General features: G+C 41.3%; 3 protein-coding genes across 4 annotated transcripts in view; 1 reads left to right on the top strand and 2 right to left on the bottom strand.

The window, feature by feature from the left end:
- The window catches only part of vta1 (vesicle (multivesicular body) trafficking 1), a 21,362-nt gene extending 20,204 nt beyond the window's left edge, over positions 1 to 1,158 (bottom strand). The window contains exon 1 of the mRNA XM_088325371.1: positions 954 to 1,158. Within this exon, the coding sequence (XP_088181497.1) occupies positions 954 to 1,044 (91 nt within the window). The 5' untranslated portion in view covers positions 1,045 to 1,158. The remainder of the gene's footprint in view (positions 1 to 953) is intronic.
- Positions 1,159 to 6,430: 5,272 nt separating this feature from the next.
- gje1a (gap junction protein epsilon 1a) lies at positions 6,431 to 11,512 on the bottom strand. Of its 2 annotated transcripts, none has more exons than XM_088325243.1 (4): positions 11,457 to 11,512; positions 10,316 to 10,498; positions 10,048 to 10,245; positions 6,431 to 8,005 (listed from the first exon to the last, which is right to left on the bottom strand). In XM_088325243.1, exons 1-4 carry the CDS (start codon positions 11,484 to 11,486, stop codon positions 7,808 to 7,810), a joined length of 609 nt encoding a protein of 202 aa, XP_088181369.1. In that variant the 5' UTR covers positions 11,487 to 11,512; the 3' UTR covers positions 6,431 to 7,807. The 2 variants fall into 2 exon arrangements, with proteins under 2 accessions (XP_088181369.1, XP_088181370.1); XM_088325244.1 differs by lacking the exon at positions 11,457 to 11,512 and adding an exon at positions 11,330 to 11,390.
- A 12,076-nt stretch (positions 11,513 to 23,588) lies between these two features.
- On the top strand, positions 23,589 to 62,076 carry nmbr (neuromedin B receptor). Its single transcript, XM_088325176.1, has 5 exons — positions 23,589 to 23,986; positions 47,679 to 47,820; positions 49,101 to 49,316; positions 59,502 to 59,740; positions 61,935 to 62,076. The coding sequence occupies exons 1-5, from the start codon at positions 23,589 to 23,591 to the stop codon at positions 62,074 to 62,076; spliced, it is 1,137 nt and encodes a 378-aa protein (XP_088181302.1).
- The last annotated feature ends 10,013 nt before the right edge of the window (positions 62,077 to 72,089 follow it).

The following is a 72,089-nucleotide window of genomic DNA, read 5'->3' as shown; positions in this document are numbered from 1 at the left end:
CGGGCAACCAGTTCAGGGTGTCCCCTGCTCACTGCCCGAAGATAGCTGGGATGGGCTCCAACACCCCTGCGACCCTACTGAGGATAAACGGTGCAGATAATAGATAGATGGATGTTATAAGAGTCACAAGTGATACTCGTGAGCAAAACTTCATTTTCTAATGATCCTTTTGTGGGGTAAAGTAGCTCCAGACTTCCTGTGCGGAGTTTGTATGTTCTCCCCGTGCTTGCGTGGGTTTCCTCCGGGCACTCCGGTTTCCTCCCACATTCCAAAAACATGCATTTCAGGTGAATTGGTCGGTCCAAATTGTCCCTAGGTGTAAATGAGCGAGTGAGTTGTCTGTCCCCGTGTGCCCTGCGATTGGTTGGCAACCAGTTCAGGGTGTCCCCTGCCCACTGCCCGATAATTGCTGGGATGGGCTGCAGCACCCCCGCGACCCTAATGAGGATAAGCGGTGTAGCTAATGAGATGAGATGAGATTTTGAAAGATGTCTTACCTGCAAGAAAAATGGAGTAGGAACTTTATAGCTTCAGCCTACTCCCTTTGAGTTCATGTTAAAGCATGATATTATTTCATTGTACACCTATTTTTGGAGCTATAATTTTACTGTTTCCTTTTGCTAATGAGTGATCAATGTTGTATTTATGTTCTGTGTAAATAAGAAGGTCTATTTCGACTGGGTTTGGTCGTATCACGTGAAAACGTATGGCTTCGAATTCTACCTCGAGTAATGTTTGTTCTACAATTGCTTAGCAACCACTTTAGGGTGTAGTAGACCTTACCAAAAACTAGCAGGAATATGCTCCAACATACAAACTAAGCGATATCAAGAATTACATTTTGATGAAGCGTTTCAACTCAACGGACGGACGACATTAGCGAGCTGGCGAAGGAATTTGACAAGGAAAAGTTTGTGCTTAAGCTAAGCTAGTGCTAACGGCCGTTCACTCACAGTAGTAAGAAACCACCGGGTCTCGCTTATCGTGTTCCTGCGCCGTCCTCAAGTGATGTTGGACTGCTTTGAGTTGGGCCGGTGCCGCCATGACACCCGCAAGGAGCACAAAATTAAACAGACAATGGAGTTATATCTAACCGCCTTCGTCTTGTTGTTGTTAGTTGGACAGCACTTCCGGGTTTCTGTCCAATAGGAAGCAGAATAACGTCACTCACTCGTAATATGTTTAACTCTAGTCTAAACCATTGTATTGTTTCTCTCCGAATAAATACACTAAATGGAACAATGGTGGTATTTTATCGAAGCATAGATCCCTTTTTATTCAAGAGTGGTTTCATAACTTTGTGTCCTTGGGGAAGGCACTGAACCCTTCGGTAGGTAGGCAACAACATCCGGGCAACTCAAGTAGTGGCGGCCATGCTGGAGGGATGCAAGGCAGTGGTTCTCACATAGTGGCGAGGCTCCGTCAAGAGGGGTGCGGGCGTGTTTGGTATAGGGGAACTTTTTTTAAAACTTTCTAGTCAAGTCAAGTCATGTTTATTTATATAGCCCTTAATCACAAAGAGTCTCAAAGGGCTGCGAAGACCACAGATTATTGCAAACCACAGACTATTATTGCACCATCCCCTGATCTAAACCCTACATGAGGGCAAATAATACACAGATATTGTCAACATAAAATATAGGTTATTTATATGCTATAGAATAGAAGTGTGTTTCAAGCTTAGATTTAAACATTTCCACTGAGGTTGCGGATCGAATCTCAGAGGGAAGAGCATTCCACAGCACCGCAGCCCGAATGGAGAACGCTCTCGAACCTGCGGATCTCTTCTTGGTTCCTGGGATCACTAGTAGACCAGCATTTTCAGAGCGAAGGCTCCAGACCGGAACCTAAGGGGAAATTAAATCTGAAAGATATGAGGTAGCAAGTCCAGAATAAAGTACAATGGCACCTCCAATACACTAGGAGGCAGTGGCGTTGTTAGTGGCAGAGTGTTTTGTTTATATTTAGCCTCCATATAGTGTTTCCGTAGTGCGGTGGTTAGCACATTCGCCTAATACGCGAAAGGTCCTCGGTTTGAGACTGGGTGGGAACATTTGTTGGCCTGGAGAAGGATGGGCACCACCAGGTTGTACTTGCCCAAGATACACCACAGGAAATGGTCCCCCTACGACCCAAGTGGTTAAGGGATCCAACCGACCAACCGTAGCATATAGCAAAAAGCGTGGGAACATTAAGTATGAATTCTAGACTCCAAGTGTTGCCGGCCCGCAAATGAACCAATGAAAAAAATGATTGGGAGACAGGTAAACAGAGATGGGATAAAGAGATTAACAAAAGTCTCCTCCCTTCACTGGGACCTTGGAAGAAGACGAGCAAAACCGGTGTGCTTGCTAAATAAAAATGTTGGCAGCGGTTAGTCCGTAAGCACGAAGTTATTCGACGCAGGCTTCTGATTGGCTGCCGAGTATGCAAATTGCCATGCCAAAAGAAAATGACTCACAGGCGATGTTCCCTGTAATTTTCCTTACGGGTCTGAGCGTTCACACAAAGTCGGTGAGCAACGCTTGAAACAACAGTGAGCAACCATAATCCCAAGTGTGGCAGGATAACTAATTATCAAACATGTCCAAAACTTGACATCAAGTTACTTTTTGCTGAGTTTCCGGCAATGCAAAATGATTTTTCTCTTTTGAATGAATTGACTCATGTACTATTGCAAAGGTTGTACGGCCTCCAAACGTCGTTTGTTCTTACAATTCTTTCACAAGATATCCATTTCTTTTTACTTCCTGATATATTTTGTCGCATGATATTAACATTTTTGGGGGCTTATTGAGTCAGTTGTAAGATACAGAACTGTACTTAATCACATTTTTTAGTGGAAGTACAATGTTGGCAACAAGATTCACTTGATATCATTGGAAATGATTTGAATGCAACACAAACTTTTTCTTCTTTTTTCCGTGTTTTTTTTCTACTTTTTTAAAAATTCCTCTTCAATCTCATTGTTTTTTTCCGAGCTGTTACTTTTTTCTTTTTGTTCTCTATTTACTTTTTTCCTACATTTCTTTCTTTTCTTTTTTTCTGCCTTTTTTTCTAAATTTTTCCTTCTTTTTTTTCTCTTCCCTTTGTTCCTTTTTTTCTCAGCTTTTCACTATTTTTTCAGTTTGGTATTTTTTTCTTTTTTTGTTCTATTCCCCCCTTCATTTAAGTCATTTTGTGCATAATTTTACATAATATTTGGTCATGTTGGGATTAAAGAAGCAAAAACAACCCGAAGAGCCGTTTAGGACCCGAAAGAGCCGGTTCCTTTTAGTGAGCCGAGCCGAAGAAGCCGGATCTCGACAAACTCTACTAACTTTACTCAACTTCGTTCTACTCCGACTCGACTTCAAAATACCGCATTTAGGACACAACGTCAGGGGAACCCGTGTATTTTTACCTTCATGCACTGTAACTTTGACTTGAGTCGCTTCCTAATTAGTAATTTTGAGCCCTCAATTGCGCACGCGCGCAGCTTAGAGGGAACACTGCTCACAGGTCACTTTGCAAAACTGAAAATGTTACTGTTTTATATAGAATGTCTTTCTCTGAGAAATATATTCAATTAATTCTCTGGAAAAACGTCTGTTATCCAACTGCTATTTGTTAAGAAACGAAGTGCTGGAAAATTCGTTTAAATTAATTCATATGATTCGTCACGATCCTGTCAGTTGCCCTCTGATTACCCTCACCTGCGCTCACTCCTTCAGCCCCAGCTGCCACTCGTTTCCTAATTACCCCTCTCCCTATTTAAGTGCTCCCTCTCTGGTCACTCTTTGTCAGTCCATCAGCGAATTGTCCGCCTCGCCACCCGTCGATTCTGTTATAACGAATATTTCATATTGATGGTGTCTGTGTATTGTCTGTTGATGCGCTTGCAACATCTGTTCCAGACTGATTATCCTGGGAGGGGGATTACCTCATGTGGAACAACTTCCCAAGGTTTCTTAATCTTCCTTATGTTTTTTTTTTTTAGTTTTTCCTTGCCCTCATGTAGGCTTAAGATCAGGGGACAGTGTAATGGTAGTCTGTAGTGTGTACAACCCTTTGAGACTTTGACTAAGGGCAATACAAATAAACATGACTTGACTTAAACATCATAATTACTGTATATACCTAATTGCTTCATAAGATTACTTTTTTTTTTAAAATATCATTTTTAGAAATTACTAACTATTTTGAAAAGATTTATTGACCATTGGTGGGTTATTTTTTTCCCAATTGTTGGGGCATGAAAATGCATTTTAGTAATCAAATTTTCTTGAGCTGTCACGTCGGGCGCTGTTGCCATGGCGCCCAGTCGGTCCCAGCCGGGTGTCGCTGGATTCTGGTGCGGTTGCCGCGGCGCCCAATTGGCCCCGCCCATGGCGCATTGACTGATTGCTTTTTGGAGTACTTAAACGCGTTCCTTCTAACTGTGCTTTGCCTGAGTGTTTGTTAAACTTTGTTAAACCTGTGAGATTTTTGTGAACATTCTGTGAGATTTCTGCAAGTTCTGTTGGGCTCTGAGAAATGCCCAGTCTTTAGGTTTGCCTGCGTTTGATCCTGTTTTGTTTTTGGTCTGATCCGTTTGTATGTTTTTGACAACTTTTCTTTTGTTTGGATTTCTAATCCACTCCGCGACCATCGATCCCCGGATAAATTGTGAGAAAGTCTACGCGAATGGGTCCTTATTTCCTGTTTCCCGCTCCGCTCCGTGACATGATCTTACATGCTTTTTTCCTAATCTGGGATATTTTAATGCCCCAAATTCCTGTGAGTAAAGAGATACATGATATACCCATTACTTACTCACTAGAAATGCTTCTTGTGTATTGGTTAATTTTTGTAGAGCATTTCCATTTAATTTCATGTCCCCAAGGCAAAAATACCATAACTGTTTTCACCTATACAGTCTTCTCGTTTGCCCGCGTCCCTGCGTCCTAGACGCATTATTTTCGCTGGGGACGCATAATGTCAAGTCAACGTGCGTCCCCGGGACGCAACTTTTTTGACACAAAATTGTCATTATTACCCGATTACATTTTTTTTAAACAAAGATTTACCGCACTCCAAACTTTTCGTCATGCAGATCCGCCATTGTTGTTTTGGTCTCGCGGTTCGAGATTTCGTCCGCACGCCGATCTCGGCAAACGAGATCTCGTTGCTTCGAGATGACGTCATTGTTGTGGTGCTTGTCGTCGAGGGAAGGTGAAAATCAACACAAAATTGGTAATTTCTTCAGTGTCAGTAATAAGTCGAAACTTAATGCAGAAAGTGATAACAACGGCAATAAATCCGGCACGAAAAAAACGGCGGAGAAATTCTTCGGAAGATCGCGAAGGCAAGGAAAACACGTGTGTTGAAGCCAATGATTCGACGAAAGAAAACAAACAAAAGAATACTCCTGGCAAGAAAAGGACTTTTCTGCCAAAATGGACTCAATTATATTCCTGGTTACGCTATGAGGAGGATGATAATGAATTGGACCTTGAGAAGGCATTACAACTCTGGCGGGACAGCAAACCACGAAGAATATATGAACTGAAAAATCTGAAGTGATAACTGCTTTGTATTACCAATTAACTGTGATGATTAAAACTGACTGAAAATATAGATTAATATAATTATTTCAGCAATATTATTTTGAATAATGTGCAATATTGTTGTGAACTGAAAGATCTTTAAGTGATAACTGATTTGTATTACCAATGGACTGTGATGATTAAAACTGAATGAATATATAGATTATATATTTGTCGCGGATTTAAGATTTCAACCTCAATAACACTAAATTTTGGGGAGCCATAGATCTCTGTTGGGACCCATAGATTTTTAAGCATGCGAGTCCCCGGGACCCATCATTTTTCACAGGTAAAATGAACACTTTCTGTACATAGTGGACACAACAGTTGTATCCATCCATGTATCGTGTAAGTCCATGCTGCTGGCAAACCGCCATCTTTATTTAAAAAGTCAAACGACATCTATTTGTGTAATTACGTCTCTCCTGCTTCGCCATTGTAATCGGAAAACCGGCAAATATCTCGAGGCCTGTAAACAATTCATATAGATTATTCTAGAAATTCAGTATTCTATGTCCAATCAGATTATAGTCTGCATGTAAACATAGTTATTGTCGTGAAAACAACTCCCTTGTTGATCAAAATGAGATACCAGCACATTTTCAACTCGAGACAAACAAGTTCCGATGAAAGGAAACAATCTTTTTTATTGAAGTGTGTTCTCATAATATTGTCACTTTTTGCTGACAAACAAGCACATGTTGAAAGACCTTAACCACAAATTGGTAAGAAGGATAAACAAAAAAAAAAGCAAATAGCTATTATTACAACCAAGCAACTGATGAAGACAGAAAAAAAGTCCAAAATATGAAAAAAATTCTTTGAAATGTATGAAGTCAGCCACTCATCCCACACATCTATAAATTATTCACGTTGATCTGAAATAAATTAGGAATATCTTCAAGCTCCCGGCCTAGCTGCTAGCTACATTGGCATATTGAATCTATCAGCTGTTGAGCTAGCTGCTGTCCAGTTTAGCCCATCAAAGGTATCAGCTGCTGGGCTAGCTGCTAGCTACATTAGCAACTTGATGATATCTCCATGTTGACTCGGTTGCTGAGGTAGTAGTCTCCATGTTTGTGCTATGATGAGATCTCGCTTGTAGCATCTGGCAGCTGGCTCGCGAGCTGCTAGCTTTGACCCAGAGGTATGACATTGTTTACCACCCGCCAGTGACACAAATGTGTGCAAATGACCACAGAGACCCGCTAATAGCTTAGCACCAGAGAGGTTCCAGTCAAATGTGAACAGGCAACCAGAAGCTGATAAACATAATCATGTTTGAAACTTTCTCATTATGATTTTGGATTGTTCCAAACAGAAACTCCACTTTGAATTGAATTTTGTTTGGAGCGCATTTTAGTTGAAAATTTCACAGCTGCGCTGGTGTTATAACATCCTCGAATAACCTTTTTTTTTGCTGAGCAGAGACTTAAATTCTTTACACGCACAAGAAAACCGCAGCCAGGGCTTTGGTGTAATTTTCAAAAGCATTAACAGTGATCCACTTTTGTCTGCCGATGCAAGTTTGTACCTGAGATGAAAAACAGATGAAACCTTCACAACAAAAGTTGGATGGATGGATGTCTGATTAAGAAAATAAAAACAGTGTTATGTGATGAGCAGAAACAGTCAGTCCATGATCTCCCAATTGAAATGATACCAAAAGGGTAGGAAAATGGAAAACATTTGATACTGTTGAATCCAATCTACTGTACTAATTGATCATAGACACATTTGTTTTCAACACAAATGTTTCTCGCTTCAATTTTTCTTACAAAATCGACCAGTCAACTTGGAAGTAAACAACGATTTATAACAAAAACCATCTCTCAGACTTAGAAGACTGAAGTCATCTTAGTCCTTTTTCTGGAAACGTTTTTCCTATCTACAAATGTCTTGCTTTTGATGCGAGAAAGGTCACAATGGACTGGAGGCAGTCACCCACCTGCGCACACGCACACACAAAGACTTGTAGTCCAGAACCGAGAAACTTCCTGGTGACTGAGTATGCGACCAAAAAGCTTTTCTCTCACATCCAGACGGTGTGTCCTTCTCGTCCTCGACAGGACTCCCATGGAATCACCTCCCTCAGAAAAACCCGGAATACTTCAGACTGGTCCTTAAGTTAGCTTCATTTTTGGATGAGTCCAGGAGTTGCTAACCACAAGACTGTTGAGAAACGAAGGATTTGGGAGGAGGCGGCGACGCTGGGGATTTGTCTCTGTTTGCAGAAGGTGTCATTGGTTGTTGAGATAGCCTAGTCGCCGGCAAAGGATCTCGAAGATCTCGGCTATGCACAGGAGGATAGTGATGACGGTGAAGGTGTACATGGCGCTTAGGAAGATAGTCTTCTCAAAGTGTTCGGGAACCATGCATTTAGTCACGTTGAAGGTCTTTTCCAACGCACTGGCATCGCACATGTACAGCGGGTGGACCTGGAACCGACAAACAACAAGGGAAAGAAGAAGATCTGAAAATGTTGAATCAAGGGAAAAGTAAAAGAAACTGGTTTTGAAATATGGGCATTGAGGAGGGGTAGATGGCTATGTAAGGGTGGTCTATGGAAAAGCCTAATTCCCTCTGATCTTCCATCTAGATATTCAGAAGAAGTTGGTCTGTTGACCTTTCACATATTGAATAAAAACAATCTTGGATAATAGCTGGGTCTGCGTTGTTGTTGGAGAAGTTTCTTAACTCTTTGAGTGGCTTTGATAGCTCTGTCAGCGAGTGACAGGGCGTTGTGTGCCATTAACGTCTTTGCCCTGTTTGTCCCTGTTTGCCCGGCTTTATTATTGTACTGTTCTCAGCTCAGGGATGCTGCTGGAAATGTGAATTTCCCTTAGGGGATGAATAAAGTATCTATCTATCCATCTATCTATCTATCTATCTATCTATCTATCTATCTATCTATCTATCTATCTATCTATCTATCTATCTATCTATCTATCTATCTATCTATCTATCTATCTATCTATCTATCTATCTATCTATCTATCTATCTATCTATCTATCTATCTATCTATCTATCTATCTATCTATCTATCTATCTATCTATCTATCTATCTATCTATCTATCTGTTAAGTAGGTTTATGAATGTAATAGGCAGAGTTATTACTTGACCATCTCTGCTCTATGTACTGCTTATATCTCGCCTCTACTTGAAGACATCAACTTGAGCCGAATGTATCAGTAGAGAGAGGGGGGAAGTACAAGTACAAATCAGTAGATTTGAAAAGTGTTTCCATGAGGGTAAAATCTACCATGTACAAGCAAATCATGCTTGAAAACATTTTTCCCAAAGTTAATCTGGCAGCGTATTCACAAAAGTGAGCACTGATGGCTGTGACTCTGAGGTTGCTACAAAATGTGAAGCATTAGTAAACCAGCAGCCACTACATACATTTATAAAGTGAGTAACTTTTGTGGTTACCGTTCTGCGATCTGCATTCAGACCCCATTAGACATTTGTGAGGCTAACCCCTCAAAAATCCGCCCATAACAGAACATTTTGCACAGTATCAAGTTGACAACTGTTTATTAATAAGTCCTCTTACTAATGTTGAAATGATCCAATCACGAATGCTCAAATTCTGACAGTATTTTTATTTCAAGACCCTCTAGAGATCAGTGAAACCAAACACCAACTAGTGATAAATAAATAGAATACGGAAAAAAATAGTTGTCTTTTTTCCCTCCAAAAGGTGGGATTAATATTAACTTTTTTGTTTTTGTTTTTAGGAAAAACAAGAGGGTCCCATTTTTCATTTGGGAGTATCTGTTATCAGAAGAGTAAAATACAATGATATTTAAGCCTTTAAAGATCATTCAAAATGCTCAAAATCGTCTGGCACAGGGGCAGGTTCATTCTCTTTTGAGAAAATGTATGTCTCTGAAAAAGTTAAAAGATGACTGAAATGCATCCTACAGCACTGGTCAAAAACCTTTTTTGAAGCCGAGAGACAAATCTCTGAAACTGATTAATACCAAGGGGTACCAGTTTGATATTATTATTTGAAAGAAAAAAAAATGTAGTTTTTATATTGTTTTTAGGTTGTAAGTTTTTGTTTTAGGGCTAAAATTGGCTAAGTCCATCACAAAACATCTTCCTCAAAAAAGATATACAAACATCTAATTAGCGAATCCTAGGAAAGGTTAAGTAGAATGCCTCACTTGTGTAAAGACACCGATTATGTTTATGTTTTCTTTTGCCAGATAAGAAACCAATAAAAACCACAATGATTGCTGAGCTATTTTCAGAACCGGTCTATGGGTAACCAGGATGCTTTTTAGTGACTCATTGGTGCCCGCTGGCACCAGGTTGGTGACACCTGGTTTAGATCTTCGTAATAACCCCAAAACAAAACCCTATCCTTGCAGTTCCTCAACGACTCTCTGGAGCTCATAGAAAAGATCCTCCGCCCATCCAAACTGAAGATGACTGACTACACAAAATACTTATTCAGAAAATCATCAGACCTGGAAGCCGAAGAGATGACTCTGGAGCCAGAAGGCGATGACTTCCAAAATGATGCGCAAGAGAACGGAGATTATGTAGAAGACTGTATAGATGGGTCGCTCCAGGATCTCCTCCTGGTCAATGTTCTTGCAGGCGGCGTAGAGGTGGAACACGGCCCCCGGGACCAGCACCGTAACCAGCTGTAACGCCCAGAACACCTGCGGGACAGACATAAGGGAATGGTCCGTCTTCAGCCATTCCATCAACCCGTGAGATTGTTTGCTGTACCTGAGGCGTTATAGGTCTGAACTGGTTGTAGCAGTACAGGTTGAGTTCCCTGCGATCCGGGTCGCAGCTAAAGTGTAGCGCTTCATTTCCGTAAACGGCGAAGCCCAGAACTCCCAGGAAGAACATCCGCACCGAGCCGAAAAACAAGGTGTGGAACTGGCCGATGACCGTCGGAGGCCTAAGCTGGAACACACACGTACGCAGGAGTGAGGCAGCATTGACATCACGCACTCACACACAGACAGGTGTACAGATGGAGGTGGAGGCCAAATGAATGCTTCTTTTGTCAGCCACATAAATCACTGAGGCCCTAAGCTGAAAGCTTTTCAGCGTGCAACAAAAAGCCTCCATCAACTCCCCGTGCACCCAAACAACCTCCTCATCATCTTCTCTGTTGAACTCGTTCTTTGTTCGTATTTTTTCACACTCTGACTTCGCGGCGAGCTGAAAAAGACCAACTGCCCTCTGGCACGTGCGAGCACCTGATTAATGGCGGAACTTACGCATCCTTCATAGAAGTTCTTGATGTAGTTTAGGGACATATTTGGGCCGTCAGTCTGCGTCCGGGGCGCTTGTAGGCCCGCATGGCACCAGCAATACAACCGCCCACTGCCTGCTCGCCCCCAAAGCCCGTGTCAATGCATATTTTTTGGCCTTTTATCTTCGCATCAATTGACACGCTCAGTAGACACAGAGGGGCCAACAATGGCCTCGCAGGCTGGCTGCTCCCTGCATTCTAATCCCTATAGGACTCTGTCAGCGAAAAACACAACCTCCAACACTCACGCTCGCCGCAAACATTCTACAAAGACACAAAGCTGTCTATTTTCTGCCCGGAAAATGTCTTCTCGGGGCTCGTAATACCGCACTTTCGTCCTCGACTCACGAAATGTTAATGGTCTAATACCATGTCGAGTCCAGATTTCAGTTCACAAGCGTGATGAGTTGACACACGAATCAGCTGATAGAAAAGTGACAGGAAAAAACAGAAGTCAGAAAGTGATGACAACACACCCTGCACTGCAAATACTTCTGGAAGAGCATTGAGGAAGCTTCTGGTGTTCCGAATGCCAAACAAAGATGTCCCACTGAAGCAAAGCAAAACTATGTTAAGGAGATAAGAAAAGTCAAGTCCACACACCAACCGTAATCCTGGCGGCGTGCTGTTCATTCCCCCCTCTTTTTTCCACTCACAGGTCCTAAACGCATGCCAGTCCCAGGATGCTGTGGAGGCCAGAGTCTAGTTAAGGTACTGCGTCAAGGCCAGTTCCTGTAGGCCCTTTCACAATCAGGTCCACTGCCGATCAATCACAGTGACCTGAAACAAACTAGTCCCAATTACTAGAGTGCAACTGCCCAGTTCATGATACAAAATTGCGAAAAGTTCCCAGAAAACTTACAGAAAAGCAGTGCAACTCCCGATTTGCTCTTAATCTGACGGTCCGAATGTGCCACTTCCTGCTTGTCTCACTCCAGCCATGGCGACTGACATATTCTTTACATGCTGTCATGTGACCATATTGATGCGCATAAATAATAATGGGGCGCTCCTCAACCATGAAGTTGAAGATCTGTTGGCCTCAAAGATCAAACCTGAGGGTTTCGGCAAGAAGAAACTAGAAACACTCTGATCAGGTCTGGACCTGGATGATTATGGCCCCAGGCACAAGTGTAGCCAGAAGCCACTCCATACTCCCAAGTGTTGTTTAAAATCCATTATCCATCCATTATCTGCATCGCTTATCCTCAGTAGGGTCGTGGGGGTGCTGGAGCCCATCCGAGCCATCTTCGGGCAGTGGGCAGGGGACACAGGGACAGACAATTCGCTCGCTCATTAACACCTAGGGACAATTTTGGACCGGCCAATTAACCTGACATGCATGTTTTTGGAATGTGGGAGGAAACCGGAGTGCCCGGAGGAAACCCACGCAAACGCAGGGAGAACATGCAAACTCCACACAGGAAGTTTGGTAGCTGGATTTGAAGCCATCACCTCAGAACTGCCGCACACGCAGTAACCACCGCGCCGCCGTGCTGCCCGTTGTTTGCTTGTTGTTTAAAATATTAGATATTAAATCAATAATTGTATTTTCAGAAAAAGAAGGGTGGATGTAAGTAGTTTGGGTTTTGTGTGAAGATTTCTTGTTATGTTCTGTGTTTCTTTGTTTTAATTTATCAGTTTAAAACAACTGTTCTCAAATAGTGGGGCAGGACCTCTATAAGTGTATCTATTTATTTTTGAACTGTCATTAAATAAAGTGCAACTGCACCTCCACTACACTAGGGGGCAGTGGCACTCTCACTTGAGGGGGGTGAGAGGTTTTCTTCCTAAGGGGGGGTATGACAGAAAACAATTCAAAAGTACTTGTTTCGAGGGATATTCATGTGACTGTCTTTTAAATGTCTAGTCAATTGGAAGTGTGTCCATTCAATCAGTATTGCCTTCTTTATCGAATAAGCTGGAGTTTGCATGTATCACTCGTTTCTGAACTACAAATCCCACAGTGCTTTGAGGCATAAATATATACCAAGTGAGGGGAATTGTGCATGGGCAAAAGCAATCAACATACCAAAAGCTTATACAGTACATGCACAGGAAAATGAAACAACTTGTCACGACCAGAACGGAACCAGGACCCAATTGCGTTACGTTTCTCATAAGTTTTATTGAAGGAAAGAGGAAGGGCTGCGCCCACGGTCCGATGTTTGCTGGGCGCGGGAAGCAAGTTGCCCTCGTACTCGGATTGTGATCCGAACACGGAAGTGGATCATACGTAGCGAGCGATGGCGGTGTCAAGGACCGAAAAACAGGTCGATAGCCGGAACAGGAGAAAAAAAAACGTGGTAGGGGTCAGAAATGGGTCATAAGCCGGGACAGGAGAGCAGACGTGGTCAGGATCAAAACAGGTCGTAGCCGGACACAGACGGGAGCAGAAAAACGGCACAGGTGGTCAGGAGTCAGGGTCGAAAAAGGCTTGCCTAGTATACACTGAGGTTTGTAGATGGACTGACAAAGGGGGACTGGGGGGACTGACAGGGAGCCAATCAAAACCTGTGGCAGTTGGCGCGAAAAGAGCGTACAAAGCGAGTCACATCAGTAATCATGACAAAACAATTTCTTGTCTGGCTGAGTTGTATCATGAACTGGATCGTGACCACCCGTTTTGATACTGACCACGTCTGCTCTCCTGTCCCGGCATACGATCTTTTTTTGTCCCCGACTATGTCTACTCTCCTGTTTCGGCTTCCGACTTGCTTCCGACCCGACTACGTTTTTGCTCTCCTGTCCCGGCTACCGACCAGTTTTTCCGTCCTTGACACCGCCATCGCTCGCTACGGAAGATCCACGTCCACGTTCGGAGCACAATCCGAGTACGAAAGCGACTTGCTTCCCGCGTCCAGCGAACACCAGATCGTGGCCGCAGCCCTTTCTCTTTCCTCCAATAAAAACTTGAGAGAAACGTAACGAAAGTGAGTCCTGTTTCCGTTCTGGTCCTGACACGTTTGAAAATAATCCATGTTTTATAGGTATCATATTGAAATGAACTTGATAAGTTAGATATTGTTATTGGTTATACAATATTTTTTCCCAGGACTTATCATCCTTAAGGGGGTTTTTGGACCCCCTTCCCATTAAAAGGAGTCCAGGCAACTCTGACTTGTTTCCGTCAAGATTTTTTGGCCTTTTTAAGCCAATTTGATTTATTCACAGCATGTTCTTTTTTATAGCAACAACATTTTTTCTGTTATAGAATTTGTTGAGGAAAAAACAGTTCACAGACATGTGAACAACAGCCGTAATGCTTAACCCTTATGCGGTGTTAGGGTCTCCAGTGACCCGTTTCAAGGTTATAAAACGTAATAACTGTTTCGTCTCAGGGGCCATAAAATCAAATTGCAATCAGAATATATGGATATGGGTGCAGATAACGTGTGTTAGGAAGGTTTTATTAACCATATTGAGCCATACTCCTTACTTTTTGGCAGTCAGGACTGAGTTAGAACCCGGGTCCAAATTGACTCGCCAACAATGTTCCCACTAAATTTCCTCGGGTCTGAGCGTTCACACAAAGTCGGTGAGCAACGCTTGAAACAACAGTGAGCAACAGCAATCCCAAGTGTGGCAACTAAATCATTATCAAACATGTCCAAAACTTGACATCACGTTACATTTAGTTGAGTTTCGGGCTATGCAAAAAAAAATGTCACTTTTGAATGAATTGACTCATGTATTATTGCGAAGGTTGTACGGCCTACAAAAGTAATTTGTTCTTACAACAATTATTTCACAAGATTTCCATTTCTTTTTTTTCTGGTATCTTTTGTCGCATAATACTAACATTTTTGGGGGCTTATTTCGTCAGTTGCACGATACAGAACTGTATTTAATCACATTTTTAGTGGAAGTACAATGTTGGCAACAAGATTGACTTGGTATAATTGGAAATTATTTGAATGCAACACAAACTTTTTCTGCTTTTTCCCCGTTTTCTTCTACTTTTTAAAATTCCTTTAAAAAAAATTCATTGTGTTTATTTTTTCCTAGCTGTTACTTTTTTCTTTTTGTTCTCTATTTATTTTTTTTCCTTTGTTTCTTTCTTTTCTTTTTTTCTGGCTTTTTTCTGAAATTTTCCTTCTTTTATCTCTTACTTTTGTTACCAGCTTTTCACTATTCTGTTCTATTCCCCCCCCGCCCCCTTCCTTTAAGTCATATTGTGCACAATTTTACATATATTTGCTCGTGTAGGGATGAAAGAAGCAAAAACAACCTGAAGAGCCGTTTGGAACCCGAAAGAGTTTTTAGTGAGCCGAGCCAAAGAAGCCGGTTCTCAAAAAACTCTACTGACTTTACTCATCTTCGTTCTACTTCGACCTTGACTTCAAAATACCGCATTTAAAACACATTGTCAGGAGAACCCTTGTATTTTTACCTTCATGCACTGTAACTTTGACATAATTAGCAATTTCAAGCCCTGATTTTTGTGAGCTGGCTAGATTTTCTTGTGCACGGAAATGCTCTAGGTAGTGCGCAATTGCGCACAAACGCAGCTTACAGGGAACATTACTCGCCAACAATAGTTAGTGGTGCCGATTCCTAACGCAACATGAGGGTTAAAGCAAAATGTCTTAATATGTAATCGTAAAGTATGTATAGACTGTCAAGAGGACGGGGCCAAGATAGCTTATTTCTGTTTTTCTCAATTGTTTAATAATGTTGATTTTTACTTCATTGTTACCTTAAATGAAAAGAAGGAAAAACTGGTGCCAAAACTGAGACCCAATCATAAATGTGCCGTAGTGGGAGTAGGTACCTATACTGTCAGATTGGGACGCCCCCTACAATCAACCAGTGTCTTTAAAATCATTTTTAAAAATGTCAGCGTGACGGTTCAATGATCACATAAGCTTCTTTTCCATTCAAATTTAAACCACTGGGTATTTCGATTGAAGAGTGATTCGCTTCCCGTCTGATGGAAATTCCTATTAAATGTGCAAGGTTTATTGGACGAGCAGAGGACGATATGAAATTGCAAAAGACGGCCATGAAGAACAAAATGTCGAAGAACAAGATGGTCAGGAACTATATGTGGAAGAAGAAGATGGTGGACAAGAAAACCCCACTGAACTCGCCCTGATCTTCCAGAGAAGTGGTATGGAAAGGACAGGACAATGACCCGACCCAGTTTGCTGTCCCAACAGTCACTATAAAGGCTTTGTATATTAGAATAAAATATACCTTTATTGTCATTGTTACAACATAGGATATATTGTGACAACGAAATCGGACGTGGCACTCCAGGTCCACATTTTACAGTGAGGATAAGGAAAACAAAGAGATAAAGAAACAAAGAAGAGGTTTGTTGCATAGGCTTTGTTTTCCTCCGGAGGCAGGTGTATGAGGGGGTGAGGGACAGACAGAGATGGCCGGATCCAACTAGATGTTTGATCTTACTGTACACACGGTCCGGTGTTTTTCCCCTAATTGCTCAGTCCACGTATTGAATGAATTTGGGAAGTACAGTCCTTAAGCATGCCCGATTAAAGTCGCCGGCGACGATAAAAGCTCCGTCGGGGTGTGTGAGCTGCTGTTTATTGATAGCAGCGGGCAGGAGATTTAGCGTTATGCTAACGTTAGCATCCAGTGGAACATAAACAGCAACCACAATGACCACAGTTAGCTCTCTCAGTAGATAGAAGGGTCTACACGATACGATACAGACAGTTGTGTGGTGTTTGGACTCGTGTCCAGTGGTGTGTCCAGTTCCAGTGGCACCCTCTGGGGGAAGATGGCGTACCAGATCGTGACATTACCTCCACCTCATGGGCTAAATGCCACACAGACCAAAAAAACGAAACAAAATCACACAAAAACCAAAATGACAGAGGCTGCATCAAACAGACCTTCATCCCAGCTGAAGGTCCTTGTCCGAAGTCTTCTCTCCTCTTCACCGGGACATGGGCAGTTGAGGGGTCCTTGTCAGGTTACCTTCAACTCACCGCCAGGACATATGCCTTTTTGCCGCCAGGACAGGGACTAGAAGCGACCGAGGGACTTTCTCTTTACCGGGGGGCCTAAATATGGAAGCGTCTGAGGGGTCTTTTGGGGCGGCATTAGCTCAGGAGGTAGAGCGCTCGTCTTGGGATCAAGAGGTTTCAGGTTCGATTCCCGGCTCCTCCGTGTTATATGTCGATGAGTCCTTTGGCAAAACACTGAATAACCAATGCCCCCAATAAGCAGGTAGGCGCCTTGTATGGCTGACTCCCTATTGGTGTGTGAATGTGTGAATGGGCAAGTGTGAAGGACATTGTAAAGCGCTTTTGGGAGGTCTTCATTGACTTTATAAGTGCTGTTTAAACCATTTACCATTTATATATTTTCGCCGCCAAAACAGTGAAAAGGTCAGTCCTTTGATACTATAAAAAGGACAGAGGAGATGGAAGCTTCTCGCTGGGTCCTTTGTGGTCTGGTCATTCTGTTGCCTTTGCGGGGTTGGACCCAAATGCAGGGAAGTGGTATGGAAACAACAATAACCCTACCCAGTTTCTTGTCCCAAAATTCAATATAATGGCTTGGTATAACATGTGTGGTGATTGGGCAGGTGACGTACCAGATTTTAGGTGCCTTGACAACTCGTCTTGAATTTGATACACGTACATCATCGGACTGGATCAGATGACAGATAGAACTATAATTGAAGTGTTTCCGTTACATTTTTACAAAATAATTTTCTGATCAAAAAGGACCCTATGAGAGCTTTCTTGGCTATTTAATCTCCATGTTCTCATGACAGAGACAACAGAAACACCCATATAATCTCTAGCAACACATTCAATCAGTTTGGATTCACTGCAGAATTGTCCTCCGTAGAGAGGCTAATGATCTTTTCCCGGCTATGGACACAACACCTTGTCAATAATTATATTACGTGAGCCTAACACCGCTTGTATGTCCATCAAGGATAACAACAGACATACAGTGCCTTGGAAATCGCAATAATGTTAGAGGCTAAATGAGACTCCAAAGGATTCCCTGGAAAAATTCAGTTGAATGGGTCTTTGCAAGTCCAAACTTAATGTTTTGTAACAGAAAAACATTGTTGGAGAATCTTTTTCCATATTATGCTACAGTAGCTTGTCAAACATAGGGCCCAGGGGCAGGAACAGACCAAACGGGGCTACCAATATGGCACCCAGGAACTAAACAAAAGAAGCATTTTCATTGTGATAGAATATTGCTATTTTCTAAGCCCCTGTAGGGACACCAATGACCACTTCAATAACTAGTGTTAGGAATTAAATATATTAATTCTACCGTCTACTAAATTGTTCGAATTAGTTATCTGATTGGGCGGCAGTAGCTCAGGAGGTAGAGCGCTCGTCTTGGGATCAAGGGATCCCAGTTCGAATCCCGGCTCATCCGTGTTACATGTCGAAGTGTCCTTGGGTAAGACACTGAACCCCTAATACCCCCAATAAGCAGGTTAGCGCCTTACATGGCTGCAAGGCCGCTATTGGGAAATGTGGAGCACATTGTAAAGCGCTTTGGGAAGTCATTGACCTGAAAAGCGCTATATAAATGCAGATTATTTCATTCAGTTCATTTCACGACTCCATTTTTTTGAAAAGTCGGACAAGAGACTGGCATTTCCACACGGGGCAGATTAAATTTCTTAAATGATTTATCCGAGTGAACTCGATCGAATTAGCCGAATTAGCCGAATTAGTGTCGCTCGAGTCTTCGTCGAGCCTCTTCTCTCGATTCTCCCTCGAAGTTCTTCCAACCCACGTTTTTTCCGCCAGCTCGTCTGCCGGCTCCTCCCATGGGCGTGCCAGGAAACGCCCCCACGCCTCGATGTCTGGACCCCGAGCGTTTATCAAATCAGTGCCTGGTGTCCTGCGTCTGGCCTTCTCCGTCAGAGTCCCGTTATCAACAGAACTCAACAAAACATTCGCATTCGGAACGGCGTGACCTGTCATTGAACTTAAGCCTTCTCTGTGAAAATTTTCATAGCATTCAGTAAATGTAACTTGTATAAAATCCTTTATCGTAAAATGTATAAAATCCTTCACTAGTAACTGTAACTATTTACACTATCAGTCAATATGGCCATTTTGGTGATGTTGAAAATATATAGCGTTTATATTTACATATTTATGGATAAGTGTTAGTTTGCAAGCTCTCAGGATTGCACAAGCCAAGATATTTGAAAAAGGTTTACGGTTTTAACAAGTTTTATTCCATTTCCTTTAATATGTGGCTATTTTAAGGCAATTTTAGGGGGTCAGCTTCTATGCAAGTATTTATGATAATCAGTAACTAGTTACTGTCAGAGTAACTCACTACTTTTTCGTGTCAGTAGTATAGGGGTTAACTGAATTACTTTATAAATGAAGTAACTAGTAACTACTCTGCTCTTTGGTCCTCTCAAAAAAGAACATTGCTATCCGGATTCACATTACAAGTGTTCTAAAATTGCTGCATTTGGCTCCTTCTGCGTTTCAGGATGGATTTTAAAGATCTTTTACTACTTTTTTAATGTCTTAACAGTCTTGAGCCATCTTTTTTTTTATTTGTTTGGTCCCTTCTCAAGGTTTATTCATTTTCCTCATGCTGAGGTTTTTGAGTTTTTCCTTGCCCTCATGTCGGTTTTAGATCAGGGAATGGTGTAATAATAGTCTGTAGTTTGCAATAGTCTGTGGTCTGTCCAGCCTTTTGAGACTCTTTGTGATTAAGGGCGTCACAAATAAACATGACTTGACTTGACTGAGATTTTTGAGTTTTTCCTTGCCCTCGTGTAGGTTTTAGATCAGGGAATGGTGTAATAATAGTCTATAGTTTGCAATAGTCTGTGGTCTGTCCAGCCTTTTGAGACTCTTTGTGATTAAGGGCGTCACAAATAAACATGACTTGACTTGACTGAGATTTTTGAGTTTTTCCTTGCCCTCATGAAGGTTTTAGACCAGGGAATGGTGTAATAATAGTCTATAGTTTGCAATAGTCTGTGGTCTGTGCAGCCCTTTGAGACTCTTTGTGATTAAGGGCGTCACAAATAAACATGACTTGACTTGACTGAGATTTTTGAGTTTTTCCTTGCCCTCATGAAGGTTTTAGACCAGGGAATGGTGTAATAATAGTCTATAGTTTGCAATAGTCTGTGGTCTGTGCAGCCCTTTGAGACTCCTTGTGATTAAGAGCGTCACAAATAAACATGACTTGACTTGACTGAGGTTTTTGAGTTTTTCCTTGCCCTCGTGTAGGTTTTAGATCAGGGAATGGTGTAATAATAGTCTGTAGTTTGCAATAGTCTGTGGTCTGTGCAGCCCTTTGAGACTCCTTGTGATTAAGGTCGTCACAAATAAACATAACTTGACTTGACTGAGGTTTTTGAGTTTTTCCTTGCCCTCGTGTAGGTTTTAGATCAGGGAATGGTGTCATAATAGTCTGGAGTTTGCAATAGTCTTTGGTCTGTGCAGCCCTTTGAGACTAATTGTGATTAAGGGCGTCACAAATAAACATAACTTGACTTGACTGAGGTTTTTGAGTTTTTCCTTGCCCTCGTGTCGGTTTTAGATCAGGGAATGGTGTAATAATAGTCTGTAGTTTGCAAGAGTCTGTGGTCTGTCCAGCCCTTTGAGACTCCTTGTGATTAAGGGCGTCACAAATAAACATGACTTGACTTGACTGAGATTTTTGAGTTTTTCCTTGCCCTTGTGTAGGTTTTAGATCAGGATATGGTGTAATAATAGTCTGTAGTTTGCAAGAGTCTGTGGTCTGTGCAGCCCTTTGAGACTCCTTGTGGTTAAGGGCGTCACAAATAAACATGACTTGACTTGATTTGCTTTTATTATATCAGCCCTGGTGGTCCCTAATGTCCTGTGGCATCGGTGTGTAAACTGTTTCAAGGGTGAGGACCAAAACCAACCAATGGTGAGGCAGCATTTAGCCACTTTGGTCCTCGCCTATGGAATGGCCTGCTGGGGGACATTAGGTCTCCTGGGACCCTAGCTGGCAACCGGTCTGCCAGCTGCTCAAAGATGGCTTGGATGGGCTCCAGCACCCCCGTGACCCTACTGAGGATAAGCGGTGTAGAAAAAGTGAGTACACCCCTGTCAAGATTTCATCATAAGGTTTAATAGAACATCACTGAAGACATTGCTTTTGACACAAAGAAAAGAAGTCAGATCTCCTCCCTCCGGAAAAGGGGTCACAGGGCAATGTTCCAGCCTGACAATGACTTCAAATACACTTCTAAGATGACCCAAGCTTTTCTAAAGGACTTAAGAGTAAAAGGGACGGAATGGCCAAGCATGTCTCCGAATTGAGACCCAATTGAACATCTTTGGGGCATCCTCAAGTGGAAGGTGGAGACGCACAAGATCTTGAATATCCAACAGCTCTGTTATGTTGTCATGGAGGAGTATAAGAGCATTCCAGTTGCAATTAAGGCTCTGGTGAAATACGTTGCCAGGAGGATTAAAGTGGTTCTGCAAAATTATGGTGGCCATACAACAAAAACAAAATATATGGCACAGTTTTGAGGTATTGGGTTCAAATCCCTTGCAGAGTTTGCATGTTCTCCCCGTGCTTGCGTGGGTTTCCTCCGGGCACTTTGGTTTCCTCCCACATTCCAAAAACATGCATGTCAGGTTAATTGGCCGGTCCAAATTGTCCCTAGGTGTGAATAACAGAGCTGGCAACCAGTTCAGGGTGTCCCCTGCCCACTGTCCGAAGATAGCTGGGATGGGCTCCAGCACCCTGGCGACCCTAGTGTGGATAAGTGGTGCGGGATTTGGATAGTGGATGTATGATATATATGTTTGTGTGCCTGTCAAAGAAAAGTTGGAAGGAGTTTAGATATGACCACCATCTTTCACTGGCCGTCAGGTAGGTTACCCTAGAAAAAAGGGAAAAAAAATAAAAATATATTGTTAACTCGGGATTTTTTCAGCAAAAAGGAGTAAGAGAGAGACTGAACAGCTGATTTTAAACTTCCAGTCTCCAATGTTGTTTGTTTGGATTCTTTGTATCTGAGATTAATCGTTTCCAAACAATTTACTGCATTCGTAGGTAATTACATATAGAGTCTTTAAACCCCATTTAAGGATTTTAATCTCCATCTGGACAAACTCTTTGGGTTTTCCATTCTCGTGTATCAAAGACCGTGTCAAGATGGGAAACACCCCCCGAAAATTGTTTCAAAGCCCGACTCGGGGATGCTCTTATGGCGCACCGACATTCTAGTTTTAAGTAAAATTACACCAGGATTGGTTTTCCAATGTGTTCTGGTTGATTAAAGGTAGTCAGCAAATACAGCCACAGTGAGTGGGTGTTCTGGTACCTGGATTTGGTTACATTCACAGTGTTCTCGTTTGCCCGCGTCCCTGCGTCCTAAACGCATGATTTTTGCTGGGGACGCATTGTGTCAAATCAACGTCCGTCCCCGGGACACAACTTTTTTGACACCAAATTGTTATTATTACCCGATTACATTTTTTTTAACAAAGATTTACCGCACGCCAAACTTTTCGTTAGGCAGATCAGCCATTGTTGTTTTGGTCCCGCGCCGATCTCGGCAGATGAGATCTCGACAAACGAGATCTCGTTGCTTCGAGATGACGTCATTTTTTTGGTGGTTGTCGAGTGAAAGAGAAGTATGCCTCCGAAAAAACAGTTGGTATTAGGTGCAAATCAACAAAAAAATTGGTAATTTCTTCAGTGTCGGTAATAAGTCGAAACATAATACAGAAAGTGGTAACAACGGCAATAACTCCGGCACGAAAAATTGGCGGAGAAATTCTTCAGAAGACCGCAAAGGCAAGGAAAACACGTGTTTTGAAGCGAAAGATTCGACGAAAGATAATAAACAAAAGAATACTCCTAGCAAGAAAAGGACTTTTCTGCCAAAATGGACTCAATTATATTCCTGGTGACGCTATGAGGATGATGATAATGGATTGGACCTTGAGAAGACATTACAACTGTGGCGGGACAGCAAACCACGAAGAATATATGAACTGAAAAATCTGAAATGATAACTTGCTTTGTATTACCAATTAACTGTGATGATTAAAAGTGCATGAATATATAGACTAATATTTCAGCAATATTATTTTGTATAATGAACAATATTTTTGTGAACTAAAAAATCTGAAGTGATAACTGCTTTGTATTACCAATAAACTGTGATGATTAAAACGGAATGAATATATAAATTTATATTATATATTTGTCACCGATTTACAATTCCAACCTCGATAACACTATATTTTGGGGACCCATAGATCTCTGTCGGGACCCATAGATTTTTGAGCATGCGAGTCCCGGGCCCCATCACTTTTCACAGGTAAAATGAACACTGCCTTCAGTGGACATACTAAAAACTGCAAGTCACTGTTTGACACGATGCCGCTTATTTATCTCTTGTGCATCCTTTGGCTTTGTCACCTTAAATTACATTTGGCCCGCAGTGTGCACAGGTTGTATCTTGAATGTTTTTATTCAGCATTTGAGTGGCAATTTATTTCCCAAAAAGTGCTTTCCAAATAGATTCGATTTGTAAGTCTTCTATTTCAGCCACGCGTTCTAGACTGGTAATGAATAAATACGAAGGATCCGTCTCCGTCTTTCTCTCCGCGTGCGTCAGAGCCATAAAAAGAATCCTTACGGGACCCGTCTGCCAGTTCCGTCTTCCCCCCTCATCACGGTCTTACCGCACGTCTCCTTCCAAAGATCGGCGCGCGCCTTTTACGCACGCACCTTTTACGCATCCCGATGGATCACGACATCGCCACCCAGGTCGGGACGGAGACGTTGAGCTCCAACTGGAGCGAGGAGACGGACGTGGAAGGGGAAACGGGCGCGTACGCGGTGGTGCGCGGCGTCATGACTTCGGCGTACTCGCTCATCGTGCTGGTGGGCGTGCTGGGCAACGTCACTCTGGTCAAGATTTTTGTGAGCACCAGCGCGATGAGGAGCGTGCCCAATATTTTTATCAGCAGCCTGGCGGCCGGAGACCTGTTGCTGCTGGTCACCTGCGTGCCCGTGGACGCTTTCCGTTTCTTTTCGGCGGATTGGATGCTCGGAGAGGCCGCTTGCAAGCTCCTGCCCGCTGTGCAGCTCACCTCCGTCGGCGTTTCGGTCTTCACGCTCACTGCGCTAAGTGCGGACAGGTACACGTGCAGGTTTTTGTTTATATTTGTCACATACCTGTCGCGCTCCAGGGCTCCATGCCCTTACAAAATGTTGTATTTTCCCCTACAAAATACAAAATAATCTTACACCATATTTTTTTAATGTAGTTTGACATGTTATATTGTACATGTGTTTCGTTATATCATCTCATCTTATCCTCAGTAGGGTCGCAGGGGTGCTGGAGCCCATCCCAGCAATCATCAGTGGGCAGGGGACACCCTGAACTGGTTGCCAGCCAATCGCAGGGCACACGGGGACAGACAACTCACTCGCTCATTCGCACCTAGGGACAATTTGGACCGGCCAATTTACCTGAAATGCATGTTTTTGGAATGTGGGAGGAAACCGGAGGAAACCCATGCAAGCACGGGGAGAACATACAAACTCCGCACAGGAAGTCCGGTAGCTGGATTTGAAACTACACAGGAGGTTCCCGAGACCTTAGAACTGTGCCGCACACGCGCTATATGTAACCGCGGTGTATCCGTCCCACCAAAGATCCACATTCACACTGGACTGGATGATGAGGTTTTTATTAGTTTCTGCAGATGAAATGAGTCACAACATTAGCTTTTCTGCTGGCTTTGATCTCTTTGATCTCGTTAGCAGCTCTCTCTGTAGACTGCCGAAAGCATATCAAAGAGCTTTATTTTCAATTGACATAAAATACATTTTGGAATGTCACTATACATTTGTACATCCACTTTAACAAAATACTTTTAACAAGAGATCGTATAGTGGATTTTTAACGTTTACAATGAATTCAACATATTTTTCTTTAGTCTGAATTTTAACCAACATCATCCTTTTTAATATATATGAGAAAATAGAAATAAGAACAATAATGAGTATAAAAACGGATACAATTTACCTGCAGATGAAATGAGTCAAAACATTAGCTTTTCTGCTGGCTTTGATCTCTACAAGGGGAATTAACATTTTAGTAAAACAGAAACAAAACGAAAATAAATCCTGAGTTGCTCGACATGAATGAGCTTTATTATGAAAAAAGTTAAAAAAATGAAGTAGCTTGGACGTTCGCTGTTGAAGGAAAACATACATGCAAATATAACTAAGTAGAATACCATTAATTCATTTTCGGTGTTAAATTATTGTTGGTAATAAACTAATTAAAGGGATAACCACAAACCTGTCTTTTTTCATTTTCTCTTTTTATACTTCCTTTTTTTCTTAACTTCTTTATACAATAAATATGATTCGTAATATAATGCATCAAAGCTAGTGAGCCGTTTGAGAGCCGGCTCTCTTTAATGAGTTGAGCCGAAAAAGCCGGTTCTCTGAAAAGAGACGGACTTCCTTTCACTACATAACTACCGCGTGAAATCCGAGGGGGCAGACGCATGCGCACAGTAGCATCAAACCGCTCGCTTCGTTTGCAACGGAAAAAAAAACGATACCGAGATAGAGGCTACCGCGGCAAATTCGTTTGACTTGATTGATTTGCCGTTTCGTGAGAGTCGGTGTATCCCGGATGGTACCCAGAATTGACAAATTTGCGTTTTTCCATACAGATTTTCTGGTACGTCGTACACATCTTAATATGCATAATAAACGTACTTTGTACGGCAAAAACGTACAGGTCATGAAACCCCGGAGGACCCAAGTACCCTTTTCTTTTTGGGGGAAATTATGACCTGTGGGTTCCCCAGGGTAAAAATCAGTCATGTGCTGTCATACTAGATAAAATCTTGGGCCCTGGCCCGAAATTCAGGCTTAAAATGTCAATCATTAAGTTAGCTTCTCTCTCGACGTTTTTTTTTTTCTTTCTTCAAAACGCACAGTTCGGCGCTGAAGTACGCATGTCCGCAGTAAAGCTTATTTTTTACTTAGGCAACAAATTCAAGTTTCTGATTTATTTCGCCCTCAGTTAACAAATCAAGTTAATCCGGCGGGTTTTGGCGGGTTCGGGTTTATATAATCGCGACTCGGGTCAGGTCGGGCTGAATTTTTAAGGCCCGATCTTACCTCTAAGGCAAGCACAGTTGTGGTGGGAAAATCTGTGCAAAGGATATCTGAGATCAACTTTTCTGAGAGAATACCATGAAGAGGCTAGTGGTGGGCTATGATGGTCTGCAAGGCCTTCTCTGCTGGCCTAAAAAAGATTTGAACGTTAATCATATTTTGTCCATCAGTACTTGTTCATTAACGACTGACGCTGTTTTTGTGCTCAATTGATTCAAAACATGGGAGACAGTGATTCCAAAATGTCTGTCAGCTTCCTTTCATTGCTTCTCCCCTAATAACGCTGCTTCCAGATGTGCATTTTAATATATAAGCATTTAACCAACCAAATTTTAAGATGACTTGTTGCTAGGTTCAGAATTCCCCCCGTGGGCCTGCAATCTGTCATGCGCAGGCGCCCCCGCAGCACCACATTGATGTGATAACGCTGTTGTTTAGCCAATTCAATTTCAAATTGGTTTAAATTTGCATTCTGGAAGGCCTAGAGAAAGGTTACTACTTTCACAAACATGACCGCTATGTTATTCACCAAACTACCAACAAAAATGTATGACATATTTATTTCATGTCTTTCAAAAAACCATTGACAATCAGATACTGATTGCGTTTATCTTTCTGGACGACTCTCTGGATTCTCCGTCCTCTAACATTAGTCTACCCAGACTAAAATTAGAGCAAAATGCCTTTCCATATTTCATCTGTATCACTGAGGATTTTGCACTCTCTCCCCCGCATCCCAGGTTCGATTTCTGTTGCATCCAATATTTTGCCATTGTGGTCAGTGTGTATTTCAACTGATCAGTTAATGCACAAATATAATACTATACTAACGTAAAACCTTGTGAGGAATGCAAAACCAGACGTTAAGTTCTTTTATAAGTAAAAAAAATAAAGAGTGCAATCATACATACATACATACATACCGTATTTTCCGCACTATAAGGCGCACCGAGTTATAGGGCACACCCCGAAAAAATAGTTTTTGATCCTATTTTTGACATACATAAGACGCACCGGATTATAAGGCGCTACAATGGGAACGTCGACAAAACAGTCAGATAGTTCAGTCCAACTTATTACCCCCTTAACATTCCCAAAGCTCGCAAAGAAGCAAATACGTGTCTCAGACATGTACGGAAACAGTGTCTGTACGATGTCACTCAAATGCATCGTTCCATCATTCGGAAGGTTAAAGTCTTGGAATTCAAGAAATGCCAACCATTCCTTAGTATCTATTTTCTTTTTCGCTCGCAACTTTACTGTGCATATGACAATAAACACTTGGAATTGTGTTTAATTTTAAAAAAAGACACTCCATTCCATCTATTATCTGCACCGCTTATCACAGAAACATCGAGTTCAGTCTGAAACAAGATACAGGGACAATATAAAACCGGGAGTAGCTCACCGAAGTCGTTGTGTTCCTAATAATGTGCAGCCGTGGTCCTCTTATATCCGTGAGTGTAGTAAATCCAGGAGAATGAAATAGTTACAAATACGGAATAGAAAAAAATGCTTTCTCTATGCCGTCAGCCACGTGCTATACACATTCATCTTTTTCGGCCAATTGCAGGCTTTGTTTCGCCGTTTAAGCCAATGCCAGCCTGTAAATGATAAAAAGGATCCGCCCCTTGTCCTCCGAATAACTTTAGCCAATAGTGATCGATTCAAATGATGATTGACACATTGGTTAGCCAATGAAACGCCGGTAAATAAATCCCAGCATACACCGCAGACTACTTGGCGTTCAGGGGAAAATGTAGTCGGCGGCTGCAATTTAGTTGGAAAACTTTGCAATTTTAAAATTGATCCGTAAATAAGGCGCACTGTATTATAAGGCGCATGGTCAGCTTTTGAAAAAAAATAAAGGCTTTTAGGTGCGCCTTATAGTGCGGAAAATTCGGTACATACATACCCGGGCCATATCCCCCTAGTGTGAGGTGGCTAGAGTCTTTTTCTGACTCTTTCTGGGAGATTGATACAGAGGAGGGGATTCCCAGCCCCTTCGCTCAACCCAACTGAGGTGTTGGGAGTCATTAGGTGACCAAACCCCCCAATTCCAACCCCTAATGCCGAGCGCCAAGCAGGGAGACAATGAGTCTTTTATAAGTAAAAAAAAAAATAAAGAGTGCAATCCTACATGACTAAATACGGTACACCTGCACCAGTATTTGTACGTTTGCAGCACTTTCTATATATTGTAAATATTTTTAATCGTTGAGATTACATTGTCTTTTAGGAAAAATGCCCCAAAATACTAGTTATGTGGCTAATTGGGTTTTTGCTGCTTTTTGATATTCAGGATAAAAAACATAAACGGCACCAATAGCTAAGATTTTACTATAATACATGGGCAAAAATTGCACATTTCTCAAGTTACTTACGTGTTAAAAATGTATTCTTACCTTACTGAAGTTTTTAAGGTCAAATTTTGTATTCCTAGCAAGGTTTCTTCATTTACTTCATGTTGGGGTTTTTCAGTTTGAGTCAATATGCATTTTGGGGGGATTTTGTGATGTAAAATTTGTATATGTTTAGTTAAAATTGTTTTGAATTGATCTTTTTTTTGATTTAGAAATGTTTTGTTTTTATTTTGCGTGTTTTTCAGTGTTAATGTGTTTGTATACATTTTTCATTTTTTTAACTTTTTGAATCTCCTTCTTTTTGTTATTGGATTTTTCCTTTTTTTCTTTTTTTTCCCCTTTTTAAGTCGTTCTATGCATAATGTTAGATTATAATCTGTAATGTGGGGATTAAAGCAACAAAAAACAACCTGAAGAGCTGTTCAGGACCCAAAAGAGCCGTCTCTTTTTATTTAATCGGGTTGCAAAAGCTAATTCTCTAAAAAGTAGCCTGAATTTCCATCTCCACAAGTAAAGTCAAGTCAAGTCATGTTTATTTGTGACGCCATTATTCACAAGGAGTCTCAAAGGGCTGCAGAGACTTTTGCAAACTATAGACTATTATTACACCATCCCCTGATCTAAAACCTACATGAGGGCAAGGAAAAACTCAAAAACCTCAACATGAGGAAATAAAGAAACCTTGAGAAGGAACCGCACCTAAGGTAATCTGCCACAAGGAGTCTCAAAGGGCTGCAAAGACCACTGATTATTGCAAACCAGACTATTATTACACCATCCCCTGATCTAGAACCTACACGAGGGCAAGGAAAAACTCAAAAACCTCAACATGAGGAAAATGAAGCCACCTTGAGAAAGGACCACGCTTGAGGTAATCCCCCACAAGTAGTCTCAAAGAGCTGCACAGACCACAGACTATTGCAAACTACAGACTATCATTACACCATCCCCTGATCTAAAACCTACATGAGGGCAAGGAAAAACTCAAAAACCTCAACATGAGGAAATTAAGAAACCTTGAGAAGGGACCGCACATAAGGTAATCCCTCTTCCAGGATGACCAGGCTGTGAGAGATATTGCATTAACAAACAATAAAAATGAAAATGAAATATAAAATACCTAAAGTTTAATATAAAATAAAGAAACGTTAAAAATAGTATGAGTTATCAATTGTCTTTCTCAAGAATTCACCCATTTACTTTCATAGGAACATGGCACGAGCAGAATGAGGGAACTGTCAAAACGGTGATGTGGTTTCAGTCGAATGCATGTCTTTGGTCTACCCACAATACACATAGCAACTTCGGAGAGAGACGTTTACTTTGTGGTTTTTTGTCAACTTGGTCTTCAATTTGATTTCAAAAAGGTGTTAAATCAAGTCTTGGCATCATCCTCACTAGAGACACGCATTTTTTATGTAGATCCTCCCGTGATGAAGTATCCGACAGTTTTATCACATAATTTACGAACCCCTAATCATTTTCAAGACATTCCTTTATAAACCATTGCTTGTTCAGACCGGAAATTTCTGTAAAAATATATCATAAGACAGACAAACACAGTGATAATCGAGAAGTGAAACTGTCACGACCAGAACGGAATCAGGACCCAGATGCGTAACGTTAACCACAAGTTTATTGAGATGAAGAGGAAAGGCAGCGCCTGCGATACCGTGCCTTTAAGAAACAAGCCGCTCACAGAATTGGAACGTGTTCCAAATGCGGAAATTCCGGAGCGGTAGATAGCCAGGACGGGAGAGCAAAAACGTAGTCAGGATCGAAAACGGGACGGAAACCTGGGCGGGAGAGCGAAACGGGGTCGGGGTCAGCAAACAGGTCGTAGCTGGAGACAAACAGGGAAATCAGGAACGGACGGGTGGAAAACGGGTGCAAAAAGCGGGACCGACGGGAGTGAGAGTCAAAGTGCTTGCCTTGTAGAAACAGAGGTTCGCTGACGGACTGACCACAGGCGAGAAAAAGGACTGAGCTTAAGTAGGACGGGGTACCAATCAGGAAGCCCGCAGCGGCTGGCACCAAACGAGCGGGTACAGGTGAAGTTAATCAGTCATCATGACAGAAAAAGGGTTAATAGGATTTCTTCCCCAGAGCCATTACCACCCTTAACACACACCGCACAAAAAACTGAAACTCTTGAAAACACACTACCTCATACAGATGTGAAATTGTATTCATGCCTATGCTCACTTTGCACAATGTTGACTATTTTTGCACTAATACGATCCCAAAACTGTACGTAACTTCATACATGCCCACATTTCTTGTGTAAATATTGTGTAAATTATAACCTTTATCTTCTTTGTTCCTTTATCTTCTTTGTTTTCTTTTATCCTCACTGTTAAATGTGAACCTGGAGTGCCACGTCCAATTTCGTTGTCACAATATGTTCAACGCATTTTGTAACAATGACAATAAAGGTACCATATTTCCTGCACTATAAGGTGCACCGGGTTATAGGGCGCACCCCCAAAAAATAGTTTTTGGGCCTATATTTTCCATACATAAGGCGCACCGGATTATAAGGCGCTACAATGGGAACGTGGACAAAACAGTCAGATAGTTCAGTCCAACTTATTACCCCCTTAACATTCCGAAAGCTTGCAAAGAAGCAAATACATGTCTCAGACACGTGCGGATGCGGTGTCCGTACGATGTCACTCAAATGCATCGTTCCAAATATCATTGGGAAGGTTAAAGTCTTGGGATTCGAGAAATGCCAAACATTTCTTAGTTTCCATTTTATTTTTTGCTGGCAACTGTGTGGACAGCAAAGTAAGAATTTGGTTGTGCAGGGAAACGGGGTTCTTTACTGTGCATATGACAATAAACACTTTGAATTGAATTGAGTTTCAAAATAGACTCATCACAGAAACATCAAAATCGTTCTAAAACAAGATACCGGGAAAATATAAATCCGCATAGCTCACCTAAGTTCTCTTGCAGCCATCACGTTCAATAATGATACGTAACCATGGTCTTCTTACAACCGTGAGTGTAGTCAATACAGGAGAGTAAAATATTTACAAATACAGAATGGTAAAACATGTTTTCTCTATGCCGTAGACAACCACACTTGCTATTCACATTCATCTTTTTCGGCCAATTGCAGGCTTTGTTTCGCGCGTTTAGCCTATGCGAGCCTGTAAATGATAAAAAGGATCCGCCCCCTTTACCTCCGAATAACTTGAGCCAATAGTGACTGATTCAAATGATGATTGACACATTGGTTAGGAAATGAAACGCCGGTATATAAATCCCAGCATACACCGCGGACGACTTCGCCTTCGGGGGAAAATCGAGTCGGCGGCTGCTTGCCTTAGTTGCAAGACTTTGCGACTCAATATTGATCCGTATATAAGGCGCACTGTATTATAAGGCGCATGGTCAGCTTTTGGAAAAAAATAGTGTTTTAGGTGCGCCTTGTAGTGCGGAAAATACGGTATATTCTATTCTATTCTATTTACAGAAAGTGTACAATAATGACTATAGGGAGAGTGTGTAATACTTTAGTGGTACACAAAAAACCCTTTCATTTAGCAAGAAAAGCATTGATTTGAAAATGAGGCCACAATACATGAACGCGGTGTTTCAAATTCGCTCGGACAATTTCGGATTCTTAGACATACAACATCTTAATTTTAAAGTAACGGAATTAGTTACTTTTGTTGAAAACTCGTTACTTTTACTATAGAGCAGGGGTGTCAAACAGGCGGCCCGCGGGCCGGATCAGGCCCGCTAAGGGATTGTATCCGGCCCGCGAGACAACGCTGAGGGAAGCGCAGGAGAAAAACGAGCTGCAGGTTGAAATATCTCCACTTGATGTTGCCAAAGCCAGGTGCCTCTCACAAATGTTGTACTTGTATTTCTCTCTCTCTATCTCCCTCCCTATCTCTCTCATTCACTCTCTCCGTCTCTCTCTTTTTCTCTTTCTTTGTTCCACTTTGCCTCTTTCTCTCGCTGTCTTTTTACCTTATTTTGCTCTCTCTTTTTTTTTTTCATTTACTCTCTCTTTTTCTCTTCTCTCACTCTCTTTTGCTTTCCCCTTCCCTCTTTCCCTCCTTCTCTAGTTCTCTCTTTTTAATTCTCTTTGGATTTCTTTGTAACTCTCTCTTTCCCCCTGTTGGAATTTCTCGTTAAATCAACACAAACTTCAGTGAATCATCTGACTCCAATTTGTGACCTTTCCCAATCACCACTCATCCAAACAATTTGCGCGCTCTTTTCTGCATAGAAAGTTCTCAGAAGCCGGCATTTCACTCACGAGTGGATTTATTTCTAACACACAAATCACTACATCTCTGCACGCTTCTCCTTCTTCCGAATTGCTCAGCAAAGCATCTCCTCTGCCACTTGGTTGGGTCCCATTGGTCTCCCGTCCCGGAAGAATGGCGCGTCCACTCCGCCCGGGGCCCCCAGACAGCTGGTCACCTCCCACTGCCTGAGAGCTGCCCCACGTGATCTACTCCACAAAACTTTCTCACAAAACGCAATGTCCAACAGACAAAACCCAATTCAAACTTCCATATTCCTTTACCCCTCTCATTATTTTATTTTTTTATCTCTTTTGTTTCTCACACTCTCTCTCTCTTTCTCTCTCCCTCTCTCTCTTTCTTTCTTTCTTTGCTCCACCCTCTCTTTTTCTCTCCCTCTCTTTCGCTTATTTGTTTCTGGAAGGTTTCTTCATTTTCCCCATGTTGAGGTTTTTGAGTTTTCCCTTGCCCTCATGTAGGTCTTAGATCAGGGGATGGTGTCATAATAGTCTGTGGTTTGCAATAATCTGTGGTCTGTGCAGCCCTTTGAGACTCTTTGTGATTAAGAGCGTCACAGATAAACATGACTTGGTTTTTGAGTTTTCCCTTGCCCTCATGTAGGTCTTAGATCAGGGGATGGCGTCATAGTAGTCTGTAGTTTACAATAATCTGTGGTCTGTGCAGCCCTTTGAGACTCTTTGTGATTAAGGGCGTCACAAATAAACATGACTTGGTTTTTGAGTTTTCCCTTGCCCTCATGTAGGTCTTAGATCAGGGGATGGTGTTATAATAGTCTGTAGTTTGCAATAATCTCTGGTCTGTGCAGCCCTTTGAGACTCTTTGTGATTAAGGGCATCACAAATAAACGTGACTTGGTTTTTGAGTTTTCCCTTGCCCTCATGTAGGTCTTAGATCAGGGGATGGTGTCATAATAGTCTGTGGTTTGCAATAATCTGTGGTCTGTGCAGCCCTTTGAGACTCTTTGTGATTAAGAGCGTCACAGATAAACATGACTTGGTTTTTGAGTTTTCCCTTGCCCTCATGTAGGTCTTAGATCAGGGGATGGCGTCATAGTAGTCTGTAGTTTACAATAATCTGTGGTCTGTGCAGCCCTTTGAGACTCTTTGTGATTAAGGGCGTCACAAATAAACATGACTTGGTTTTTGAGTTTTCCCTTGCCCTCATGTAGGTCTTAGATCAGGGGATGGTGTTATAATAGTCTGTAGTTTGCAATAATCTCTGGTCTGTGCAGCCCTTTGAGACTCTTTGTGATTAAGGGCATCACAAATAAACGTGACTTGGTTTTTGAGTTTTCCCTTGCCCTCATGTAGGTCTTAGATCAGGGGATAGTGTCATAATAGTCTGTAGTTTGCAATAATCTGTGGTCTGTGCAGCCCTTTGAGACTCTTTGTGATTAAGGGCATCACAAATAAACGTGACTTGGTTTTTGAGTTTTCCCTTGCCCTCATGTAGGTCTTAGATCAGGGGATAGTGTCATAATAGTCTGTAGTTTGCAATAATCTGTGGTCTGTGCAGCCCTTTGAGACTCTTTGTGATTAAGGGCGTCACAAATAAACATGACTTGACTTCTCTCTCTTTCACTTTCTCTCTAATCTACTAGTCCGGCCCCCAAGGGAATGTTTGTGCTATCGTGTGGCCCCCACTCAGTTACTTTCATAAAGTAACGTGCCCAACACTGGTGACGTTCTGGCAAAGGGTCTCCTCTCCCTGGATGAGATCTGAGTATACGGCCATAGGAGATAATCGTATTATCCCGTTGAGGTGCCGGATTGAAATATTTCATCAAGGACTTAATTGCAGCGTGTCGACTGTCAATCACGCCGTCTCCCCGAAGAAACCCTGACCTTCATCACTCGGCACAAGAGTCAAGTCGAGTCCCATTTGTTTGTATAGCCCTTTATCGCAAAAAGTCTCAAAGGGCTGTACGGAGCACACGAAAAACTAAATAACTAGGGAAATGTAACATCAGGTATATTATATTTGTAGGAACAGGAGTATTTTGAGCAAATATGGAAAAAGTAGGGCGGTGGTTAGCACAGTTCTGAGGTCATGGGTTCACATCCAGCTTCCTGTGAGGAGTTTGCATGTTCTCCCTGTGCTTGCGTGGGTTTCCTCCCACATTCCAAAAGCATGCATGTCAGGTTATTTGGCCGATCTAAATTGTCCCTGGGTCTAAGTGAGCAAGTGAATGGTTGTCTATCTCTGTGTGCCCTGCCACTGGCTGGCAACCGGTTCAGGGTGTCCCCTGCCCACTCCCCGAAGATAGCTGGGATGGGCTCCAGCACCCCCGCGACCCTACTGAGCATAAGCAGTGCAGATAATGGATGGATGGATGGATGGAAAAAGTAAATATGTAACTTGGTTTAGAATCCGGTGGCACAGCGGTAGAGTGGTTAGCGCGTCTGCGGCACAGTTCTGAGGTCATAGGATCAAAGCTTTCTGTGTGGAGTTTGCATGTTCTCCCTGTGCGTGCGTGGGTTTCCTCCAGGCACTCCGGTTTCTTCCCACATTCCAAAAACATGCGTTTCAGGTTAATTGGCCGGTCCAAATTGTCCCTTGGTGTGAATGGGCGAGTGAGTTGTCTGTCCCTGTGTGCCCTGCGACTGGCTGGCAACAAGTTCAGGGTTTCCCCTGCCCACTGCCTGAGGGATGAGATGAGGTAACTTGGATTAGAATCTGGCGGCACAGCGGTAGAGTGGTTAGCGCGTCGGTGGCACAGTTCTGAGGTCATGAGATCAAACCTTTCTGTTCGGGGTTTGCATGTTCTCCCCGTGCTTGCGTGGGTTTCTTCCAGCCACTCCGGTTTCCTCCCACATTCCAAAAACATGCATGGCCGGTTAATTGGCCAGTCCAAATTGTCCCTAGGTGTGGATGAGCGAGGGAGTTGTCTAAAAATACTAAAGTTAGAGTTTCTTTTGGTATTATATTTTATAGGAGTGCGACTGGCTGGCAACCAGTTCAGGGTGTCCCCTGCCCACTGCCTGAAAATAGCTGGGATAGGCTCCAGCACTCTTGCAACCCAACTTAGGATAAGCTGATGGATTCTAAACCATCCATCCATTCATTATCTGCACCTCTTGCCTGGAAGAAACCCACACAAGCACGGGGAGAACATGCAAACTCCGCACAGGAAGGCTGGTAGCAGGATTTGATCCCGTGACCTCAGAACTGTGCCGCAGAAGCGATTAAAAACTCATCCGCCATGCTGCCAATTTAGAATCTAAATGCCAAATATTATTTTATCAATGATAATAATATTGTAATGTAAATAATATTTGTACAATAAATACAAATTTCTTGACACACAAGTATTTAAAAAAATACTTGGTTTTTTTTCTTTGCTAGTAGGAGTTGCTAAATAATGCACAATGTCCTTTTAAACGCAAATTTTCCAACTCGTTGCTTATCCCAAAAAGTTTCATGGAATCCAATTTCGTACACTTATAGAGAAACCAACAATCAAAAGAATCAAAGAGCGTTTCGAAAACCGAACTAAAAACTAATATACCCTCAAGGTGTGCCCCACTTTGTGAATGATGGTTTTCCTTTTATCCGAAGAAAAATACTTTGTCCTGACAGAAGATTTAATTTCCCCCTGTCTTCCGGTCTGGAGCCTTCTACTAGTTATCCCAAGAGCCAAGAAGAGATCCACAGGTTGGAGAGCGTTCTCCATCCGGGCCCCGGTGCTGTGGAATGCTCTTCCCCTGCGATTCGATCTGCAACCTCAGTGGAAATGTTTAAATCTAAGCTTAAAACTCACTTCTACTCTATAACATATTAATAACCTATATTTTGAGTTTTTCCTTGCCCTCATGTAGGTTTTAGATCAGGGGATGGTGTAATAATAGTCCGTAGTTTGCAATAGTCTGTGGTCTGTGCAGCTCTTTGAGACTCCTTGTGGGGGATTACCTTATGTGCGGTCCCTTCTCAAGGTTTCTTCATTTTCCTCATGTTGAGGTTTTTGAGTTTTTCCTTGCCCTCATGTAGGTTTCAGATCGGGGGATGGTGTAATAATAATCCTGGTTTGCAATAGTCTGTACAGCCATTTGAGACTTCTTGTCATTAAGGGCTATACACATAAACATGACTTGACTTGACTACCTTGTGAGGCTTTTTTTTCTATATCATCTTCAACGCCTGTGGTGTAGTGGTTAAGAATCAGTGCTCTGACTGCAGCGACCCAGGTTAAAATCCCCTTGCATCCAATGTCTTGCAAACACGGTTAACGATATTTTTTGACCATTGCTCAACTAGTCAAGTCATGTTTATTTGTATGACACCATCCCCTAATCCAAAACCTACATGAGGGCAAATAATACACAGATATTGTCAACATAAAAAATAGGTTATTGATATGCTATAGAATGGAAGTGTGTTTTAAGCTTAGATTTAAACATTTGCACTGAGGTTGCAGATCAAATCTCAGAGAGCAGAGCACCGGGGCCCGAATGGAGAAAGCTCTCAAACTGTGGATCTCTTCTTGGCTCTTGGGATCATGAGTAGACCAGCATTTTCAGAGCGAAGGCTCCGAGCAGGGACATAGGGCGAAATTAAATCTGAAAGATATGAGGGGGTAAATCCATGCATGATTTTGTAAACTACCAAAAGAACCTTAAAATTACATCTTAAGCTAACAGGGAGCCAATGCAGGTTAGCTAAAATCGGGGTCATGTGATCAAACTTTCTTATCTTAGTTAAAAGCCTCACTGCAGCATTTTGTACCAGCTGAAGACTCTTGATTCTGGACTTCGGGAGACCGGAGAGCAATGTTCCCTGTAATTTTCCACGTTCCCTGTGAATTTTCACACAAAGTCGGTGAGCAACACTTGAAACAACAAAGAGCAACCATAATCCCAAGTGTGGCAAGATAATTCATTATCAAACATGTCCAAAACTTGACATCAAGTTACATTTTGCTGAGTTTCCGGCAATGCAAAATTTTTTTTCTCTTTTGAATGAATTGACTCATGTACGTCGTTTGTTCTTACAATTCTTTCACAAGATATCCATTTCTTTTTATTTCCTGATATATTTTGTCACATGATATTAACATTTTTGGGGGCTTATTTCGTCGGTTGTAAGATACAGAACTGTACTTAATCACATTTTTGAGTGGAAGTACAATGTTGGCAACAAGATTCACTTGATATCATTGGAAATTATTTGAATGCAACACAAACTTTTTCTTTCTTTTTCCGTGTTTTTTTTCTACTTTTTTTAAAATTCCTTTTAAAAAATCTCATTGTGTTTATTTTTTCCGAGCTGTTACTTTTTTCTTTTTGTTCTCTATTTACTTTCTTCTATTTCTTTCTTTTCTTTTTTTCTGGCTGTTTTCTAAATCTTTCCTTCTTTTTTCTCTCCCTTTTGTTTCTTTTTTTCTCAGCTTTTCACTACTTTTTCACTTGGTATTTTTTCATTTTTTGTTCTATTCCCCCCTTCCTTTAAGTCATTTTGTGCATAATTTTACATAATATTCGGTCATGTTGGGATTTAAGAAGCAAAAACAACCCGAAGAGCCGTTTAGGACCCGAAAGAGCCGGTTCCTTTTAGTGAACCGGGCCGAAGAAGCCGGTTCTCGACAAACTCTACTAACTTTACTCAACTTCGTTCTACTTCGACTCGACTTCAAAATAGCGCATTTAGGACACAACGTCAGGGGAACCCGTGTATTTTTACCTTCATGCACTGTAACTTTGACTTAAGTCACTTCTTAATTAGTCATTTTGAGCCCTCATTTTTTGTGCGCTGGCTAGATTTTCTTGTGCGCTGAGAATGTGCGAGCTTCGAGGGAACACTGCCGGAGAGTAGTGGATTACAGTAATCGAGACGGGAGATAAGAAACCCATGAATTTTAATCTCCGCATACGACTGAGACGGCATAGGGAGAATTTGACAGTAATGGACTACAGTAAAACCTTGTGTATTATACACACACCGTAAGTATGCGTTATAGGAGATGTTAAATCCCGACGCCGGCCCACGACCCGGTCCCGCCGGCCCCCCATCAACGGCCGAGAGGATGAACACGCCCGTAATTAGCATTAAGGCCCTAATGGGCCAAACGTTGATGGCGGCCGTTCTCCGAGCGGGAAAACAACAAACGAGAAAAAGGCGTGACGAGGAATAAGAGTGACAGATGAAGCGACGGACCATTTCTCCTCCGGCGATGTCGTCACTTAGATAGCGCTTCATCGCTTTTCCGTCATCTTTGATGACCATCGACTGAGGCACGTCTCACTCCAAGTGACGCCTGTGTTTGTTTGTTCTTATTTGACCACGCTTCATTTTAGCTTAGAGTCCTACATTTCTTCCCAATTATGGTCTCCAGTTTTTCAAGGGGGTTGCGTTTCAAAAAGGTCTCACGACAGTTTAAAACCCACCAAGTAGGAGCCTTTATTCATTCATGGATTAAATACAGTGGAACCTCGGTTCTCGACCATAATCCGTTCCAGAACCCTGTTCGAAAACCGATTTGTTCAATCACCAAAATTGTTTTTCACATTAAAAGTAATGTAAAATCGTTTTAATCCGTTCCAACACCCTGAATGTTTACCATGAACGTAAACATGAAGCTAACCCAGGCTAATCGTGCGTCCGCGTTAGCGTAATCTTCCGTACGAAGGATTACGCTAACATGAACGTGTAAAAATAAAAAAAGGATTATGAATAGGATTTCTTACCTTTGTGGTGGACGGTGGGGAGAGAAAAATCCTCAAAAGTTTTTCAACCTTTTCCAAAACTTGCGGCCATTGCTGGCTTATAGCGCTAACTTCCTTAGCCGCATCACTCGATTTCACAGCCTCCTTATTCTTTACTATCGTACTGATAGTAGATTTAGCCATGCTGTATTCACTAGCAAGATTGGAAATTCGTACACCTCTTTCATATTTAGCTATTATGTCTTTCTTAAAGGCAATAGTTGGACGAACAGCTTGTTTTTTTTTCACCTGTCCTGCGTGCTCCGACCTTCTTCGGAGGCATGATTAGGGGCTAAAACACCCGTACGCCGCTCAGCATCGCACCCTAGCGTACCGGCGTTCGAACTCCGATTTTTTGACCGGACAGCGAAACAAGAATTTCTCGAAATTTTGGGTCGAACACCGATTCGTCCGAGGCGTTCGAAAACCCAGGTTCCACTCTACTCTGTTATTGAAGCTATCTTTGTTATATTTTTACTGATTCAAACCTTGGTGGGTCAGTTACCGAGTCAACTGATCTGCTACTTATAAGATTCATTAGTAATTGAATCGGGTAGTGGTTCGTCTATATTTTAGGTTTCTTTGTCTGTAATTAGTTAGTTACTTAGACAGTTGAGGGATTGGTTAATTGGCTAGGTTGTCATATCCTCCACGGTTGTCATGGCGCCCAGCTGGCCCCGCCCCTTGACACTGGCTGACCTGCATTTCCTGAATACTCCTTTAGGTACTTAAACAGCCTTTTGGAACTGCCCTTAGCCAGATTGTTGTTTACCCTTGTTGAAAACCTGTTCGTGCCTGTTTGATACCTGTTTATTCTTGTTGTGCTTGTTGGACTTTGTTGCACTTCGGTGTAACATTCTGAGAGATTCCTGCAAGTTCTGTTTAATCCCGTTAAATGCCTAGTCTGTAGTTTTGCCTGCATTTGAGCCTGCTTTGTTTTGTTTTTGGTCCGTTTGTGTGTTGGACAACTTTTTTTTCTTAATTAAAGTGACAGATCGTCTACGCAAATGAGTTCCAACTTCCTGCTTCTCGACCCGCTTCGTGACATAGGTAGATGGCAACTTAACCCATAAGTGAGTTGGGAAGATTTGGTTACTTAGTTGCCTAAATAGTTACTTGGTAAAATAGAAGTTTAGTAAACATGTAAATTGGCGAGATTAAAGTTTGTTACTCAGTCTACCAGATACAGTGGTTTAATCGATCATTAATTGCTTAACTAGACCAATGTTTAGTTATCCAGTAAGTGAGTTTGGTAGGATTTCCATTGAGTACTTCTTCTATATCCTCTGGATACAACCAACTAGTTGGTTACTTAATCATTTGTGCCAGCTACTTGGCTATATAAATGTGTCGTTAACCATTTTCATTGGCTTCTCAATCCACTCGATAATGTGAGTCAATTAGTTTTATTTTAGTTGTGTAAATAGTTAGTTGGCTAAATAGAAAATCAGTTAACCAGTAAGTAGGTTTCGTTAGATTTGAGTTGGCTACTCAGTCTACTAGATAAAGTCTGTTACCTAGTCTACTACATACAGTGGTTTAGTTGATAATTAATGGCTTAGATAGTTAGTTGGCTAGACCAAAGTTAAGTTAACAAGTAAGTGATTTTGGTAGGATTTCAATTTACTACTTCTACGCCCTCTCAATGCAAACCACTAGTTGGTTATTTAATCAGTTGTATTAGTTTGTTGGCCAAATAAACGTGTAGGTAACCAGTAAGTGACTTTGGTAGGATTTCAATTGAATACTTCTTCTACATCTTCTGGGTACAACAAACTAGTTGGTTACTTAATCATTTGTGTTAGCTACTTGGCTAGATAAACGTGTAGTTAACCAGTAAGTGAGTTTGGTTAGATTTTAGTTGGCTACTGTATCTACTAGATAATGTGAGTCATTTATTCTTTATTTTTTTTGTATAAATAGTTAGTTGCCTAAATGGAATTTTAGCTAACCAGTAAATAGGTTTGGTTAGATTTGAGTTAGCTACTCAGTTTACTAGATAAGGTCGGTTTCTTAGTCTATTAGATACAGTTGATAATGAATTGCTTAACTAGACCAACGTTTCGATCATTTCAATAGACTACTTCTTCTATGTATTCTGGACACAAACCACTAGCTGGTTACTTAATCAGTTGTATTGGTTTCGTGGATAGATAAAGGTGTAGTTAACCAGTAAGAGAGTTCGGTTAGATTTTATTTGGCTACCCAGTACACTAGATAAAGTCGGTTACTTAGACTAGTAGATACAGTTGTTTAGTTGATAATTAATTGCTTAACTAGTTAGTTGGCTAGACCAATGTTTAGTTAACCAGCAAGTGAGTTTGGTAAGATTTCAATTGACTACTTCTTCTATGTCTTCTAGATACAAACTACTAGTTGGTTACTGAATCAATTGTATTAGTTATTTGGCTAGGTAGAGCGCTCGTCTTGGGATCAAGGGATCCCAGTTCGAATCCTTGCTTGTCCGTGTTACATGTCGAAGTGTCCTTGGGTAAGACACTGAACCCTTTATACCCCCAATAAGCAGGTTAGCGTCTTACATGGCTGCAAGGCCGCTATTGGGAAATGTGAAGCACATTGTAAAGCGCTTTGGGAAGTCATTGACTTGAAAAGCGCTATATGAAAAAAAATGCAGAATGCAGATGCAGATATCTATGTTACGCTTGGTCAAGTTGACTTTGATATTTTGTTGGACTAACCGTTACACAATGGAGTTCCGTTCCCCCTGTGTTGGGTTCAGATGTCCACTGTAGAAGACACATCATAGCTTAAAAACAAAAGAACAACTTCAAATAGTCAGGAGAACTTAGAACAATGTGTTTTTTTAAATCACACTTTAATATTTTATTTAAAAGTCAAATTATCTTTTTATTTATTTATGTCTAACTCGCTTTTTATTAGTTGGGAACCTTTAGACCCAAAAAGCATTTGACCCAAAGTGTCACGACCAGCACACAGGGTAGAGCCAATTGCGTAAGGTTTTCTCACAATTTTATTGAAAGAAAGAGGAAGGGCTGCGCCCACGAACCGGAGTTTGCCAGGTGGCGGAAGCAAGTCGCTCTCGTACTCGGATTGTGATCCGAACACGGAAGTGGATCTTCCGTTGCGAGTGATGGCGGTGTCGGGGACGGAAAAACAGGTCGGTAGCCAGGACAGGGAGAGCAAAAGCGTGGTCGGGGTCGGAAACGAGTCGTAAGCCAGGACGGGAGAGTAGACATAGTCGGGATCAAAAATGGGTCGTAAGCCGGGACGGGAGAGCAGATGTAGTCGGGATCAAAACAGGTCGTAGCCGGAGACAAATGGGAGCAAAAACGGGATGGGTGGGAGTCAGGGTCGAAAAAGGCTTGCCTTGGACAAACAGAGGTTTGCAGACGGACTGACAACAGGGGATTGACAGGACTGGGTTTAAATAGTGACATGGAGCCAATCGGACCCCGCGGAGGTTGGCACCAAATGAGCAGGCACAGGTGAATCACATCAGTAATCATGACACGAAGAGTATTTGGGTCAAAGCAAAAATATTTAAAACATTTTTGGGAGGGAGCCACACAATATTTTTTAGAAAAAAATCACCAAAATCACCAAAATTCTCTCCAGACATGAAGTAATGTCAGAGCTTGTGTCCCATATCAATATAAATATAACACTTAAAATTTGTCATCAGTTACTTGTTGATGCCCATTTTGTCCTAAATAATAGTTTCAAAACAAGGTGCAGGCAAAGTTATTTTGTAAATATGTCACAAAATACTGCAAATGAGAAGGATATCGTTGTATTTACCTTTGGCGCAGATTGCTTTGAGAGAGAGAGAGAGAGAAGGGAGTGCCTTGCGCTGTGTAGAGGGACCCGCTAAATCTCGGCAAACGAAATCTCGTTGCTTCGAGATAACGTCATTGTTTTGGTGGTTGTTGGGTGAAAGAGAAATATGCCTCTGTAAAAACAGTTGGTATTAGGCGCAAATCAACAAAAAATTGGTCATTTCTTCAGTGTCGGTAATAAGTGGAAACATAATACAGAAAGTGGTAACAACGGCAATAATCCCGGCACGAAAAAACGGCGGAGAAATTCTTCAGAAGACCGCGAAGGCGAGGAAAACACGTGTTTTGAAGCGAACGATTTGCGAAAGATAAACAAAAGAATACTCCTAGCAAGAAAAGGACTTTTCTGCCAAAATGGACTCAATTATATTCCCGGTTACGCTATGAGGAGGATGATAATGGAGGCTACATGTTCTGCGATGCGTGCACCCAGCGTGACAAAAAAACTGGATTGCATTAATCATTTCACAATACGAACTTTCAGAAAAGCACATTGGATCGGCACAACGACGATGAAAACCACAAATTAGCTATGGAAATTCCGTTGCTGCGATTGGACCTTGAGAAGGCATTACAACTGTGGCGGGACAGCAAACCACAAAGAATATATGAACTGAAAAATCTGAAGTGATGACTGCTTTGTATTATCAATTAAGTGTGATGATTAAAACTGAATGAATATATGATATATTTGTCGCCGATTTACATTTTCAACCTCGATAACACTACATTTTGGAGACCCATAGATCTCTGTTGGGACCCATAGATTTTTGAGCATTCGAGTCCCCGGGACCCATCACTTTTCACAGGTAAAATGAACACCGTATATGGCTCCCGAGCCATAGGTTTCTGACCCCTGGGTTACACCATACTTTTCTCTGGATTGGTCTTTTGTGCACACACTTGGCGTACTGTTCCGTTTCAACCAATCATCAGTATCTGAAAGCCGAGCGGTACAGGAAGTCATTTGCTGATGGCTCGGTTCCTTGTCTGATGGTCTTTAACAAGCCCATCAAGGTCTCTAACAAGCTCCTCAGGGCCCGAAGCTTAATCAGGATTACAACGTGCTGTCCAGTGACTCATTACTTGATGCTTTTGGTTTTGCATCTTCGAAAATGGCCCTTCCATTATAGAATAGTCGGCCCTTACATATTTTCAGCTTATCAGATTCGTCCCTTTTTCAGAAAAATTCGGACACCCCAGCTTTAATTGTTTATTTTATCACAAACCAGTAGTTGTGTATTTTTTTAACTTTACGTTACTTCTCCTTTAAGAAAGTGTGTTTTTGGGTTAATAATCTATATTTCATTACAATTATATCTCATCTCATTAGCCGTACCGCTTATCCTCATTAGGGTCGCGGGAGGGCTGGAGCCCATCCCAGCCATCTCCAGGCAGTGGGCAGGGGACACCCTGAACTGGTTGCCAGCCAATCACAGGGCACACGGGGACAGACAACTCATTCGCTCATTCACACCTAGGGACAATTTGGACCGGACAATTCACCTGAAATGCATGTTTTTGGAACGTGGGAGGAAACCGGAGTGCCCGGAGGAAACCCACGCAAGCACGGGGAGAACATACAAACTCCGCACAGGAAGTCTGGAGCTGGATTTGAACCCACGAGAGGTTCCCATGACATGAACTGTGCCGCACAAGCGCTAACCACTGCGCCGCCGTGCTGCCCTACAATTATATTTTTAAGAAAAATATTTCTGTTGCAAGATTGATAGAAACTGATAGAAATTCTGCCCACTTTGGATAAAATAGAAACTATAGGCCACTGAGGGTACCTGATGAATACAGGTTTCTTTCATTTAATCATTAAGTTTAAGAAATTTTGAAAATTCAAGATTACTTAAAAAGCCACAAGAGAACATTTCTTATGTGACCATATTGGAATATATGTGTAGGTTTTCGGTAGGTTCAATTTGGTCCACTAGATTACATGAGTCATTTTAAACAGCTCAAAATTGTTACGTTCCTGCACTTAGGTTCCCAAGTGTCGGTAGTTTTCTCTCTCTCTCTCTCTCTCTCTCTCTCGTTCCTCTTTCATATCTTTATATTTACCTCCTATTTCTACTCTCCATCGTCCCTGTTTAAACACTCTGTCCTCTTGGATCTGTGCTAGTTTGTTGCCTCCTTTGTTTTCCATCTTTGCAACATTGCTAAAATTCGCCCTATGCTGTCTCAGTCGGATGCGGAGATTATAATTCATCCGTTTGTCATCTCCGTCTCGATTACACTAATGAAACATAACTTGACTTGACTTGTCCCAGCCAATTTGTTATTCCAGTGTACCGAACCTTTGCCTGCACTTTTGGATACACAGTCCTGCCTGAAGAACTCTTGGACTGTCACTCACTTCTGGGTGCTAATTTCATCAACACTGCTGTTTGCACTTGTTCTCATTTGTCTCTTCCCTATATGAGTACTTGGTCCCCTTTGGTTCCATGCTTGTGTGTTGCCTTCCTTGAAGTTTGACAAGAACTATTGTCTCAGTCTTTTTGTTATTCCAGCATACTGAACCCTTGTCTATCCTTCTGGATCATGAGTACCGCCTGGCAAACTCTCGCTGATTGAGTTTACTGGACCACCCATCCCATGCCTACATATTTGAGTCACAATTGTTGCCTCGTTACGTGACTCCCCATGTACCTTATGAAGACCTCTGTTATTACACTAATCTTCCAGAGTGGGTCATTGACATCATGATAAGTCCGTTTGTAGCCAAATTTTTGGCCCTATGTCTGTTTGACTTTGAAGACCCCTAAAGTGTTGGTGGCTGCAGTGTTCTCGTTTGCCCGCATCCCTGCGTCCTAGACACATTATTTTTGCTGGGGACGCATCGTGTCAAATCAACGTGCGTCCCCGGGACGTAACTTTTTTGACACAAAATTGTCATTAGCATTTTTTTAACAAAGATTTACCGCACTCCAAACTTTTCGTCAGGCAGATCCGCCATTGTTGTTTTGGTCTCGCGGTTCGAGTTTTCGTCTGCACGCCGATCTAGAGTTCGAGTTGTCTAGTGAAAGTCCGTCTCTTTTTAGAGAACCGGCTTTTTCGGCTCAACTCATTCAAGAGAGCCGGCTCTCAAACGGCTCACTTGCTTTGATGCATTATATTAAAAATGATTATGTTGTATAAAGAAGTTAAGAAAAAAAGGAAGTATAAAAGGAGAAAATGAAAAAAGACAGGTTTGTGGCGATCCCTCTTAATCAGTATATTACCAATAATAATTTAATGCAGAAAATAATTGAATAATTTGAAAAAAAAATGTATTATTCTACTTAATTATATTTGCATGTAATTTTTCCTTCTACAGTGAACATCCAAGCGACTTCATGTTAGAACTTTTCATAATAAACACAACAATATATAATCTATAACAGGGGTGTCAAATTCATTTTAACTCGGGGGCCACACGATAGAAAAAACATTCTGTCGGGGGCCGGACTAGTAGATTCAAGAGAAAGAAAAAAGAGAGATAAAGAAATAAGAGAAAGAGGGAGGGAAAAAGAGAGAGGGTGGGACAAAGAAAGTGAGAGAGGGAGAAAGCGTGAGAAACAAAGGAGATAAAAAGAGAAGTCGTGAGAGAGGGGGAAAGAAAGGGAGCGGAAGAAAGAAATCCAAAGAGAAATAGAAAGACAGGAGAGAAAAGAGAAAAGAAAGCGCGAAGGGTAGCAAGAGAGAAAGAGAAAAGAGAGAAAAGGAAAAAAGGAAGTTAGAAGAGCAACAAAGGAAGAGAAAAAGAGAGGCACAGAGAGTGAAAGAGACAGAGACCGAGTGGGAGAAAAGGGGTGGAAAAGAAAGAAAGAAAGAAAGAAAGAAAGAAAGAAAGAAAGAAAGAAAGAAAGAAAGAAAGAAAGAAAGAAAGAAAGAAAGAAAGAAAGAAAGAAAGAAAGAAAGAAAGAGAGAGAGAGAGAGAGAGAGAGAGAGAGAGAGAGAGAGAGAGAGAGAGAGAAAGAAATACAAGTACAGTGTCTTTGTTCGAGGCACCTTTCTTTGGCAACATCAAGTTGACATATTTCAACCTGCAGCTTGTTTTCTCTTGCACTTCTCTGAGTGTTGTCTCGCGGGCCGGATTCAATCCCTTAGCGGGCCTGATCTGGCCCGCGGGCCGCCTGTTTGACACCTGTGATCTATAAGGAAACACATGTACAATATAACATGTTAAACTACATAAATAAACATGTTTAACAAAAAAAAAGATTTTTTTTGTATTTTGTAAGGGAAAATACGAGAGTTTGTAAGGGCATGGAGCACACTAAATTTTGGGGAGCCATAGATCTCTGTTGGGACCCATAGATTTTTGAGCATACGAGTCCCCGGGACCCATCACTTTTCACAGGTAAAATGAACACTGTGGCTGTACTCATTGAGCCTGAAAGGGCATCCATTTAAAAAATCAGAATCCTCTCAAACACATAAATATCTTAATCAAAACAAGCCACTTGTCTTAAGAATCAAATCAGAAAGATTCTTGGATGAGGAGCTTAATGCGTGCGTTGTATTTCAGGTACAAAGCCATTGTGAAGCCGATGGACATCCAGGCATCCAGTGCTGTTTTGTGGACCTGCGTGAAGGCTGCCGCCATCTGGCTGCTGTCTATCCTGCTGTCCGTCCCCGAGGCTGTCTTCTCCCAAGTTGTGCCCATGCAGGTAAGGCCCGCTGACTGGAATGCTCAAACTCACTTGTGTTCCCTCTAAGCTGCGCGCGTGCGCAATTGCGCACTGCTCGCACATTCTCAGAAAATCTAGCCGGCGCACAAAAATGAGGGCTCAAAATTACTAATTAAGAAGCGACTTAAGTCAAAGTTACAGTGCACGAAGGTAAAAATACACGGGTTCCCCCGACGTTGAGTCCTAAATGCGGTATTTTGAAGTCGAGTCAAAGTAGAACAAAGTTGAGTAAAGTTAGTAGAGTTTGTCATGAACCGGCTTCTTCGGCTCGGCTCACTAAAAGGAACCGGCTCTTTCGGGTCCTAGACGGCTCTTCGGGTTGTTTTTCCTTCTTTAATCCCAACATGACCAAATATTAAGTAAAATTATGCACAAAATGACTTAAAGGAATCGGGGAATAGAACAAAAAAGAAAAAAAATACCAAAATGAAAAAGTAGTGAAAAGCTGAGAAAAAAAGAAACAAAAGGAAAAGAAAAAAGAAGGAAAAAATTAGAAAAAAAAAAACAGAAAAAAAGAAAAAGAAATGTTGCTTCTTTCATCCCTATATGACCAAATATTAAGTAAAATTATGCACAAAATGACTTGGAAGGGGGGAATAGAACAAAAAAGAAAAAAATACCAAAATGAAAAAAGGAAGAGAAAAAGGAAGGAAAAAATCAGAAAAAAAGCCAGAAAAAAAGAAAAGAAAGAAAAAAGGTAAATAGAGAACAAAAAGAAAAAAGTAACAGCTCGGAAAAAATAAACACAATGAGATTTTTTTAAAGGAATTAAAAAAAAAGTAGAAAAAAAACACGCAAAAAAGAAGAAAAAGTTTGTGTTGCATTCAAATAATTTCCAAATATATCAAGTGAATTTTGTTGCCAACATTGTACTTCCACTAAAAAATGTGATTAAGTACAGTTCTGTATCTTACAACCGACTAAATAAGCCCCCAAAAATGTTAAAATTATGCGACAAAATATATTGTAAGAACAAACGACGTTTGCAGGCCGTACAACCTTTGCAATAGTACATTAGTCAATTCATTCAAAAGTGAAAAATAATTTTGCATTGCCGGAAACTCAGCAAAATGTAACTTGATGTCAAGTTTTGGACATGTTCGATAATGACTTAGTTGCCACACTTGGGATTGCTGTCGCTCGCTGTTGTTTCAAGCGTTGCTCACCGACTTTGTGTGAACGCTCAGACCCGTAAGGAAAATTACAGGGAACAATGCTTGTGAACTCCTTGTCTATTTTCTCATTCTTCATTCTGACAGGGTCAGAAAGGCGCAGAGAACGTGACTTTCCTCAACTGTGTTCCGTATCCGCTGTCAGACCAGACACACCCCAAGGTCCACGCGGTCATGCTCTTCCTCGTCTACTTCCTGATCCCGCTGGCCATCATTTCCGTGTACTACTATCATATTGCTCGCACGCTCATGCGTAGTGCTCGTGATATGCCAGGAGAGGTCAGCGAGCACACCAAGAGACAGGTGGGATTTCATTATGTTCGTCCTGAGAAAATTACTAACTCACATGGGGCAAAGACACCTACCATACCTGTCAACCTGTACGTTTTTGCCGTACAAAGTACGTTTATTATGCATTTTAAGACGTGTACGACGTACGAGTAAATCTGTACGGAAAAACGCAAATTTGATAATTATGGGTATAATCCGGTATACACCGACTATCACGAAACGGCAAATCAATCAAGTCAAACGAGTTCAAATTGTGTAGTGAAAGTCCGTCTCCTTTTCGAGAACCGGCTTGTTCGGCTCAACTCATTCAAGAGAGCCGGCTCTGAAACGACTCACTTGCTTTGATGCATTATATTACGAATTATGATGGTGTCACAAGACCGGACCAGATCAGAGGCAGGAGGCAGGAAGGGTGAACTCATTCGCGTTAACGATCAGTTACTTTTATTAAGGAAATAAAAGTCGTCCAACACTCAGGGACAAAAACAAAAACAGGCTTACAGGCAAACAGGAACTCAGACTAGGAATACTCACAAAACAGGCTTTTACTCAGAACGGGCAAGTACAGGTTTCAACTTTTTTTTATAACGAAACTAAATATGAATAAAATGACAATATTTTGTGCAGGCTTGGGGAGTAACGGAATGCACGGAACGGCAAAAATGATGTTGGCGAGCTGTTTGGATTTATTTTCATTTTGTTTCTGTCGCATTTTATGTTCGTTTTGCCGGAGATCAAAGAGATCAAAGCCAGGAGAGAAAGCTTACCACGTGTTATGAGTCATCATTTTATTCATATTTAGTTTATTTTGTCTTTTATTAGCATATTTGGTTTTGGTAATCCAAAAATAATTGGAAGTAATCCAGTTAAAGTAACCCTACCCAACCCTGTATATAAAACACAGGCTCTTGCATTAATTACTTCATAGATTTAATCTAATCATCAAACGTCACACAGTGAAAAATAATGCAAGAAAGAATTAGCTTTTGCCTGCAGAGCGGGTTGAGGGGTTATGTTGAATTTTGTCCAAAAGCCCCAATGTGCAATATTTGACCACTAGATGGCACTGTTTTGTCTGGTAAGAGCGAAGGCCAGAGATACACGTCATAAAAGGAATACAAATTTCTTGACATATTATTTTTTTATAAAAAAATTACTGATACCGTTACTGTATTTTTGCCTAGGATTAAATTTAATGTTTTTTTTTGTTTTTGTTTTTTTACTGAATGAAAGTTTTTGTACCACTATGAGGTACTAAATATTGCACACTGTCCCTTTAATATACAGTGGAACTCCGGTTCTCGACCATAATCCGTTCCAGAACCCTGTTCGAAAACCGATTTGTTCGATCACCGAAATCATTTTTTCCATTAAAAATAATGTAAATAGTTTTAATCCGTTCCAACACCCTGAATGTTTACCTTGAATGTTCAACGTAAACATAAAGCTGACCCAGGCTAATCGTACGTTCGCGTTATCGTAATCTTCCGTACGAAAGATTACGCTAACATGAACGTGTAAAAATTAAAAAAAGGATAAAGAAAAGAATTATGAATAGGATTTCTTACCTTTGTGGTGGTCAGCAGAAGGCGCAGGTGGACGGTGGAGCTATTATTTCTTTCTTAAATGCAATAGTTGTACGCACTAATTTTCATTTTTCACCTGTAGCAACTTTGCTGCTTGCACTGACTTTCTTCAGAGACATACTAAGGGGCTAAAACATCCACACGCCGCTCAGCATCGCACCCTAGCGTACGCACTCACGCATTACCGGCGTTCGAACTCCGATTTTTTGACCTGACAGCGAAGTAAGAATTTCTCAAAATTTTGGGTCGGACTCCGATTTGTTCGAACTGAGAGGCGTTTGAAAACCGAGGTTCCACTGTATTTGGTGAGGCTCTTTCCCCCCAAAAATAATAATATTATTGTGATTACAGTAAAGATTTCTCCTGGCCACCCTTGAGTGCGGTTGAAAGATCAAGTACCACACGGCAGAAATATTATAGGCCAAACAGAACACTTGGGGGAAATTCGTTTTTTCAGATTGTAGGAATAGCTTGACAGCTCGTGTTATTATCAAAAAGTGGCAATTTTGCCGAATGGTTAAGCTGAAATGAGGTTGCCGAGTACGAACCGAGGGGTTGCGGGTGTCGAGATTGCGTCAATGACATTAGAAATCTGGCCAAAATTACAGTGCGAGCGGGTAAAAATCAAAACATCAGCTCGTAAAATGCGAGTTCCCTTTGCAGTAAGTTTTAAACACGGTATTTGATTTAATTTCTTAAATAATTTAACTAAGTGAACTCCATCGAATTAGCCGAATTAGTGTCGCTCGAGTCTCCGTCAAGCCTGCTCTCGATTCTCCCTCTAACTTCTGAAAGTTCTCGATCTTCTGAAGTTCTCCCAGGCCCACGGCTTTTTCCACATGCCGGCGCGTCGGGAAAACCCCCCACGTGGGCTCCACGGCGCCACCACCTCGCCTCGATGTCTGTCCTTGTACGTCTGGCCTTCTGCGTCAGAGTCCTGTTATCAACAGAACTAAACAAAACATTCGCATTCGGAACGGCGAGACCTGAAGCTCACTCAGTGAAAATCTTCATTGCACTCGATAAATGTAACTTGTATTTAATCGTATAAAATCTTTTATAGTAAAATGTACAAAATCCTTCAACAATTAAATAAAAAATAACTGACTCACAATTTCAAGTAGTTTGAGTCGCCAAATAAAATCTAACCAATCTCACTTACTGGTTGACTAAACGTTGGTCTAGCCAACTAACTAGCTAAGCAATTAATTATCAACTAGACAACTGTATCGAGAGGACGAAGTAACCGACTTTATCTAGTAGACTGAGGAGCCAACTCAAATCTAACCAAATCTACTGACTGGTAAACCAATTTTATAGCCAACTCAATATTTACACATTTAAATGAAAACTAACTGAGTCACGTTATCGAGTGGCCAACTAAAATCTAACCAAACTCACTTATGCAATTTGTATTTGATCGTACAAAATCCTTTATAGTCAAATGTATAAAATCCTTCAACGTGCAGACGGGGGAAGCGGGCGAAGCTGTGCCTCACCTGTCATCATGAAAGCATAAAATTGAAAATATATCAAATGGTTTTATTTAGTTAGTGTAAAGGCTGGCTGCGGTGTTCTAGGTTGAAAGTAGAATATTTAGGTTCGATATCGGATACTGGGGCAAGATACCAAACAGGATGAGAAAAACGGGATCAATACCGGATACCGAAGACTGGAGCAAGATACCGGACAGGACGAGACCGGAGGGATCAATATCGGATAATGGAGACTGGAGCAAGATACCGGACAGGACGAGACAGGCGGGATCGATATTGAAAATTGGAGACTGGAGCAAGATACCGGACAGAACTAGACAGGCGAGATCGATATCGGATACTGGAGCAAAATACCGGAAAGAAAGAGACAGACGGGATCGATCTCAGATACTGGAGGCTGGAGCAAGATACCGGACAGGATGAGACAGACAGGGTCGATAACGGATACTGGAGGCTGGTGCAAGATACCGGACAGGACGAGACAGACGGGATTGATACCAGATACTGGAAACGGGAGCATCCGGTATCGATCCCGCCCATCTCGTCCTGTCCGATATCTTGCTCCAGTATGTGGTATCGATCCTGTCTGTCTCGCCCTGTCTGGTATCTTGCTCCAGTCTCCAGTATCCGGTATCGATTCCGCCTGTCTCGTCCTGTCCGGTATCTTGCTCCAGTCTCCAGTATCGGATCCGTCTGTCCTGCCCTGTCCGGTATCTTGCTGGTGTATCCAGTATCCGGTATCGATCCCGTCTGGCCCGTCTTGTCCGGTATCTTGCTCGTGTATCTACTATCCAGTATCGATCCTGTCTGTCTTGTCATGTCTGGTATCTCGCTCATGTATCCTGTATCTGGTATCCATCTTGTGTGTCCTGTCCCGTTTCGATCTCTTCTGGCCAGCGATCGCCAAATCACTGGCGTTTGTGTTCCCTTGCATGACTGTCCCGTTCCCGTAAAGCTTGTGTGAAAACGTTACGCGTCTGGGTCCACCGTCTGTTCGGCTTCTGACACTTTCTAAAGCAAAACCATTTCTAGTGGTTAATTTAAGCCTGGACAGCTGTGAACTCTTCTTACTGCGATGGCAACTCTCAGAATTGCCACCAGGTGAATATAAACAGGTGGACTTTGTTTCTGAACTCATATTTATCCATCCATCCACCGTCTGCACTGCTTATCCTAAGTAGGGTCGCGGGGGTGCTGGAGCCCATTTCAGCTGTCCTTGGGCAGTCGGCAGAGGACGCCCTGAGCTGAACTTGCTCAATCACACCTAGGGACAATTTGGACTGTTTTTGGAATGAGGGAGGAAACTGGAGTGCCCAGGGGAAACCCACGCAAGCACGGGGGAGAACATGCAAACTCCACACTGTAAGGCTGGAGGTTGGATTTGATCCCATGACCTCAGAACTGTGCTTTGGACGTGCTAACCACTCAGCCAGCGTGCTGCCTCAATGATGAACATAAAAGCCACTAAATCCTCCAAACATAAGTGGCGCATTTAGATCCAGACAAGAGTCTCAAGACTAACTTGTAAACAGGATGGCATTGAAAAGACTTAACAAGAGTGTGGATCACTTTAAAACCGTCAAAGAACTTCAGCTTTTAAAATGTAGGCTAAAAAAGCTAACGCTGTATTTTGAGATTGCTACAAAAGTTCCTCAGAGCAGCATCCTTAGCAGCTGAAAATCCCACAGTGAAAAACTTGAGAAGTCCAACCCTGTGCCTCGAACACTGAGCATCACATAGAAATTCTGCTGGATTTCATCAATAATATTAGTAGTACACACCTCGGACTCAGCATCCAGGACACACTAAAAACTAGTCAAGAGTCGGAGAAGACGAGTAGCAAACCGATTCAGGAATATTTATGAAGAGGCGACCTTTTACTTGTATCTCCTCCCTCCAATCTAATCTTTTTATTCCTCAACCTACTCAAGTGACTTGTCTTTTCACCTCCAGGATACGCCCAACCACTTCAAACCCAAAAATCTCTAGCGCTTTTGAAAAAAGTCACTGGGGAGCCGAGGGGGTGCCAGCCTGCAAAGGTTTGGGAACCGTTGATCTAAAGCACATGTGTCAGACTCCCGGCCCGCGGGCCACGTCCGGCCCGCCGTGTAATCATATCCGGCCCGCAAGACCATTTTACACTATTGTTGTTAATGGCCCGTCAATATGAACAACCCCGTCACATCCCTGGACATCATATTCTGACGTTTTAGTCACTGTACCTAATCCTTCATATATGATGTATACCATACTATATACCAGGGGTCGGGAACCTATGGCTCGCGAGCCAGATATGGCTCTTTCTATGAGTACCTATGGCTCAGAGACAACTTTAATTGCATGCAAATTTTCTCAATTTCGTTCAAAACTTGAGCCGTTGATCCTGTTCAGATACACGCAAGGCCAAACCAAAACTGCAGTATTTCACAGAATATATAGGGCACGTTGTTCACTACAATTTACAGTCAAGGTGTCACACACAAAAAAAAACAAAAAAAAAAAAAAACGTTTTGGCTGTACAACGGTAAAGAATCCTTTATATAAAAGCTCACTATATAATCTGTGTTCAGTGTTCAGATACTGTTTGATGAATCCACGGAACAAATTGTAAATACGCCAAAACACGGGAAGAGGATTTAAAGTTATTTGATTGGGTGAGTGGGAGGGATGGGTGGAGCTATGCAAAAAGTGCAAGCACTCCCTCCCATCTCTCGCCCTACTCCGTCTGCGCCAAAGGTAAGCACATCAGGCTCCCTGTTTGCAGAATGTTGTGACGTTTTTACAAAATAATTTGTGTAGCATTTTCATATTTCTACTTTTGACAGATATATTAAGGAAAGCAAAATCTTTTGGGATATTTACGTTTTTTTTAATATATACATTGACATAGGAGGAAAGGAATTTGAATGTTATTTTAATGTTAAGTTGTTTAAGTTAAGTTCTAAGTTGTATAATTTGACCAGATATTTTTATTTACAGCAAAATAATAAATACTGTATAAGTGATTTAAGGTTTAAATTTAATATTCTTGTCTGTTTTTATTCATATTTATGTTCCAAAAACATTCAGTTTAAGTGTGTTCAATAAATGTTTATCCTGGTTGGCCCGCGACCTTAAGTGTGTTTTGAATTTTGGCCCCTTGTGCAATTGAGTTTGACATCCCTGATCTAAAGCCATGTACCGTAAATTCCGGTCTATAGAGCGCACCTGTTTATAAGCCGCACCCACCACATTTTAGGAGGATAACCACTTTAGTACTTACACAAGCCGCACCTGTATATAAGCCGCATGCGCCCACATTAAAACATGCAACACAATCACAAAATTAACCCAAACCCGACTTTGAGTCCCGTGATTGTAACTGAATATAAAGTACACAGTCCAAAAACCACAGCCGGCAAAATGAACAGAAAATGATACCGGTACTTAAGGTTTGATGCAGACCTGCAGATTCCGGGTCCCATTGAAAATAATCCAAGGGAAAAAAAAGTATGTATCCAAATGAAGGGTGGGAAAAATATATAGTATCTACTATTGTCCGCTGCGTCCACAAACACGTCTCACCTTTACTCCACTTCCCGTCAGCCCCCGTTGTTTTCGCCCCTTCTTTTTGATTTGCCCGTGGAAAACATATCAGAATAAGTCTCTAGAATAATACATTACAAAAAAATACAGTTGCAAATACATATTATACATGGTTACACATATTTACAAAGAAAGACGGTACACCGAGAGAGTTTTCAAAGCTTTAATAGTCAGGTCGTTTTTGCTTCTTTCATCCCAACATGACCAAATATTATGTAAAATTATGCACAAAATGACTTAAAGGAAGGGGGAATAGAACAAACAAGAAAAAAATGCCAAAATGAAAAAAAGGAAGAGAAAAAGGAAGGAAAAAATCAGAAAAAAAGCCAGAAAAAAAGAAAAGAAAGACACAAAGGAAAAAAGGTAAATAGAGAACAAAAAGAAAAAAGTAATAGCTAGGAAAAAAAAACACAAAATGATTTTTTTAAAGGAATTAAAGAAAAATAGAAAAAAACAGGGAAAAAGAAGAAAAAGTTTGTGTTGCATTCAAATAATTTCCAATTATACCAAGTCAATTTTGTTGCCAACATTGTACTTCCACTCAAAAATGTGATTAAATACAGTTGTGTATCGTGCAACCGACTCAATAAGCCCCCAAAAATGTTCGTATTATGCGACGAAAGATACCAGGAATAAAAGAAATGGAAATCTTGAGAAAGAATTCTTGTAAAAACAAATGACGTTTGTAGGCCGTACAACCTTTGCAATAATACATTAATCAATTTTTTTTTTGCATTGCCGGAAACTCAGCAAAATGTAACGGGATGTCAAGTTTTGGCCATGTTTGATAATGACTTAGTTGCCACACTTGGGATTGCCGTTGCTCACTGTTGTTTCAAGCGTTGCTCACCGACTTAGTGTGAACGCTCAGACCCGTAAGGAAAATTACAGTGAACATTATTCCCGACCCCTGCTTTAGTCTTTCTAAAAATCACAACCTGACACCCATTTCCATGTAATCCAACACATGGATTTTCATGTACTCTGTACTGAGATCATTTCAAAGGCTTTTGTAGCCCGCGCAATAATCGCGTCTCGACACGGCAGTCTCTGTGGCAACCGTCAACGTCGACACCATAAAAAAAAGGCATCGGGTGTGTGGCGTTTGTGGCTCTTAGCTGCTGACTCGCAAAAGAAGTTGAATTGTGTTGACGCCAGGAGGTCAAAAGGTGCCGAGGTGAACGGCGACTATTCGGATGTCTTTGTGGCCGAGCCGCAACCCATCAATGGCGATATGTCGGCTTTCTTGTTGCGGAAAAACAGAGGGAAAAATGGCTGAACGTGTTCCATCCCTCCATTATCTGCACCGCTTATCCTCACTAGGGGGTATTTTCAGTCAGTGGGCAGGGGACACCCTGAACTGGTTGCCAGCCAGTCGCACGGTACAACCGTTCATATGCAAACTCATACCTAAGGACAATTTTGGAGTCACCAATTAACCTACCATGCATGCTTTTGGAAACCAGAGTCCCACACAGGCATGGGGAGAACATGCAAACTCCGCATAAGAAGGCTGGTAGCTGGATTTGAACCCATGACCTCACAACTGTTCCGCGGATGCGCTAACCACCCAGGAATAATTGCAATGGGAACTGCGATTCAGGGACTGCAATCAAGTACAACAACAAATATTTTTTTTGTTCACCCGCAAAACATATCAGAATAAGTGTCTAAAATAAATAGAAAATAAATACATTACCAAAATACTGGGGCGGCAGTAGCTCAGGAGGTAGAGCGCTCGTCCCAGAGATCCCAGTTCAAATCCCGGCTCGTCCGTGTTACATGTCGAAGTGTCCTTGGGTAAGACACTGAACCCCTAATACCCCCAATAAGCAGGTTAGCGCCTTACATGGCTGCAAGGCCGCTATTGGGAAATGTGAAGCACATTGTAAAGCGCTTTGGGAAGTCATTGACTTGAAAAGCGCTATATAAATGCAGATCATTTCATTTCATTTTTTTCAGGATTAGGATGAAGTAGAAACAACAAAAACTGGAAATATGAACCTTCAGAAAAATATACAAAAAGATGTTTTTGAGTCTTGCTCTTTCAGTTGTCCATATATACTTAACTGTTTCTCACCATGACCTGATGTTGTATGGGCCTGTGTGGTAGATGGTGTAGTAATTCCTGGAGATACATGACCCGTCGGTACCCCAATTCATTGCCCCTTTGACAATCAAAACTAATTAAAAAATGTTTAAAGGATTCAAATGGTTTTTTTTTAGAAATTAAAAATTTGCTTTACAAAATGTATTACTTATAATGCCCCTTCTGTGTCATTCCTTGCCTGTGATTGGTCTGTTGCCACACGTGAATGCCTGTGAGATACCATTTTGGGAAGTTCCTGCCACCTTGTGGCTGTTTTGGAGAACTACCGTAAATTCCGGACTATAGATCGCACCTGATTATAAGCCGCACCCACCACATTTTAAGAGGAAAACCACTTTAGTACTTACACAAGCCGCACCTGTATATAAGCCGCATGCGCCCACATTAAAACATGCAACACAATCACAAAATTAACCCAAACCCGACTTTGAGTCCCGTGATTGTAACTGAATATAAAGCCACACTTGTATACAAGAATAGAATAAAATGCGCCGCATGCGCCCACATTTAAACATGTAACACGAACACAAAATTAACCCAAACCCGACTTCAAGTCCCGCGATTGAAACTAAATGTCCTTCATTAAGGTCCACAGTCCATAAATCACAGCAGGCGAAATGAAAGGAAAATGATACCGGTACTTAAGGTTTCATTTCATTTCATTTACTTAAGGTTTGATGCAGACCTGCAGAGTCCGGGTCCCGTTGAAAGTAATCCAAGGAAAAAAGTGTATATTTCCAAAGGTAAGGGTGGGAAAAATATATCAGATGAACATATTTACTCACGCAACTCCTTTTTCTTTAACCAATTTTTTACCCCCTCCTCTTTCCTTGTCTGTCCCTCACCTTTGAACCCACTTAAACTCGGCACCCCGCGTTTGTTCCGCCCCTCATTTTTCATTCACCCGCAAAACATATCAGAATAAGTCTCTAAAATAAATACATTACAAAAATATACAGTTGCAAACACATATTATACATGGTTACACATATTTACAAAGAAAGACGGTACACCGAGAAAGTTTTCAAAGCTTTAATAAGAATAATACAGCTTTGACAGGGCAGTTAATGGTAGCAACACTTGCTGGCGGCCGCATCACTGAATAAGCCGCAGGGTTGAAAGTTAGGGAAAAAAGTAACGGCTTATAGTCCGGAATTTACGGTACTTTGATTGAATATGATTTTTCTTTTGTAACGGTGGCGGAGTTACAGTCATTTGAAAAGCGCTAGTCAAACGAGGATGCTGCCGCCCCCATGGTAACAAGAGGAGGTGGCAGCAGAGAGTAACAACTGTTTAAATCCTGCACCCCACCTTTAAGTCTTCATTCCAAAGTGATGTTACAAGTTCGCGTACTTCTGCTATCGATCTTATATTTAACAAACAGCTAAAGCTAGCAACTGATATGACGTTGCCCCCGCAGATGGAGACGAGGAAGCGCCTGGCTAAGATCGTGCTGGTTTTCGTGGGTTTGTTCGCACTGTGCTGGCTCCCCAACCACATCCTGTACCTCTACCGCTCCTTCCACTACCAGCAGATGGATCTGTCGGTGGCTCACCTACTGCTAACGCTGGTCGCTCGTGTCCTCAGCTTTTCTTCTTCGTGCGTCAATCCCTTCGCACTCTACCTGCTTAGCGACAGCTTCCGGCGACACTTCAACAGGTTGGTACGCCACCGGGTCACAAACAGGTCGATACGCGCTATGTTTGCAGGGACGTTTTAACAAAAATCGACAGAGCGAGGCATCTCGCATGATTATAATCTCTGCTGAGAGTGGCTCATGCGCAATCAGCGTTCCCTCTGAGCTGCGCGCGTGCGCAATTCTCAGCGCGCAAGAAAATCTAGCTGGCTCACAAAAATCAGGGCTCAAAATTACTAATTAAGAACCGACTCAAGTCAAAGTTACAGTGCATGAAGGTAAAAATACACGGGTTCCCCTGACGTTGTGTCCTAAATGCGGTAATTTGAAGTCGAGTCGAAGGAGAACGAAGTTGAGTAAAGTTAGTAGAGTTTGTCGGGGAACCGGCTTCTTCGGCTCGGCTCACTAAAAGGAACCGGCTCTTTCGGGTCCTAAACGGCTCTTTGGGTTGTTTTTGCTTCTTTAATCCCAACATGACCAAATATTATGTACAATTATGCACAAAATGACTTAAAGAAAGGGGGAATAGAAGAAAAAAGAAAAAAATACCAAAATGAAAAAGTAGTGAAAAGCTGAGAAAAAAGAAACAAAAGGAAGAGAAAAAAAGAAGGAAAAATTTTGAAAAAAGCCAGAAAAAAAGAAAAGAAAGAAATGTAGGATAAAAGTAAATAGAGAAAAAAAGAAAAAAGTAACAGCTCGGAAAAAATAAACACAATGAGATTTTACAAGAGACAAGGAGTTTAAAAAAAAGTAGAAAAAAAAACACGGAAAAAAGAAGTAAAAGTTTGTGTTAAATGAAATGAAATGATCTGCATTTATATAGCGCTTTTCAAGTCAATGACTTCCCAAAGCGCTTTACAATGTGCTCCACATTTCCCAATCGCGGCCTTGCAGCCATGTGAGGCGCTAACCAGCTTATTGGGGGTATTAGGGGTTCAGTGTCTTACCCAAGGACACTTTGACATGTAACACGGACGAGCTGGGATTCGAACTGGGATCCCTTGATCCCAAGACGAGGGCTCCAATTATATCCAGTGAATCTTGTTGCCAACATTGTACTTCCACTAAAAAATGTGATTCTGTATCTTACAACCGACTAAATAAGCCCCCCAAAATTTTAATATTATGTGACAAAATATATCAGGAAATAAAAAGAAATGGATATCTTGTGAAAGAATTGTAAGAACAAACCACGTTTGTAGGCCGTACAACCGTTGCAATAGTACATGAGTCAATTCATTCAAAAGAGAAATAATTTTGCATTGCCGGAAACTCAGCAAAATGTAACTTGATGTCAAGTTTTGGACATGTTTGATAATGAATTATCTTGCCACACTTGGGATTATGGTTGCTCACTGTTGTTTCAAGCGCTGCTCACCGACTTTGTGTAAACGCTCAGACCCGTAAGGAAAATTACAGGGAACATTGTGCGCAATAGCTTCTCTAAAATGGTGGCATCAACCAAGTCCGCTGAAGGATTTTATACATTTGACTATAAGGGATTTTGTACGATCAAATACAAATTACATTTAAATGCAAAAGATATTCACTGGCTGAGCTGTGGGGCAAGGTCAATGCAACCTTGTGAAGAATGATGTTTACAGGAACAGCGGGGAACTGGGACAAAGGGCTGATAAGATAATCAGCGCTTCTCGACGCAGACGGCCTTGATGACGTGAAAACGCTCGGGGTCCAGACATCGAGACGTGGGGGCGTTTCCTGGCACGCCCATGGGAGGAGCCGGCACACGAGCTGGCAGAGAAAACGTGGGCCGGGAGAACTTCAGAAGATTGAGAGGGACAATCGAGAGAGAAGGCTTGACACTAATTCGGCGAATTCGGCTAATTCGATGGCGTTCACTTAGTTAAATACTTTAAGAAAATAAATCTGCCCCCGTGTGAAAATGTCGGCTATTCTTGTCCATCTTTTGCTAAAAACAAACGTTAGGTGGTGTTTGGTTAATGGAGTCAGATCACTAATTCAAACAATTTGGTAAAAAGTACATTTTACACCGCGAATCAAGACTCTTGAAGCATCATAGCGGGATACGGCCATCAAAAAAGTTGGCAAAAGTTTAGAAAGCGTATCATGGCAGTACCTTCGTGACGCACCAACATTCAAGAGAGTTGAACGAAATAGAGTCTGACTCGCCTCAGTAAGATTCAAGTAACATCTAACATGATTTTGTTTTTTTTTGTGCTGTTTTGTGTCCGTCAGTCAGTTTAGATGCGGCGGCAGGGGCGGCGGTGTGCGTCCAGACCGTCAGGCCAGTTACCTGTACAGCACCTCCCACATCCGTCTCACCTCCATCAAAAAGGCCACGCCCACCGTCGCCATCGGCAACAGACATGAAGTGTGAGATGACCAAGCGGAGGTGTGACTGGAAGTGATTGGAATTTCGATCTTTGTAGAGAACCGGCTCTCTCGGCTTGGCTCACTAGTGATGGGAATTCCGGCTCTTTTTAGGGAACCGGCTCTATTCAGAGAACCGGCTCTTTCGGGTCGGCGCGCTCGTGATGGAAATTCTGGCTCTATTAGAGAACTGTCTTTCAGTTTGACTCACTAGTGATTGGAAGTTCAGCTCTTTTAAGAGAACGTTTTTTTTTTTTTATAAAAAAGAAAAGAAAAAGGCTCTCCCGACCAGTCACAAGTGCATTCAAGAGAGAAAGAAATAAGGAGAGAGAGAGAGAGAGAGAGAGAGAGAGAAATAGAGTGAGAAAAAGAAAGAAAGAGAAAAAGAGATGTAAAGAGAAAGAGGGTGAGAGAGAAAGAAAGAGAGAAAGTAAAGAAAAAGAAAGAGAGAAAAAGAGATATACAGAGAGAAGAGATAGAGAGAGAAAGAGAGAGAGAAAGACAAAGGGAGGAGAAGAAGGAAGAGAAACTAAAATGAGTCAGCTTTCTCCCAAACGGTTCTTCAGAAGTTTTATTTTTAAATATTTTTTTTTTTAAATGAAACATTATTCACCAAATAAATCAAAAAATGTATTATGCTGCTACATTATAACAATGAAGGGTGAACTTTTATCTAATTTACACCGGAAAATAGTTTAACATAATGACACAGCTAAGATTGACCAGGCACAAGTATCTTCAAGAGAGAGAAAGAGAGAGAAAGAGAGAGAAAAAGAGCATGAGAAAAAGAGTGAAGGAGACAGTAAAAGACTGTGAAAGAAAGAAAGAATAAGAAAAAAGAGAAACAGAGAGTAAAAAAGGAGAGAGAGAGTGAGAGGAACTGAAAAAGTGAGACAAAGAAAGAGAGTAGATAGGAGAGAGAAAGAGCGAGAGGGAAAGATAAAAAAGAGAGAGAACAAGAGAAAAAAGAAAGAGGAAAAGAGATAAAAAGAGAGAAAGACAGAAAGATACAGAGAGTAAATGAAAGAGAAATGGGGATAGAGAAAGAGAGAGGGAAATAAATAATGAAAGAGAAGGAGTGAGAAAGATAGTCAGAGAAAAAGGGGAAATATAAAGAGAGTGAGATAGAGAAAAAAGAAAGATCGAGCGAGAGAAAGACAGAGGGAAATAGAGAGAGTAACATAAAAAGAGAAATAGACAAAGAGAAAGAAAAAAAGAAAGAGAGAGTGTTTCGAAGAGAACCGGCTCCTTATTATTCGGGAACTGGCTCCCTTCAACCGACATTTTTTCCCCACTTTCTCACTTTCTTCTATGTGTTTGGTCAACAGGGTTGGGTAGGGTTACTTTAACTGGATTACTTTCAATTACTCTTGGATGACTCCAATACCAAATATGCTAATAAAAGACAAAAGAATCTGAATATGACTAAAATGATGACTCACAACACGTGGTAAGCTTTCTCTCCTGGCTTTGATCTCCGGCAAAACGAACATCAAATGCGACAGAAACAAAACGAAAATAAATCCAAACAGCTTGCCAACATCATTTTTGCCGTTCCATGTATTCCGTTACTCCCCAAGCCTGCACAAAATGTTGTCATTTTATTCATATTTAGTTTCTTTTGTCTTTTATTAGCATATTTGGTATCGGAGTAATCCAAAAGTAATTGAAAGTAATCAAGTTAAAGTAACCCTACCCAACCCTGTTGGTCAATATGCATAGTGTCGTCTCTGAGAATGCAATAAGGACCAAAAGAGTCAAAAAGAAACGATCCCCTAAAAGAGCCGGCTCATTGGGCTTTTTGTCCACACACTGCACATCACTAGTGACAAGCAGGATGAGATTGCATGACTGGGAAACGCTATTTTCACAACCAATCCATTGAGCAAGTATCGCTTGGGAGGGATGAATTCACTCATTCATCCGTATTTGTTTGGTGATATCGCCGTGATGTATCGGATTTTATAATATAAGCACACGAAGAATGCATGTGTGCACGTATGGCAGTGCCTAGCTAAAGTATTGCCCCCCCGCCCCCCCCCCCCCCCCGCCCCACAATTACCGTATTTTCCGCACTATAATATAGTCGGCGGCTGCTTGCCTTAGTTGCACGGCTTTGCGATTTAATATTGATCCATATACAAGGCGCACTGTATTATAAGGCGCATGGTCAGTTTTTGAAAAAAATAAAGGCTTTTAGGTGCGCCTTATAGTGCGGAAAATACGGTACTTTTAGAAATATTGCCATATTTCCCGCTTCAAACTTATAGCTAAAAAACCCCAAGAATCAACAACATATATATATATATATTCTGCGAACAAACTAAAACATTGAAAAATATGTGTTGCAAAAATTTTGCCTCCCTTTGAGTTCATGATTTCTACAACCTCCTATAGTTTGGCCCATTCTTCTTTACAAAACAGCTCAAGTTCCTGATCGTTTGCATAGCCGAAAATTTTACTCAGGTAAAAGTACTGTTACCTCAGTAATGTAACTCAAATAGATGTAAAAAGTAACCAAATAATCATTTAAGCAAAGGCAAAGAGGAACTTGTTGAATAAAACTACTCAAATACCAAGGAACTGTTGCAACGTCTTATTTGTTTATTTAAAAAACAAACAGACATTCAGTCAGAAGGTCCATCCAATCAACAATGAATTGAGAGTCTGTTTAATTGAAAGTCTGTGTATTCAGTTGGTTTGGTTGAACCCTCTGTGGATTAAGAAATAAAGTACGGTTAAATAAAAAGGCATCCGTAATCCTGCTCACAAGTGCCCCCTGGTGGTTGTGTGGAAAGAAACGAGGTATCTGACAGATTAATGCGCCTGAGCATAGACACAGAAGCGTATTTATAAACAAATTTAAGTAACGGGTTCAATGTAGCCTAATGTAGCGGAGTAAGACTACAGTTTCTTTTTCACAAATATACTCAAATCAAAGTACAATGCATAGTAATTAAAAAATACTTCTAGAATCCAAAATGTCCCAAAACTTACACAGGTAAAAGTAACTCGTTATTACACACCTCTGCATTTTTCAGACCTTTCCACAAACTCTATAGGTTTGGGGTCTGGACTTTGGCTTGGTCATTCTAACACTTTTATCTTAGCAGTTTTAAATGATCCCATTGTAGTTTCTGCTTTATGTTTGGAGTTGGTGTCCTGTTAAAAGGTGAACCTGCCCCACTCCCCCCCCCCATTCTCAGGTCTTTTGCAGACTCCAACTCCATCTTCCAATCAACACTAACGTTCCCAGTCCCAGCTGAGAAAAAGCAGCCTCAGACTATGATACTGCCACCACAAGGTTTGCCAGTGGGAATGGTGTTTTCAGGGTGATGTGCAGTGTTACTCTTAGGCAGTGTTCCCTCTAAGCTGCGCGCGTGCGCAATTGCAAACTGCTCGCACATTCTCAGCGCACAAGAAAATCTAACCAGCGCACAAAAATCAGGGCTCAAAATTATTAATTAAGAAGCTACTTAAGTCAAAGTTACAGTGCATGAAGGTCAAAATACACGGGTTGCCCTGACGTTGTGTCCTAAATGTGGTATTTTGAAGTTGAGTCGAAGTAAAACGAAGTTGAGTAAAGTTAGTAGAGTTTGTCAAGAACCTGCTTCTTCGGCTCGGCTCACTAAAAGGAACCGGCTCTTTTGGGTCCTAAACGGCTCTTCAGGTTGTTTATGCTTCTTTAATCCCAACATGACCAAATATTATGTAAAATTATGCGCAAAATGACTTAAAGGAAGGTGGGAATAGAACAAAAAAGAAAAAAATGCCAAAATGAAAAAGTAGCGAAAAGCTGAGAAAAAAAGAAACAAAAGGAAGAGAAAAAAAGAAGGAACAATTTAGAAAAAAGCCAGAAAAAGAAGAAAGAAATGTAGGAAAAAAGTCAATAGACAACAAAAAGAAAAAAAGTAACAGCTCGGAAAAAATAATCACAATGAGATATTTTTTAAAGGAATTTTTTTAAAAAGTAGAAAAAAACACGGGAAAAAGAAGAAAAAGTCCAAATATTTCAAGTGAATCTTGTTGCCGACATTGTACTTCCACTAAAAAATGTGATTAAGTAGAGTTCTGTATCTTACAACCGACGAAATAAGCCCCCAAAAATGTTAATATTATGCGACAAAATATATCAGGAAATAAAAAGAAATGCATATCTTGTGAAAGAACGACATTTGTAGGCCGTGCAACCTTTGCAAGAGAACATGAGTCAATTCATTCAAAAGAGAAAAATAATTTCGCATTGCCGGAAACTCAGCAAAATGTCAAGTTATGACATGTTTGATAATGAATTATCTTGCCACACTTGGGATTAGGGTTGCTCACTGTTGTTTCAAGCGTTGCTCACCGACTTTGTGTGAACGCTCAGACCCGTAAGGAAAATTACAGGGAACATTGCTCTTAGGCGAAACGTATGCTTTACATTCAGCCCCAAAAGTTCCATTTTGGTTCCACGTGTTACTTGTGTCTCCGATGTGGCTTCTTGAAAACACCAATCGGGCCCTTTCATTGCATTCATTCAAAAAGGGATTTCTTCTTTTTTTATGAAAGACAGATTCAATTGTCTCATGATCAGATTGTCCCACCTCAGCTGTGTATGCCTGCAGGTCATCTAATGTGATCAGGGGCTCCTTTAGGTTGCTTCTCTGATTAGCTTTCTCCTTGTTATGGCAGATAGTTTGGAGGGACGGCCGGGTCTTGATAGGTTTTCCGTGGTTTTATGCTCTCTCTATTTTGATATTATTCATCGCACTATGGTCCGGGAGCAAACCTTCTTGTATCCCATTCCTGCTCTGAACTTTTCCACAACTTTATTCCAGACCTGCCTAGTTTGTTCTTCAGTCTTCATAATACTGTCTGTTCTCCACTGTCTCCTTTCAGAGACTTCTGAGCCCATTACAGAGCAGGTGCATTTAAAGTAAGCTTTAGTCACAAACAGGTGCTGTCGGTCATTGTTAGTCATTTAGGTTGACGTTGGATCATTCAGAAGTCATCATGTAACTTCTGGAGTTAGTTGGCTGAACTGAGAGAACAGGCGGGCAACACTTAGTTTTCTTATTTTTCCTGTTGTAACTAGATAGATAGATAGATAGATAGATAGATAGATAGATAGATAGATAGATAGATAGATAGATAGATAGATAGATAGATAGATAGATAGATAGATAGATAGATAGATAGATAGATAGATAGATAGATAGATAGATATATAGATAGATAGATAGATAGATAGATAGATAGATAGATAGATAGATAGATAGATAGATAGATAGATAGATAGATAGATAGATATAGAGGGAGAGAGGTGTAGATAGATCGATAGATAGAAAGACAGAAAGGGAGAGATAGATAGATAGATAGATAGATAGATAGATAGATAGATAGATGGATAGATAGATAGATAGATAGAAAGGGAGAGATAGATAGATAGATAGATAGATGGATAGAGAGAGAGAGAGAGAGGGAGAGATAGATAGATAGATAGATAGATAGATAGATAGATAGATAGATAGATAGATAGATAGATAGATAGATAGATAGATAGATAGATAGATAGATAGATAGATAGATAGATAGATAGATAGATAGATAGATAGATAGATAGATAGATAGATAGATAGATAGATAGATAGATAGATAGATAGATACTGTATTCATCCCCGTAGGGAATTTCACACTTCCAGCAGTATCCTTGTGTTGAAAATAAAACAATAATAAAGTAATAAAAATAGGGTAATATGCAACGTGGGGGTGTGGTTTAATGTGGGCTTTTACTCCCCCGGGTGGAGTTAAAGAGCCTCATGGCCTGAGGAAGAAATGATCACCTCAGTCTGTCCGTGGAACAAGATTGTGACAGCAGTCGGAAATGTTGAAACAATTTGGTTCCATGTTTGGGTCTCACATGTTGTTGGTTCTTGGAAAATATTTTCTGGTTTTTTTGACTTGAGTTTGAAGCATGACATGTATGGCTATATGACAATAGGTTCTGGGGAGGAGTGCAATACTTTCGCTAGGCACTGTATACGCAAACTACGCTCAAGCCAGGGGTCAGCAACCAAAAATGGTGATAGAGCCCTAACAGAAACATTTCCAGCTGCCGGAAATAACGTAAATAAATGCCATATATTTATTATTTTTTTTAAAAAAAGTTTTTCATTCATAAATATTACGTTTATTATCTAAGGAACTACCAAAACATTGAAATTAATGTTTCAGAATGGATAGAGAAAACTTTTTCGTCATGGCATTTAAGAACGCCTTTTTTCAAGTCCAAAGTGGTTTTTAGAAAAAACTATGGCACTGATGCACCATAACCAAGGAACAATCAACATTGTCAATACAAAAACAAGCATTGCCTGATTTTGATCATTACAATTTTCGTAGTTTTCATAGAAAATGCGCGAATCGCAATTTGTTATAAACTGAATTAGTCTAAACACAGTGGTACCTCTACTTACTAATTGAATTTGTTCTGAGAGTAGTTTTGTAACCTGAAACATTTGTAAGTAGGGACGCCTTTTGAATGTAAATGCGCTAATCCGTTCTCAGCCGCGCAAAAGTATGATTTTTTTAATAAATCATAAAAGAACATCAAAACATGAAACAAATACCGCACAATAAACATAAAACGAGATTGTCGGAAGTTTAATTTGTTCGTAAATTGCTTCAGTACTATTTTTTGTATGTTTAAGGTTTGTATAAGTCTGTTTAAGGCTTGTATACGTAACCTGTATTGTTTTGTACTAAAAAATAAACATTTCATAAAATAATATGCTCTATAAAGATAGAGTTAAGCTTAACTTACTTTTGGAAGATAAGCTTCAAAAGGTCCTCCTTTGTGGTAGAAAGTGGACGAAAAGAAAGCGATCCAACCATTTTCTCAACCGCATCAAGCTTTCTTATTCCACTTTCATTTCAAAAGAACAGCTCACCTCTTCTTTACACTTTACACCAACCATATTGAATGGATGCAGGAGATTTTAAACAATAAAAATGTCAAAGTTCTTAGCGCGCTGGAGATACAGTATAGAATGTTTACTCACAAACAAGAAAGAGGAAGCGGATTTCTTCTTCAGGGTGGATGCTGGGTGATCTCTCACAGCGCCACACGCCGGTAGCGGAGGAAAGTAGCACTACAGTCGTGTCCTCTACTCTGGAAAAGGTGCAAACAATACAAAATCTAACTTTACAGCAATGTCCGGATATTTTTCGACATCCCGAAAAAAATATTCGCATCTACCGTTTTAAGTCGAATGGTCGTGAGTAGGGGAGTGTTTGTAATGGAAAGAATCAAAATATACGTTTATCTTTTAACCGGCCTCTTTGTTTACTTGTCCTCAGCAGTGTTTTTTGCCTCACGTTTCTTGATAAACTGATCCAGTGACGTCTGCTCTTGTTTAATTATCGTGGCGATCTTAGATAAATTACACAAATTGTATGGGGCGGCAGTAGCTCAGGTGGTAGAGCATTCGTCTTTGGATCAAGGGATCCCAGTTCGAATCCCGTCTCGCCCGTGTTACATGTCGAAGTGTCCTTGGGTAAGACACCGAACCCCTAATACCCCCAATAAGCAGGTTAGCGCCTTACATGGCTGCAGGGCCGCTATTGGGAAATGTGGAGCACATTGTAAAGCGCTTTGGGAAGTCATTGACTTGAAAAGCGCTATATAAATGCAGATCATTTCATTTCATTTTATTTCTGCGAGATCCCAGAAACACTTCCCATTTTCATACATTTCTATTATCTCTTGCTCTGTTTCGATGGCCGGAAAAAGTCTCTTCCTCTTCTTTCTCCCTGTCCACTTTTCTGCATGTCTTTCGGGGACTCCATCGTGAATGATAACTCTTCGAAGCGGTACCATACAGTAAACTGTTTACAGAGCGGGACGGGGACACGAAGAGCATGCCGGGAATCACGCATAAGCACCGGTTGCCATGTAGAACTCTAGAAGTGGCGAATGGTATTTTTGAGTTTGTATCCTGAAACGTCTTTGTAACTAGAGGCAATATTTTAAGCGTTCAGAAACTTCGTAACTTGAAAGTGTAGAGATATTTGTAAGTAGAGGTACCACTTTATTTTTACTTGAAAAACGCTAATCAGGTTTGTTTTGTTTTGTTTTCCTTCGTCGGGAATTTGATTAAAAATATAGATCTCTCTCACTCTTCTATTATTGCTTCCAAGCTTTTTGAACAAAAAAACCTTATAGAGCCACCAGGGCGGCGCTAAAGAGTCGCTCTAGAGCTGCTGGTTGCTGACCCCTGTGCTAAACTTTGCTAATCTTTAACATGGATGTTTCATTTGATATAAAACTCCTATTGTTCTCAAAGCTCCATCTTGTTTAAATTTGCTCCCACAGCTTCTACAACGTCTATCTGCTCATGGAAGTTTTATCAAAGAAACATTCTTATCAATTTTATTGTGTCTCAAAATAATAAACTTTGAAAAAACCAACTGAAGACTTTTTGATGCTTTTTATCCGACAGTGATGCATACATGCTAACCTTTTGACATTAAACGGTGGTAGATGTTATTGCCAATGTTCGTACGGGTGCTTGAGATCCTTGAAAATGCTTGAACCTACGCTATGTTAGCAACTGCTGGCTCCCTCCATGGTAAGTGCTCATAATAAACTCGCATTTTATTTCGTTAATATCATTTTTCTTATCTTTTTACTTTATTTTTATGTTTAATTATTACCGTAAATTCCGGACTATAAGCCGCTACTTTTTCCCCAAACTTTCAACCCTGCGGCTTATTCAGTGATGCGGCCAATTTATGTAATTTTTCTAACGGCCGCCAGCGGCGCTCGAGTACAAAAGGTCAGATTTAGACCGGTGGAATATATGCGCCGAGGAAGACTGCAACTTCTTGGCTTGACTAGCGGCGAGAAATCTTTCACTAAAGCTGGCTGCATGCGAGAGGCAACTTTTTCCTAAGTCTGCCAGTAGGGCAGCATCAAAAAAATCCACCATCACCAACGGGTTCGGAAAAGCCGGTCTGCTGCGTGCCGGAGAGGAGGGCACAAAATCAGGAGTGGATGGGATTGTGGGACGACGTCTATATGACAAGGTTTCTTTCCGACACTGAGGAAGACGACTTTGATGGCTTCAGTTCTAAGGAAGAAGATGGGGATGGTTAACCGTGATTTTTACAAGTACGGTATGTTTTTTTAACAGACCCGTTTACTGTGTTGCCTGCGTGTTGCTAGCGTGTTGCTACCATTAACTGCCCGGATGAGAGTTATTTTATTATTATTAAAGCTTTGAAAACTCTCTCGGTGTACCGTTTTTCTTTGTAAATATGTGTAACCATGTATAATATGTATTTGCAACTGTATATTTTTGTAATGTATTTATTTTGGACACTTATTCTGATATGTTTTGGACGGGCGAATTAAAAAGAAGGGGCGTAACAAACGCGGGCTGACGGGAAGTGGGGACCGGTAAAGGTGAGTGTTTTTTCCCACCCTTACCTTTGGAAATATACACTTTTTTCCTTGGATTACTTTCAACGGGACCCGGACTCTGCAGGTCTGCATCAAACCCTAAGTACCGGTAACATATACCGTACATTTTGCCGCCTGTGATGTTTGGACTGTGTACTTAAATGAAGGATATTCAGTTACAATCGCGGGACTTAAAGTCGGGTTTGGGTTAATTTTGTGTCTGTGTTACACTTTTTTAATGTGGGCACATGCGGCTTATATAGAGGTGCGGCTTGTGTAAGTACAAAATCGGTTTTCCTCTTTAAATGTGGTGGGTGCGGCTTATAATCAGGTGCGCTCTATAGAATTTACGGTATTTGAATGTGTTTTTAGTTAGGGTTAGATATGTGTTCTATAGCTATTGAGGGTTAACTTGGATGCCGTTGGTCGGCCGGAACGGATTAACGGTTTTCTGTTATTTCATATGGAGAAAAATCCCTTGTTGCACGAGCGATTTGAGCTAAGAGCACAATCCTGGAACAAATTAAGCTTGCGTAAAGAGATCGACCACTGTAGCTCACCAGAAGTTATTCAAC

Source organism: Urocampus carinirostris, chromosome 20 (assembly GCF_059441175.1).
Source record: "Urocampus carinirostris isolate Australia breed hairy pipefish chromosome 20, RoL_Ucar_1.0, whole genome shotgun sequence".
In the NCBI taxonomy this organism is placed as follows: domain Eukaryota; kingdom Metazoa; phylum Chordata; class Actinopteri; order Syngnathiformes; family Syngnathidae; genus Urocampus; species Urocampus carinirostris.
This window is presented reverse-complemented; position numbering and strand designations above follow the sequence as displayed.

Bases quoted from the DNA above. Each gene is read 5' to 3' on its own strand.
- gje1a (XM_088325243.1), bottom strand. From the start codon at position 11,486: ATGAACAGCACGCCGCCAGGATTACGGTTG. The intron at 10,499-11,456 runs GTGTGTGGACTT...TGTGTGTTCCAG, and splicing joins CGCCGCCAGGATTACGGTTG to CTTAGGCCTCCGACGGTCAT. The intron at 8,006-10,047 runs GTCTGATGATTT...TGTCGGTTCCAG, and splicing joins GTCATCTCTTCGGCTTCCAG to GTCCACCCGCTGTACATGTG.
- nmbr (XM_088325176.1), top strand. From the start codon at position 23,589: ATGGATCACGACATCGCCACCCAGGTCGGGACGGAGACGTTGAGCTCC. The intron at 23,987-47,678 runs GTACACGTGCAG...GTTGTATTTCAG, and splicing joins ACTGCGCTAAGTGCGGACAG to GTACAAAGCCATTGTGAAGC. The intron at 49,317-59,501 runs GTGGGATTTCAT...TTGCCCCCGCAG, and splicing joins GCGAGCACACCAAGAGACAG to ATGGAGACGAGGAAGCGCCT.